Below are 72,089 nucleotides of genomic sequence, written 5' to 3'. Positions count from 1 at the left end.
TAAGGTTGGTGTAAGATTTTGAGAGTGATTTGCAAGAAGGAGGTTTTCCCTTTTTATGGATGAGGATTTAGGGTTTTTGGGAAGAGGAGAGGCCAAGAGACAATAGGCACAAGGTAGATGCAACTCACAATGTAGTGGGTTGAATGCACACTTAATGAGAATTTGAAATGTAAATGCATGGGAAGTTTGAACGTTTTCTGCAGAGAAAAACTGATTTTTCGTGCGATGCGTCGACCATACCCTCTGCATGCGTCGACACATACTGTTTGAATTTTAAAAAAAAGAATTTTTTTGAAGTGTGCGTCGACCATTGCCCTGTTATGGTCGACTCATACATGCAAATTTTGCAATTTTCACTGTTATGCACATATGCTCACATGTTTGATGCATAAATAGAATGCCACACAACATTTAAACATCCAAACAGATATGGTATAAGAGACAAGTCATATATATACAATATTATCATGTAATACACCTATTTAGCCATGAAGGTTGAGAGAGAGAGAAGGGTAAAGGAACAATATCACCTCGATGCCAGAATAACTTGATGAACAATATACTTGTGCTTGCAACAACATTAACTTGTTAGAAGTATAAGATTATAGTTTAAAATGAAATAAGATAAAGCAAGCAATTTATAACGCTTGTTCCGAAATGTCGAGAATACTAAGTTCTCGGCGAATATGAAAGAAAGGCTCAGTAGCTAGTGGCTTTGTGAAAATGTCCGCTAGTTGATTTTTAGTGTTAACATGTTCAAATACAATATTACCTTTCTCTACATGATCTCGAAGAAAGTGGTGTCGAATTTCGATATGTTTGGTGCGAGAATGCAACACAGGATTTTTGGTAAGATTAATGGAACTTGTATTGTCACAGAAAATGGGAATACGTTCGAGTTTGAGATTAAAATCCAATAATTGTTGCTTAACCCATAGGATTTGAGCACAACAACTACCAGCGGCAACGTATTCCGCTTCGGCGGTTGACAAAGCAATTGAGACTTGTTTCTTGCTATGCCAACTGACCAAGGAATTTGAAAATAAGTGACAAGTGCCACTAGTGCTTTTCCTATCCGATTTGCAACCGGCAAAATCGGAATCAGAGAAACCTACCAATGAGCAATCATTACCTTTGGAATACCATAGTCCATACTTCGGAGTACCGGATAGGTATCGAAGTATTCGTTTGACAGCTTTTAGATGGGATTCCTTGGGACATGATTGGTATCTTGCGCACATACACACGCTAAACATAATGTCGGGACGAGAAGCAGTAAGATAGAGAAGTGATCCAATCATACCTCTATACCTTTTTACCTCTACGCCCTTACCGTTTTCATCTTTATTCAAGTTTGTACATGTTGGCATGGGGGTGTCAATGGCCTTGGCTTTTGCCATGTCAAATCTCTTGATAAGGTCCAAACAACACTTTGTTTGACTCACGAATGTTCCTTCATTGTGTTGTTTAATTTGCAAGCCGAGAAAGTATGTGAGCTCCCCCATCATACTCATCTCGAATTCACCCTGCATAAGATCCGAAAACTCTCTCACGAGATTCATGTTAGTAGACCCAAATATAATATCGTCAGCATAAATTTGTACTAATATCAAGTGCTTTCCTTGACGTTTAATAAAGAGAGTTGTGTCAACCTTTCCTCTTGAGTAACCTTGATCAAGTAAAAATTTACTTAGTCGCTCATACCAAGCTCTAGGAGCTTGTTTGAGACCATATAAAGCCCTTTCTAGTTTGCAAACATGATCGGGATACTCATGAGATTCAAAACCCGGAGGTTGTGCGACGTAGACCTCTTCATTTATGTAACCGTTAAGGAACGCACTCTTAACATCCATTTGGAATAGTTTAAAGTCTTTCGCACAAGCGAAGGCAAGGAGAAGGCGTATAGCCTCGAGTCGGGCAACCGGCGCATAAGTTTCCTCATAGTCGATGCCTTCCTCTTGGTTATACCCTTGCGCTACTAAACGCGCCTTGTTACGGGTTATTACCCCGTTTTATTCCAACTTATTCCTAAACACCCATCGGGTGCCGATTACTCGATGACCTCGCGGAGGAGGGACAAGGTCCCAAACTTCATTTCTAGTGAACTGATTTAGTTCCTCCTGCATTGACAAAAACTAGTGTTCATCGAGTAGGGCTTCTTTAGGGTTTTTAGGTTCCATTTGTGAAACGAAAGCGAAGTGATAACAGAAATTACTTAGCTTCGATCAAGTTGTAACACCCTTTGAGATATCTCTGAGAATGTTGTCAATTGGATGGTCTTTGGGAGACTTCCAAGCTTGAGGGAGATCATCGTTTGAAGGCGGATGAGCTACCTCGGTTTCCTCATGGTGTACATCTTTATCCTCATCAACTTTGACTTTGTCGGGTTGATCAATCCCCGGCTCGCCACCCTTGAGTATGTCTTCCGTAGATGTACCTGCACCATGAACAACACTACCCTTTCCGACGTTTCTCGGATAGGATTCGTCAAAAGTGACATGTACAGAATCTTCCACAACAAGTAATCGTTTATTATATATTCTATATGCTTTACTCGATTGAGAGTATCCGAGGAAGATACCTTCGTCGGCCTTGGAATTGAATTTGCCCAAGTTTTCCTTTCCATTATTTAATACAAAACATTTGCAACCGAAAACATGTAAGTGAGAAACATTTGGCTTTCGCCCTTTTAAAAGCTCATATGGTGTTTTATTTAGAATGGGGCGAATGAGCACCCTATTCAAAACATAACACGCCGTACTAATAGCGTCAGCCCAAAAATATTTCGGTAAACCACTTTCGTTAATCATTGTTCTTCCCAATTCTTCCAAAATTCGATTTTTACGCTCCACAACCCCATTTTGTTGAGGAGTACGTGGAGCGGAGAAGTTATGATCGATACCATGGTTACCGCAATATTCTTCAAATAAATGGTTTTCGAACTCACCCTTATGGTCGCTTCTAATTGAAACAATGTTTGTATTTAATTTATTTTGGGAAAGCTTAGCAAACCTTTCAAAGGCGGCGAACGTATCGCTCTTGCTTACTAAAAAGATAGTCCAACAAAATCTAGAAAAATCGTCCACTATTACGAAACCGTAATAATTTCCTCCTAGACTTTTAATCCTAGACGGTCCAAATAAGTCCATATGAAGAAGTTCGAGAGGTCTCGTTGTTGAAACGATATTTTTGGATTTAAATGAGATCCTCGTTTGCTTCCCTTTTTGACAAGCATCACAAAGGTGATCCTTGGTGAACTTTATTTTGGGGAGACCTAGGACTAGATCTTTTGAGACTACTTTATTTAGTAAGTCAAAGTTAACATGTGCTAAACGCCTATGCCATAACCATGAATCTTCACTCATTGTTACAAGGCATTTGTCACTTGTTAACGATACTTCGTTCAAGTCTAACATATAGACATTATTCACTCGCAGGCCATTAAACATACTCTTCTTATCATCATTATGTACAATTTTGCAACAATCTTTTGAAAAAGATACAATGTATCCTTTGTCACATAATTGACTGATGCTAAGTAGATTGTGTTTAAGACCTTCGACAAGCAATACATCAGAAATAATAGTGGAAGAAGGGTTACCTACACTACCTTTACCTAGTATTGCTCCACGGTTGTTGTCACCATAGGTTACATATCCTTTCTTCTTAGCCACGAAGTCAATGAAGAGTGATATGTCTCCTGACATGTGCCTTGAGCATCCACTGTCGAGAACCCATCTTCTCTCGGTGGTCTCGAGGCATTGTACCTATGGAAATGTAATTAACACGAGAAGGTACCCAATGGCTTATTGGGTCCTGAATGGTGAGTAACGAAATGGTTGCATTTGGGCAGCCTTTGATAAATGCCTTTAGGAACTAAGAATCTACTAAACCTGCATTTAGCAATGGAGTGGCCTTTCTTGCAACAATAAAGACAAGAGAAATTAACATTTTGATTGCCTTTGCTATCTTCATACTTTATAACATATTTATATTTTTGATATGGATTGACCATACTTTTTCGAAAGTTTGATTTATCGATTGCAAAGGTAATCTTGGGCTCAAGAGCCTTGTCAAGTTTGGCCTTTAGGTTTCTTACTTCACCTTGCCAAATATAACAAGTATCACACCCAAAGTTTATTATCCTATTTCTAAGGTCCTCACAACCTGCTTTTGTGCTTTCTACTATAGAAGCTTTGAGTTCCTCAAGTTTCCTTTCGGATTCTCGATTTTTTTATTCCAAATGGGTAAAAATTTGGTTATTTGAGGCAAGCCTTTTAAAGGCCTCTTTAGCTTCACAGTGTAAAGTATCAAATGCAGCTTGTAATTCATGATGAGACATACTAGAGGATTTTTCATATTTAGCATGTCGTACCTGTTTCTTTTTGTTCTTTTGATGAGCAGAGAGGCATAGGTTTGCAGCTTCATCTTCATCACTAGAACTTTCATCATCGGAGGAGTCGCTATCGCTTTCCCAAGCTATGTATGCTCTCCTTGGCTTTGATGATTTCTTGTGTGATTTGTATGATTCCTTTTCCTTTGTCCTCTTGTTCATCGGACAGTCCGGTTTGTAATGACCAGGCTTCCCACAAGGGTAGCACGACCCTCTAGTCTTTTTGCCTTTTGAGTCATCATCTTTAGAGTACCTCGATTGTTTCCGGAAGTTTACCAAGTTCTTCTCGGAATGTTGGATGCCGTTCTTTCTCACGTAATGATTGTAACGTTTAACAAACAACCTCATATCTTCGCTCTTGTCCTCTTCTTCTTCGTCGCTCGAGGAATAATCACTTTGCTCTTTTGCTTGAGACTTCGAGGAGGAAGTCTTAAGAGCTATTGATTTCTTTTCACTCACCTTTGTTTTGTCCTTCTTTTCTTTCTTTTCGTGTTGTTCTAGGCTCAAGAGTACTTGTTCGTGCTCTTGTAGTTTGCCAAATAATGTTGTCAAGTCTAATACGGTGAGATCATTTGCTTCTTTGATGGCGGTCACTTTCGGCTGCCATTCCCTGTTAAGACATCTCAAGATCTTATTAGTAGCAATATCATTGGAAACCGGCCTACCTAATGAATGTAATCGATTGATGAGATGAGTAAATCTCTTTTGCATGTCAGTAATGGTTTCCCCTTGCTCCATGAAAAAGAGATCAAACTCTTGTGTTAGTGTGTTGATTCTTGCCAACTTAACATCGTTCGTCCCCTCATGGGCGATTTGTAGTGAATCCCACATGGCCTTAGCAGTAGGACAATGGGATACACGATAGTATTCATCTACACCTAATGAGGAGATTAGGATATTTTTGGCTTTCCAATCATAATTGTATTTCTTTTCATCATCATCGGTCCATTGTGCTTCGGGCTTTGGCACTAATTCATCATTCTCATTGGTCATGGTTATTTCAATTGGACCATTGAGAATAAGGTTCCATATTTTTCTATCTATGGAATTTTTGTCCACCCGCATACAGTCTTTCCAATAACTATAATTTTCACCATTGAAAACGGAAGCTCTATTATAAGCCCCTTTAGGTTCGTTAGCCATTTTCTATCAAAGTTATATTTTGAAGCACGGAGTGAACCGGAGCTCCTGATACCACTTGTTAGACTATGGCACGGATCTAGAAGGGGGGGGGGGGTTGAATAGATCCCAATTAAAAATTGAGTCGGCGCTACCAATTAAAAATTGGTTTTGAAAATTTGTTTTAAGTGCGGAAGCGGCCGAGGAAAATATAGTCTAAAACGAACTGTTATTGGAAAACCGGATATGCGTCAAGCCTATGGATTAGTGATAATGTAGAATACGAATCACTACACTCGTCACACTATCAATGATTTGTTTCACTTGCTAGGATTCCTAGTTCCAATGATTCAAAGAGCAAACCAAACTAGATACACAACTAATATAATTTTGGTTTAGGCAAATTATCAAACACTTGGTGTGCAAAAACACTCCAAGTGATATTTGTGTTGAGTAAGTGATTCCAATTAGTCTAGTACAATATCTTATTGTACTTTGGATTCAAAAACAGAGTTTTAACTTCTTACTCAATTAATATCAAGGTTTGATAAAAGTGCTTATACAAAAATCACTTAATTTTTAAGCTAAAAACAAATATGCTAAAAAATAGAGAAGGCAAAGATTTGATGAGGCAGTTCCCCCGCCGTCCTCGCTTCGGGGTACGTCTGCCCTCAATTCTAAAACTAGAATTGAGATTGCTTTAATAGATATCACCTGTTGAGTATAACAATTTATACAAGGATTGCAAAGCAAATATACAACAGAATTCTCAAGACGTTGAATGTTGCTTCCACTCCTTGTTCCTTGATTCAAGGTGAATCAAGTCCTTCGATTGTTGTTGATAGACCTCCGATTCCAGCCCCTTTGTTGAATAACCCTCAGTTCTTCAAACCCTCGGCCCGGCTGATCTCAACTACAACAAATCAAACCCGAAATCTTCCCTTCAATATCACTGACTCCGCTACTAGATTGATGAATACTTCCTCTTCTCAATCACCTTCGCTCAGTTGAAAATTGATGAAGAAATTCGTCCAAAAACCCCCAAAAATCAAACCAGTCTTGGAGGACAAAACCCTAAAGGTTTTATTCAAGAAAAAACCTGTCGCAAACTTCAACCCGAACCGGATTCCCCAATCTCGGCTTCGAACGTTATCACCTTTAACCAATCACAAAGCACTTCAAAAATGGTTGTGTCTAGTTGATGTGTTGTGAGATGTTGAAGATGAAGATGAAGAATCTTGGACACCTATTTCACTTTTTCTTGTTCTTTGAACACTTGAATCAAATTATCAAAATGTTAGTTCATACAAGTAACTAAGCTTCTATTTATAGTAACAAACCAACCAACCCATTTAACAGCTTTTCAAACAGAGTGGGAAATACTTAAAAACTGAATTTGCGCACGAACGGTCGACCATAGCAGGTCTATGCGTCGACGCATAGCCTACAGTTTTGGATAGACAGAAAAGCACAACAGTATGTGTCGACCATAGGTCGGCGTGCGCTGACCCGTGGTTCATGCGCTGACCCTGGCGGTGACTCAAGCCTTTTATGCGCTGACCCGTGGGAAATGCACTAAGTTATGCGCCGACCCGTGGTTCATGCACTGACCCCTGCGGTCGACTCAAACCCTGCAAATCTGCAAAAATTCATATTTTTGTGGTTTTCATGCATTTTGTCATGACCATATTTTATCCACATATGTTGTATGAAATATAACAGTTTAGATGAGCATAGAAAAGGATATGATAGGTGATATGTTGCATTTGTTTTGTAGAGGTGGAATCGACAATGCCGATTCATCCATGGTGGTAATTTGTCATCATCGAAACCTATGATCGTATGTTGTATGATAGTTTGCCCTTACACCTGTCACCAGTTAGAGTGAACATATCAAGGATAGACTCAAAGGAAAGAAAATCCGTCATTGGTTAAGATGAACATATCAAGGATAGACTTGCCTGGGATGTCGAGGAGGATATCCGTCATCGGTTAAGATGAACATATCAAGGATAAACCAACTGAACAAAAAGTAGGAATTACATCTATCGAATGCTGGATAGAATACCATCAAAGAGAAAATCCGTCACCGATTAAGATGAACATATCAAGGATAGACTCTATGAGGCGGGAATTAGGAATTACATCTATCAGTTACTGGATAAACTACCAAGAGAGAGAGTATACGTCACTGGTTAAAGTGAACATATCAAGGATAAACTCTGCAGGGGGAAAGTAGGATTTACAACTACCGGTTACTGGGTAGAAGACCACAAAGAGAAGAAAAACCGTCATCGGTTAGGATGAACATATCAGGGATTAACTCTCTGGGGAACAAAATAAGGATTACAACTACCTTTTTACTAGGTAGAATACCAAAAGATGAGAGTACCCATCATCTGTTAGGATGAACATATCAAGGATAGACTCAAAGTAGGGGAAGAAAAATATCTGTCACCGGTTAGGATGAACATATCAAGAATATACTTCTCGGAGAAACATGAAAATGAATCAACTGGGGACTCCACTGAGGAGAAAGACAAGGATACTTTTTCCGGGTATTGGGTAAGAAGTAACAAACTGCAAACTAAGAAGAATATTACAAGCTACCGAGTAATAAACTCTTAGGAGACCCAAAACATCTATCTAGGTTAAAGATAGAAAGAAACGGACAAACAAGACTTAACTCATTAAGGATATAACTCAAGGGGAGCGATTCCATCCAGATAATCAACTGGGAGGAAACTGAAGTAATACTCATCCACGAGGAAATAACTCAGTGGGGAGAGGAGAAAGGTTAAAGTTTTTCTGCTTAAGGGTATGACACTCTATAGTTGAGGGAGGACAGACACCAAACTTGTATGGGGATAAAGTACCACCATAGTAAAGGATTAAAATCATAAAATGTAATAATGCAATAATGCGAGTTATATGAGTGTATATGTGTATGCATATGTATATGTATATGCATCTGTATATATGATGATCATGCTGACAAAACGATCGCAAAGGATACAATGGTGTCATAAAATTGAATCATCAATACAATCCTCGGTCAATCCACAAAAGAGGGAGACAACTGCTGGAGAAAAGAGAGATCAACATCCCAAAGGCTCAACCCTAGTTGGGGAAAGAGGAGATCTATTGAGGAAAAATATCGTTATCGAGTTTGCAAGGAATTTTAGGTCAATACCATATCAAATGGGAGACAACCATGCAGAGGATAAACACAAATAGCTGCTAAAAAACCAGGAGGAATCTCTGATTGGGAGCGGATCAGATGGCGACTGGTGGGAAAACCCAGGTTCTACTGCAACTAAGCAGACTACTGAGGATGCCATCCTCACTCTGCTATGCGGGGAATAAACAGGGTAACAATCACTAATTCTCCTGGGGAATATACACAAACTTTGCTGGGAAATAAATCAACCACCCGGTTGGGGACAACGGAAGGTTAACTGCTTGGGAAGAACCATTAATGCTTCACACTTAGGGTTTGCTGTTTTCGAATGGCTATTGACATTCCTTTTAATTGCTTTAAAATTCATGTTTTTATATGTTTAAGGAAATGATTTTGATTTTAAAGTTTTTAATTTTGAAAATGATCATAATAAAATTTAAAACTATTTGGCTGAAGCAAATAAGAGTAGAAACAATTGGATAAAAGCTCAACTTTATTTAATAGAATGGTAGTCTGTAAATGACAAAACTCCATAGATTTTTACAAAGTTAAAAATGGTAATTTACATGGAAAAGGGATACATTGAATACAAATGACCACTAATCCTTCCACAAACTTTTGCCTGGATCGCCCTTTCGGGTTTTCAATCCATTGAGACGCTCATTTTTTCCTAAGCTGCCCTTTCAGGTTTTCAACTTAGCGAGCTGTTCTTTTCCTTTTTTTTAGGTGAAGTATTTCTTGATTGCATCTGCGTTCACAGGACGAGTGAACTCTTCACCATCCATAGTTGTAAGAATCAAAGCACCGCCTGAAAAGGCACTTCTAACAACATATGGGCCTTCATAATTAGGAGTACATTTTCCCCTGGCATCCGGTTTTAAAGATAAAATCTTCTTGAGCAAGAGGTCACCTTCTCTAAACACACGAGGTCTGACCTTCTTGTCAAAAGCTTTCTTCATTCTCTGCTGATATAACTGACCATGACACATGGCAATCAATCTATTCTCTTCAATGAAATTCAGCTGATCATACCTGGTCTAACACCATTCAGCCTCAGCCAACTTGGCTTTCATGAGCACACACAATGATGGAATCTCAACTTCTACTGGGAGCACAACTTCCAAGAGAGAAAGGGGCTGCCTCTGTTGAAGTGCGAATGGATGTACGATACCCGTGCAAAGCAAATGGGAGCATCTCATGCCAATCCTTATATGTCACAACCATCTTCTGAATAATCTTCTTGATGTTCTTATTCGCATCTTCAACAACCTCATTCATCCTGGGTCTGTAGGAAGAAGAATTATGATGTGCAATCTTGAAGTCTTTACAAAGAGCTTCCACCATATTGTTATTCAAGTTTGATCCATTATCAGTAATGATATTAACTGGCACACCATAACGACATATGATCTGATTCTTGATAAACCTTACAACAACTTGCTTGGTTACATTTGCATACAATGCTGCTTCAACCCATTTTGTGAAGTAGTCAATTGCCATCAAAATGAAACGATGTTCGTTCGAAGCTTTGGGATCAATCATGCCAATCATATCGATTCCCCACATGGAGAAGGGCCATGGAGAGGAAATGACGTTTAACAGTGTCGGAGGAACATGAATCTTATCTGCATATATTTGAAACTTGTGGCATTTCTTCACAAACTTTCAACAGTCAGATTCCATTGTCAGCCAATAGTAACATGCTCGCAACATCTTCATCTCCATTGCATGTCCATTGGAATTTGTACCAAAGGAACCTTCATGGACTTCAATCATCAATAGGTCCGCTTCGTGTCTATCCACGCATCTGAGCAGAATCATATCGAAGTTTATCTTGTACAATACATCACCATTTAGGTAGAAATTGCCAGCTAATCTTTGCAAAGTCTTCTTATCTTTCAAAGATGCCCCAGCCGGGTAAATCTGACTTTGGAGAAAACACTTGATGTCGTAATACCACGACTTTTCATTTTTGATCTCTTCCACAAAAAACACATGAGCTTGCATATCAAGACGTATCACAGTCAAATTGGGAACCTCATTCCAATACTTCACTACAATCATTGATGCCGACATTGCAAGAGCATCTGCCATCCGGTTTTCATCTCGAGGGATATGATGAAACTCAAGCTTTGTAAATAAAGTTGAATTTCTCCTCGTAAAATCTCTATATGGTATTAAACCGGGTTGATTCGTCTCCCATTCCCCTTTGATCTGATTCACCACCAAAGCTGAATCTCCAAAGACATCCAAATGCTTGATTCTGAAATCAATGGCCTCTCCAAGCCTCATAATGCAAGCTTCATATTCTACCATATTGTTTGTACACTTGAAATTTAATATAGCTATAAATGGAAGATGCGTTCCTTGAGGAGTAATAATCACTGCCCCAATGCCATTACCATATTGATTAACTGCTCTAGCAAATACCATGCCCTAACAAGGACCAGGTTCTGGCCCTTCTTCAAGAAACGGTTTATCACAGTCTTTCATTTTCAAGTACAAGATCTCTTCATCAGGAAAATCATATTCTACTGAATGGTAATCTTCAATCGGTTGGTGAGCCAAATGGTCAGCCAAGACAGTACCTTTGATTGCTTTTTGAGATCGTTATTTGATATCATACTCTGATAACAAAATCTGCCAACGCGAAATCCTCCCAGTTAAAGTAGGCTTCTCAAAAAAATACTTGATTGGATCCATTTTGGATATCAACCAAGTGGTATGATTCAACATATACTGACGCAGATGTCTAGCAGCCCAAGCCAATATGTAACAAGTCTTCTCTAGCATAGAATACCGAGTGTCACAATCGATGAACTTCTTACTAAGGTAGTAAATCGCAAATTCTTTCTTTCCAGTTTCTTCTTGCTGACCAATAGCACAACCCATACTCTCATCAAGCATAATCAAATACATGATCAACGGTCTTCCTTCGACAGGTGGTGACAAAATCAGAAGTTTAAGCAGACATTCTTTGATGCTATCAAAAGCTTTCTGGAAGTCTTCGGTCCAATCACAAGACTGATCTTTCCCAAGAAGCTTGAATATAGGCGCAAATGTGGCAGTCATGTGTCAAATGAATCTTGAGATATAATTCAAGCGGTCGAGAAAACCTCTGACTTGCTTCTCAGTTTTGGGCGCCGACATCTTTTGTATTGCTTTGACCTTGGCAGGATCAACCTTAATACCCTTCTTGCTGACAATAAAGCCCAATAACTTACCAGAATGAACACCAAAAGTACATTTATTGGGATTCAAGCGGAGTTTATACTTCCTCAAACGCTGGAATAACTTCAACAAATGTTCAACATGTTCCTCTTCATTAGTTGATTTAGCAATCATGTCATCGACATAAACCTCAATCTCTTTATGCATCATATCATGAAAAAGAGTAGTCATTTCTCTTTGGTAAGTTGCACCAGCATTCTTCAAACCGAAAGGCATCACTCTATAACAGAATGTTCCCCAAGGTGTAATGAATGTCGTCTTCTCCATATCTTCGGGTGCCATCTTGATTTGATTATATCCGTAAAATCCATCCATAAATGAAAAGACTTTGAATTTAGCAGTATTATCTACCAACATATCAATGTGTGGCAGAGGGAAGTCATCTTTCGGACTGGCTTTATTCAAATCTCTATAGTCGACACACATGCGGACTTTTCCATTTTTCTTCGGCACAGGCACAATATTGGCCACCCATTACGGATACTTAGCGGTCACAAGGAAACTGGCATCAATCTGCTTTTTCACTTCTTCTTTGATTTTCACAGCCATATGAGGATGCGTTCTTCTCAACTTATGCTTCACTAGCGGGCATTTTGGCTTCAACGGAAATCTATGCTCCTGTAGCGGTAAATTCATGATCATCAAGCTATTGACAAGCTAGAGATCAAATAACAAGAGTCTCCACCGCACTTTTATTATTTCCAAGGGAAAAGGGAAAAAGTATAAACAAAACCCAAAGGTAAGAAGTTCTCAAATCAAAACTAATAAAATGTCAGAGATTACAGGTAAGGGGGTTGGTTACACAGAGGGAAGGTGTTAGCACCCAAAGTGTCATAGGTACTCTTTTTGTGTGCATATGTATCTTGTACAAAATGATGTTTACAAACAAATAGAATGGGGGGACCAGAAAAGAATTCATTAATTATATTTTTGTGTTTTGCAAGACCTTTGGTCTTGTGCCTACGTACCAACATAAAAATGAGGGATCAAAACCTCGTAGTTCGGGATACAAATTTCAAAGTGGATACAATGCTTTTAACAAAAATTAAGTTTGAAAGGCACAAAGGCCTAAAAATGGTTTGAATGAGTTAGTTCTTTTTGGATCTTTGAAAGTTTAAGTCAAGTATAGTTAAGTCTATTTACAAGTTTGATTTAAGAAAAGAAGTTTGAAAATCCAATGGCATAGGGACAAAGATTCTATCTTTTTTCAAAGTGGTCAAAGTTTAGAATAAGTAAGTTCAATCAAAGAAAGTTTTGAAAAAGGAGAGAGAGATTTTGAAATTAAATAAATGGGGGGAAGATGAAGAGACTAATCTTATGTACAAAATTAAAAGTTAAGAGTTGAAAAGATCTGACCAAATGGGTAGAAATCCAATAGACAAGAATGTCAATAGAATGATATGAACAATGGCAAATGAATAAGGGCAATAATTAAATGACATTAAAGTAAATGGCTTGAAATTAAAAGTTAATAGTTAATGAGTTAGAAGTTAGTATTCTTTTGCTTTTTATTTTCATTTTAAGACATTCTTTGGAGAACACTCAGCCCACTTGTCACAAGCATGGATCCTTGAACCAAGACATCTTCCAAAGGAAGGAAAAAAGGCCAAGTTTCCACACAACACCATGAAAGAGGGGACACTTACAATCTCACTAACTAGAATGTTTATTCCTTTTATGTCACAAATTTAGTGCTGCGTTAAGCAATCATAATTGGACTTATGTAGAAGTCACCACTATTTGAGGTCGGGCAATAGAATTTTGGTGTTAATGCATGTTAGAGACAAAGTATAATGAACTATGCTCATGAAACATACCACACACAAAAAGCAATATGCAAAAGGTGTGGCCTAATCTCATCCATACTCATGTTAATTTTTTAATCAACTAGCTTTAGGACTTTGAGATATCATAGGCCAAATGAGATGAATGCACAAAGAAGGGGAATGAGATGAAGAGGGAGAGGGATAGATGAAAACTCAAATTGGTCAAAGGAGGACTTTTACCAAATTAATATCATCCATTCATTTTGGGAGATGGAATGTACATTCCATCAATCCCCTAAATCCAATGATATTAACTTGACAAAGTCAAATCAACCTTGACCAAGGCCCAACAATCAATAGTCAAACACAAACAAGTCATCACAATTGATCAACAAAATTATTTGGCATTTATTCAAATTAAAAATACTAAAATAAGGCATTTAAATTAAATATGGTTTGTCAAATTCCTAAAACCTCATCAAAATACCAAATAAATTGCCATGAGATTTATCATAGGTTAAACAAGGTCAAAGGACCTTGGAGAAAATTTTTCAGAATTTTAAAAGACTTAAAAGTATTTTTAAACAATTAAAAACAAATGAAAAATCAATTAAATTATGAAAAATATTAATAATGATCTAAAAAATAATTTTAATTCAGAATATGAAAGCGGAAATTGTAAGACCCCAATTTTGACCCTAAGATCCCTCATGTAATTTCATCATAAGCATTAGCATTGGGATCACACATGGGCATCCTCCTTACCCCTCTTTCATTGGGTTTGTTTTGGGAGAGATCACCAAGCACTTTGTGATTGTATCATACTTGTATTTTATCATTTCACTAACCAAAATATCAAAAATATGTCTTTGCATTTGTCTAACTCTTTTGTAGGAAGGGCATGATTCCATTGATTCATCAAGTTCACATTGTAAGACCCAAATTTGATCCTAAGATCCCTCATGCACTTTCATCATAAGCATTAGCATTGGGATCATACTTTGGTATCCTCCTTACCCCTCCGTCATTGGGTTTTGTTTTGGGAGAGATCACCAATCACTTTGTGATTATATCATACTTATATTTTATCATTTCACTAACCAAAATACCAAAAATATGTCTTTGCATTTGTCTAACTCTTTTGTAGGAAGGGCATGATTCCATTGATTCATCAAGTTCACATCTAGGGTTTGAGACCCTCATCAATAAAGAGCACGACCAAGAATTGATCCAATAATGGTCACAAGCATCATATATGAGTCCTAATGTTCTCTACATGTTATATTGATCAAGTTTTCTTCAAGAGTTTGAGGATGATTTGCCTTGGAAACCCTAGTTTGACTGGGTATCTTGAGTAACTTCTCCAACAAGCTATCTCACCAATTAATCAAAATTCTCAAGGGGGACTTCAAAATTCATCATCTTATGCATATATGATCTACCATGAGCTAAGAAAGTCAAGAGAATTGGAAGTTAGCAAGTTGGTTGATGGTGGTTGGCCAGATGAATTCATCTGATCAAAACTGGGTCTCCCTAGACCCTATCTCCTACAATTTTCACCATATGAAATTTCTTCAAAGAGCAAACTTAATCTAAATGACATTCCAAACAAATTTCATGTTGAGACCTAGAGCTATTTTCGCTTTGAAAATCATTTTCTATGTTGAAACATTATAGGTCATTTTGTCTAAACCCTAATTTGAAAGTCAACTTCCCAAGGCCATAACTTGCTCAATTTTTATGAGATTGTTGGTTCTAAGTGTTGGCAGTAATTTTGGTAAAACCTAGAGTTTTCACAAGTTGTCACATGTGTTGTCTTGACATAAGATAACTTGTACCTGCTGGATGTTTAAAATGTGATTATGCAGGTGTTAGCTGGAGATTTCGACAATTAGGTGAAGTTCTTTGAAAATATTGTGTTTTAAACAATGAAAAATGGCTTTTTGTCGAACTATTTATTAAATCCTTTTCTTGGGAGAAAGGACCTTTTTGTCGAAGCTTGAGACTTAGAAGATTTTTGGGTCTCCACAAGTTCTTTTCGACATAGGCGTTTGACAGGTTCAAAGCATCGAGCGGGAAAGATTTGAAATTCAAATGAAGTGGTTTCATCAGGCAAACGCGTGGAAGCATCTGAGACACGTAACGTTTGAAAATGTCGAACGTGGCAATCATCTGTGTAGAGACCGTTAGGGTCGAATTGTAATAAATATGAGTCTTAGTTTTTAGATTTCACGTGTTCAAACTGATATACAAAATTCACTAAAAATACTCAAAGTACCGGAGCAAGAGAAACGAGTCTTTGCTGAAAATGTATGTATGAAGAACACCATGATTACATTTCATGTTATTTGTTTAATCCAAATTACTTAAGTTAAATCATTTACTGTCTTTATTTATATTTAAGCCTTCTGTCGAATTGCTTGTATCTTCAAAGCCTTTCATCATTGCTTTTACCTTTGCATTTACATTTCGTCAAACCTTTATTTCCAGCATCTTTTCAAACTTAAAACCTTTTACTTCAAGTTATTTATCTTTACTTTTTCCAATTACCTTTGTAATCTTAAAAAAAACCCTTTTTACAGAATTACCACCATTTATCCTTTGTCTTCAAAGTCATAAATTTCGTTTAGAATTTATTGTCGAAACACCTTTTACCATTCATAAACCAGAAACAAACTTAATCATGAGTCAAATCACCATAACACTAGTTCTTGAGACACATGTCCTAGGATCAATCTAGTCGGTCCTGTAAGTTACCAAGATTCATAATATTGGAGGACTAGCAGTTGTTTGTCAAAAATTACTGGTAAAAAAATTGGCACACCCGGTGGGACCGTGTCAAAAGAACTGTTAATTATAATAGTTTGCTTTACTTTTACAATACAAAATTATTGTTATTCGTTTGGATTAAAAAATCATAGTGTTATATTAACCCTAGAAGTGGTAAGATATCCAACAATTCGCAACCTATAACCAAAAGAAAAAACACAAAAAAGATGGTTAATACAACCAGTCAAGGGGAACAATTTCTTCCCCAGGGAACAGGCACAATCGGAGAAAGTTCGATTGATGCACCCACTAAGATCCCTAGTGCACAGGCCATACCAACATCTGGATCCATGACCTTAAATAATTCGACAACGATGCCTATTATGTCAAGCGTAGCAGACATTTATGGAAATTCAACCCCTAAGCCACTGGGATTTGAGAATTATAGGCCTTTGAGAGAATACCCATATGGAATGCCATCTACTGCCATGGCAGGACTTCAAAATAATACTTCCATATATACTCAACCCCATAATACGGTTATTTCGCCAATTCAAAATTCTAGTTCTGGCATGAACCATGTAGGTCGAAATACCCAATCACAAGGAGTATCCACCCTATTACCTACCCTTATAACGAATAACCAGGCAACCTTTAGACAACAAATGGATGCTAGTAACCATGATATGGTAGGAGTTCTTGCCAGAGAAATGAATACCATTTTTTCTCCCCTAATACAGAATGTAAATAAGACTAACAATGATAATGCCTAAACATACCAACAACTGTCAGCGCAGATGAGGCGCATAGCAGATTTCCTAGGCGCCCCTCAGTCCTCTGTTCGACGCAGACCAAACCAAGTTATAATCCAGGAAGAAGAACAACCTATAAATCAGGTTCGACCACCTAGACAAGCACCTATCAAAAGGGTCATGGGGGAAAGATTAGAACAACAACCAGTTCGACAGGAAGTCCCTGAAGAACAACCTAGGAGAGTAATAATGGTTAATAGAAACCAGGATGCAGACGAAGTAATTTATAGGGCTAGGCGAGAAAACATGATGGAAAATGACTTAACTACTATGATAGAGAGAATCATGGCTCAGAATGGTCTGAATACAGGACTTCGACGGCCAAATTATACCTCTCCTTTATCAGAATACGTCCTAAAAACTGAATTACCAAGGGGTTGTAAAATCCCTAAGTTCACCAAATTCTCAGGGGACACTAGTGAATCCAATATAGAACACATAGCCAGATACATGACTGAGGCAGGGGATTTGGCAAACAGTGAGAACCTAAGAATGAAATATTTCCCCAGTTCTTTAACGAAGAATGCCTTCACGTGGTTTACAATTTTGCCACCAAATTCTGTAGATACTTGGCCTCATCTGGAGAGATTGTTTCATGAACAATTCTACATGGGCCAAACTAAGATAAGTCTTAAGGAATTAGCCAGTATTAAAAGAAAATTCACTGAACCTATAGATGATTATCTGAATAGGTTCCATTTGTTGAAATCTAGATGCTTTACAATAGTGCCTGAACATGAATTGGTCGAAATGGCCGCTGAAGGTTTAGACTATTACATTAGGAAAAAGTTAGATACCCAGTGTAGCGGGGTATTCGTTACCATTAGAGATATTGACTAAATCCAAGGTAAATCATACAAGTCGAGTCGCAACCACACTTCTATTTATCCAAAGGAATGGTTAGAAAGCGAACAAAAACCTAAAAGTTTTAACAAAAACTAGTAAAAGAGAATCAAAGATCTGGGTAAGGGGGTTGGTTATGCAATGGGAAGGTGTTAGGCACCCAAAACATCCTAGGTACTCCTAGGGAGCCCTTTTCATACTTGTGGTAAGGTGGGTATTTTGTGAAAATTTGTTTGTGCAAACATGATTGAAGAGATGAGAAGAGAATGTACAAGTTTATTTACATTTTTTGTTTGGATGGATAAACCCATTGCCTACGTACCATCTTAAAAAAGATTAGGATCAAAACCTCGTAGTTCGGGGTAAAAATCTCAAAATGAGTTGGTGAATTGATTAGTCCAAAAGCCTTAAGGTCTTTTGTTATCAAAGGGAGAAAACTCAACCTAAAACCACAAATCCACCATGTAAGGATAACTTCAACATGCTAGTGAGGGGTTAACCCTATAATAAGCATGGAAGACTCATTGTCCATCACTAAGGATATAGGTGAGTATTACATCTACCACAAAGATAACTCAAACCTAATAACTAAAGGTTATGAAAAAGTTTGGATTAGAAGGTGGCCATTGAAACCACAAAAACACATTTGAATGAGTTATATTTACCAATTAGAAGTATATACAAAGTGGTCAAAGTTGACTTAAAGATTCAATTCAAAATAAGTATTATGAAAAGAAAGTTTGAAAATCAAAAGCATAAGGCTTAGGTTTCTAATGTTGAAAACAAATGTTAAATGTTTGCACAAAAGTTTTGGCTTGGGTTAGAGTGGAGAGAAGAAAAATAAGGACTAAAGTCCTAAGTAAAGCAAAAAGGTGAGGGATAAGAAGCAAAACCACAATGGAGTTCCTTTCTTGAGATCATATTGATGATCCAAGTAGCTCCCATCCTTGGAATAAGCAATCAAAAATCAATAAACTCAAGCAATCAACAACCAAATGAATTTGGAAAAACTCCTCAATGCATCTTGGATCTCTCTCTCTTGGAAGCTCATGGTAATGGTTCCTCAATTAAGCTCAAGTGGGATATCCTAGCACAAAGAAAACACACATCAAAAGGTTCTATAATACAATCAAAGAATGGACAAGAGGGAGTTTAGAATATAATCCTTTCAATGTTCATCTTCAAGCTTAAGCATTCTAAAGGCTCAATGACTAGTTTCTCTTTGACTCCAAATTTGCATAGGGAAAGTCCTAAGATCTAAGTCCATTTTGTCCATTTCTTTGCATTTGGTTCACAACAATCAAAACAAAACACAAACACAATAGTATATACACAATTATGTGCTCAAGTGAGCAAAAGGAAAATGGCATTAACATAAACATGTGCTCAAATGAGCAAAGGGAAAAGCAAATGGATAATATGTACAAGAATAGTAAATTGCATAAAATTAAAATGCAAAAAGTAAATGTTAATTGTTAATGGTTAGTGTTAGTAGTTAGTGTGCCATAAGGCAAATTTAGCGCTATGTTAAGCAATCGTAATTGGACTTATCTTGAAGTCACAACTATCTGAGGCCGGTCAATAATAATGTAGACAACAACACAAGTTAGAAGTCTTTATTAGTGAACCAAGTTCCAACAACTTGCCATGCCAAAAAGAAGAAGATAATTGATCTTGTATTGGTTTAAGCCTTTTGCATGATTTAGGAATCAACCTATCCTTAATGCAAATCCATTCATTTGATCAATTGATCAAGATGAATTAGATTTGAATCAAGGAAGATTAAGCATCCCAAATCAATGCTAACTTATCAACCTTCAACTCATTGATCAAAAAAGAAAAAGAAGAAGAGGAAGAAAGAGATGAATAATGGAAAAGGAAATGGAAAGAATAAAGTGCATAAGGTGAAATCAAATGTACCAATCCATATGTGTTGACCAAATGACATTGAAAGTCAAAGTCAAACAATGAGAAATCAGAAGTGAGATGAAGATTGGAGGTCAAACAATAAGCAAAATATTTTTGGCATTTTCTAATATTAAAATAAACTTGAATTAAAAAATAAAAGAGAGGTCAAACTTCAAAATCACTTCAAATCAACCTTGAAAGGTCCAAGTGATTTATCCTAAGTTCAATAAGTTCAAACAAGGTTTGACAAAAAATTTCAGCATTTTTAAAAGTCAGAAACTATTTTTAATCAATTAAAAATGAACAAAAATAATCTAATTGAACTAAAATCTCAAATAAATCTCAAATCAATTAAAAAATTGATGGGAATATTTTTCATAGATCCATCATCTTTCAAATAGGTTAGGAAAATATTTTTGTATTTTTTGAATATCAAATACTATTTAAAATGAATTAAAAATAACCAGAAAAGAGAAAATTCACAAAAAATATCAAATGATGAAATAAAAAATATTAAAAATCAAAATTAGAAACTAGAATTTAGTTGGAGAAGAATGCAATTGGTCCCATAATTTTTGGATTTAAAATGAAGAAGATATGAATTTTTGAAAATAATGGAAATAAAAGAAATAAAATGAGAAAATAAGAAATTCAAAAAAACAAGGAGCGTTTGATCCAGCCTCATTAATTGACGTGGCTGATCAAACGCTCCCGAAGCGCGCGCTCATGGATGGAAGCATGATGGTGTTCATCATGAACTTGACTAATTTAAAAAATTAAGTGCACAGTAATGATGCCTCTATTGAGAGGACTTCAGCCAACACAAAACCCAAGCAAATAGATCAATAATTGGTGAGTTTCGAAGAAAAAACCAGTTGAAGAACCACCTTGAATTCTGGAGACTTGAGCTTGCTTCCTTGCTTCCTTTGGCCAAACAGAAGATCAATGGAGTATGAGAGAGAGGTCTAGGAACTTTAGATCTAGAAATTCAACCTGATTTAGTTGAATTTAGAATCTGAGAAATTGAAGAAAATTGGAATAGTTCCTTTAGGTGTGGCTCGGTTTTGATTTCTGCAGCAATTCATATTGATTCCAGGATGAAATTTGAATGGAATAGAGCTCTTATTTATAGAGGGAATGGCAAGGTAAGTGTGATTCAATCCGTGTGCATGGAATTGGATATCCATTGCATGGGCTTGCATGATCATGCAAAAGGCCCAAATTCAATGCCAAATGCAATATGAAATGAATGTGAGATGATTTGGACGCGCAACTTGGAGTGAATTGGCTTGTGGATGGAGTTTTGATATGTTATGCATAATTGAACCAAAAACGTCCCCTCTTCGAAAATGCCATTTGCCAAATCCAAACATGAGCATGTGAGTAATGGTTTGAAAGTTTTTGATGTAAGGAACAATTGTTATGTTGGGCAAAAAATCCATTTGAAGTGTGGAAATTGGTGAAATTGGAGTTTAAAGTGCAAGGTGCAAAACATGTAAAGGCAAAGTTTCTAAATTTGGCCAATGTTCAAGTCCTTCTGTTTTGATGATGCGAGCCTCAAATTAAAAAACCTCAAACATCAAAGTTGTAGATCTCTTCAAGCCAATCAAAATGGACTTAAATTTTGCATCATTTGGATTTTTGATGAAAGAGTTATGGGCACTTGAAGTTGGACTTTTTTGCCTTTTAATGCATTTGGTCCAAAAGGACCTATAATGTCTTGCATTATCACATGTATTTCCTTTGAGATTTTGAAATTTTGTTCAACATAACATTTGACGTAGACATCTTAAGCTTTCCAATGCATTTGATCCCACATCCAAATCATAAAAAATGAATGAGTTATCTCCTTGGGGAGTCGACCCAAAATTAGGGTTTCAGTCAAAATGACCTATAATGTCTTGGAATGGGATATGACCTTCCAAGCTTCAAATCAATTTTTGATGAACATGAAAGTTGTTCATGTTGTCCTTAAGAGAATATTTGCTTTTGGGATCATCTCCATTTGACAAACACACAAAACGTTAGGTCTCCGTGTATTTCAAAATAATCAGATGAATTGACTGATCAACTTCTCAAGTCCATGACTCATATCTTGATGAATTGATGATTGAGGACACTCAAATAAGTTCAAATATGCATGAAATGATGAATTAAAGAACTTCCCTTGATTGTATTTGATCATGGGCTGAGGTTGCTTCAAGAGCAAGGCATTGTGGTGCATAGATGAATTAGGCTTTCTTTGGGGAACAGACCTCAAACCCTTTGACTTGCTTTGATCAAAATGATGAGTTGAGATGTTAGGGAGGCATATTTGATGGATGAGAGCTTTGGGAACCATTACCATGCTTGCTATCATCTTCCCTTGGCCATATCTCTGCACAAAGGATCTCCTTGAAGCTCTTGACCTTGTGATTGCTCAAGCTACAAACAAAAGATGTTAGTGACATATTTTTGTGCTTTTGGTTAATAAACAAAAATGAGAAAAAATGATATACAATTCAAGCATGCTTGGTGATCTCAAACCACTCACAAGGGATCCCACCAAAAGGTAAGGGGAACCAAGATGCTTATGATCCTTGAGGCAATGCAAATGCAATGTTATGATGTTATGAGGGATCTTAGGGACAAAATTGGGGTCTTACAGATGCCCCTATTTAAGGTCATTCTAGCCGGAGAAGTGAAGGTTAAAATCTTCGTCTCGACGGGGTAAAATGGGCTTAAATAATAACAAAGAGATGAATTTTGGTCCCTAAGAGACCTCATGATGCAGATGTATGTATGCAAATGGTAAAACTCTGTGGGGAGAGGTCCACAAAGGCAAAGATCAAGAGGAAACCGACGATTCCTATGGATAATTCATTCTATGGGGCAGAGACTCTACCGGGGAGTAAAGGGATGAAAACGCGTGAGCAGGTCACGACTTAAAACTTGCTGAGAGACCCGGAGAGAGACCATGAAATGAATCCATGGAAGGACTCGAGCTGACTCGGAGATCCATGTATTGGGGAATATGCCAATACAACAAAATTGTCCGTAACGGATACTTCGGATACAAATTCGGACTCAGGTGGAGATGTCCACTAAGGACTCAGCTGAGGAAAAAAAAAGAGGTATTACCGGTTACTGGGTAATAAGCTCAAAAAGAGATCATGTGATCCCACCGGTATAAGGGTGAAGGAAAAACATGCTCCGGGAGAATGAATATCTAAGACCGGTATAAGGGTGAGAGATATCAATCAACTAAATCATCTGAGGGAGACCTAAAAGGTATATTTCAACTCAGGAAACTCTGACTCCACAGGGGACAAAAAGTCATAATAGGGAGCAGAAGGAGGGAACACCAGGGATGCCGGATACTAGGCATATAATAGATGACCAACCAAAACGTGAATTTGGGAATATTCCCAAAACACTCATCATCCAAAAGAGGGCTAAAAGCAAACTCGATTATGGGATGGACATTCGATTCCAAAAAGGGATACGAATCTTACTCAACTGGGGTAGAACAAAAGGCTTCGACCAAAGAGTGCATGAGATATATTATCTATTACCGTCAGAACATAGATAATATACTCGTATGGAAGATTATCCACAACCGGTTACTGGGTTAATAAAGGATAAATCGACCGAGAGAGAAAGGCATCGGGATACCGAAACTAGGTATATAATGATGACCATTCAAGGGGAGCAACAAACATTACCGGCAACCGGTATATGAAAGATGAATTGCTGGGGATAAACTGCGTAATCAGAGCAATTATCCAAAAGAATGAGGGAATATCAACACCGAATATTGGATAATGATAACCGTCAATGAGGGGATTACATCTACCGGATACTGGGTAGAAAACCACGGAAGAGTAACCGTCATTGATTAGGATGAACAAAAGGTTAACTCTGCAAGGGGATGAAATAGGGTTTACAACTACCGGTATAAAGGTAGAACACCACAGACTCCGCCGGGGATAAGATGAATGATTACTAATTACTGAGCAATTATTCATTTATACCATAGTAAAGCGCAGGAAAAAGTCACAAAAGGCCAATCTAGGATCAAACTAAGGAGGCAAGCTGAATTAAAACTCGTCCTAGTGAGGATATAACTCAATAGGGAAACCCTATCCCAATATATGTTGGAAAGGAACAGAAACAACCATCATCCATGAGGATATAACTCGATGGGGAATATGGAAGGAAAGATAAACACTTTCTGCTTAAGGGGCTGACTCTATATGGGGAGATCAGACACCGACATCTGCTTGAGAAATGTATTACCCACTAGCAGGGGATAACAAACAAAGATATATGGCAAATAATGCAATCATGAATATCTGAATGTTTGAAAACTATATGCACGCATGCATGGTTTATGTATGATGAATGCTGACAAACAGACATTTCTAACACAAACAGCTCCAAAGGATAAGTACACAAACATCCAGTACTACATCTCAAGAGAGAAAGCCAGGTTCACCGGAGAGTATCCAATCTGATGAGGGCAAGAGATACCAGGAAGCAAAGATCTCTGCAGGGGAACAAACATCAGTCATTCCAGCTGGGGACAGGAGTTATTGCACATATATAATCCGCCGCATGAGCAAATCTACTGGGGAATCTATCTGAGAAGGTGGGGGATCTGTGGAGAACAACCGCCAAACAGGAGGCTTCCAAGGTCACCGCCAAATACCGTACTACCAAAGATCACACCTGCTGAGAAGGAAAGGTCGCTACTCTGCTGAAGGGAAGAGTGGTGAATATCTTATCAAACACTCCGCTTAGTAGAAAAAACTATAAAAGGCTCCGGCAGGAAGAGGATACAAACATGCCAGGAATATGAACAAATGTCTTACCCTGTTGGGGATCATACCATCCTTGGGAGAGCACTGAAGATCTCTTAAGTATCCTTATGTCATTGTGAATGTTCATTTTGTTAAAAAACAAATTTATGAAAAGTTCGATTATTTAAAACAATGATACTTTTTCAATGGAAACATGCAAAACATTTGTTGAATAGACACAAACAAGAGTGCAAATAATTGGATAAAAGGCTCAAATTTATTTGATGGAATGGTAGTCCGCAAATGGCAAGACTCCATAGATCTTTACAAATTTGAAATTGGTGATATATATTGGAAAAGGGCTACATTGAACATAATGACCATTTCTCCACCAATTCTGAATCCGATGTATTTGTAGCTTTGGTTGATGACAAATAAGCAAGAATCCCTGACAGATTGACAGTTGTAGAACGAAGCTTTGTCAGGATGCAGTTACTTACCAAATCCCTAATTTTTGCCTAGATTTCCCTAGGATGAGGTACTCAATCTAGCGGGATATGTATATTCATTTTTTTTATGTCTCTAACTTTTGCCTGGATCGCCCTTTTGGGTTTTCAATCCACCGAGACGCTCATTTTTGCTTAAGCCGCCCTTTCAGGTTTTCAACTTAGCGAGCTGTTCTGTTTTTAATTTTAGGCGAAGTATTTCTTGACTGCATCTGAATTCACAGGACGAGTAAAATCCTCCCCATCCATAGTTGTAAGTATCAAAGCACCGCCTGAAAAGGCTCTCTTAACAACATATGGGCCTTCGTAGTTTGGAGTGCACTTGCCCCTGGAATCGAGCGCGAAAGACAAGACTTTCTTGAGCACAAGGTTACCTTCTCGGAACACACGAGGCTTGACCTTCTTATCAAAAGCTTTCTTCATCCTTTACTGATATAATTGACCGTGGCACATGGTAGTCAGTCTCTTCTCTTCAATCAAATTCAGCTGGTCATAACGACTCTGAACCCATTCAGCATCAGTCAACTTGGCTTCCATCAAGACTCTCATTGATGGGATCTCCACCTTTACTGGGAGTACAACCTCCATGCCATAAACAAGAGAGAAAGGGGTTGCCCCTGTTGAAGTGCGGACAGATGTACGATATCCATGCAAAGCAAATGGCAACATCTCATGCCAATCTTTGTACGTGACAACCATCTTTTGGATAATTTTCTTGATATTCTTATTAGCAGCTTCAACAGCCCCATTCATCTTGGGTCTATAGGGAGAAGAGTTATGATGCACAATCTTGAACTCACTACACAGCTCTTTCATCATCTTGTTGTTCAGGTTAGATCCATTATTAGTAATGATCTTATCTGGAACACCATAACGGCATATGAGTTGATTCTTGATAAACTTCACGACCACTTGCCTGGTCACATTTGCATATGATGCAACTTCAACCCACTTGGTGAAGTAATCAATTGCTACGAGAATAAATCTGTGTCCGTTAGACGCTTTTGGCTCTATCATGCCAATCATGTCAATTCCCCACATGGAGAAAGGCCATGGTGATGAAATCACATTCAGAAGTGTCGGGGGAATATGTATCTTATCCGTATAAATTTGACACTTATGGCATTTCTTCACGTATTTGCAGCAGTCAGACTCCATTGTCAGCCAATAGTAGCCTGCTCTCAGTATCTTTCTAGCCATGGCATGTCCATTGGAATGAGTACCAAATGAACCTTCATGGACCTCAGTCATCAACAGGTCTGCTTCGTGTCTATCCACGCATCTGAGCAGAACCATGTCAAAATTTCTCTTATAAAGCACATCACCATTGAGGTAGAATCTTCCTAATAATCTCCTCAGAGTCTTCCTGTCTTTCACAGATGCCCCAGGCGGGTAAGACTGGTTCTGAAGGAAACACTTGATATCATAATACCACGACTTATCATCTTTCACCTCTTCTATTGCAAATACATGAGCTGGTCTGTCCAAGCGCATCATAGTGATATTGGGGACTTCATTCCAAAGTTCTACCACAATCATTGAAGAAAGTGTAGCAAGAGCATCCGCCATCCGATTCTCATCTCGAGGAATATGATGGAAGTCAACCTCAGTAAAGAATGTTGAAATCCTCCTCGCATAATCCCTATATGGAATGAGGCCAGGCTGATTCGCTTCCCATTCTCCCTTAATCTAATTAACAATGAGAGCCGAATCACCATATACATCAAGATGCTTGATCCTAAGATCAATGCACTCCTCCAATCCCATAATACAGGCCTCATACTCAGCCATATTATTCGTGCATTTGAAAGTTAGCCTTGCTGTAAAAGGAATATGTGTGCCCTGAGGAGTAATAATCACTGCCCCAATACCATTTCCATACTGATTTAAAGCACCATCAAATACCATACTCCATCTGGAACCAGGCTCTGACCCTTCATCGAGTGTAGGCTCATCGCAATCTTTCATTTTCAAATACAAAATCTCCTCATCTGGGAAGTCATATTGAACTGACTGATGATCCTCAATCGGTTGATGTGCCAAGTGGTCAGCCAAGATACTACCTTTAATAGCCTTTTGAGCTCGATACTCAATATCATACTCGGATAACAACATCTGCCAACGGGTAATCCTCCCTATTAAAGCAGACTTCTCGAAGATATAATTGATTGGATCCATTCTGGATATCAACCACGTCGTATGATTTAACATATACTAGCGTAGGCGCTTAGCATCCCAAGCCAAAGCACAACATGTTTTCTCAAGCATTGAATATCGAGACTCACAATCGGTGAACTTCTTGCTCAAGTAGTAAATAGCATATTCTTTCTTTCCTGATTCGTCTTGCTGACCAAGGACACAACCCATTGAGTCTTCAAGAACAGTCAGATACATAATCAATGGTCTTCCTTCCACGGGCGGAGACAGGATCGGAGGCTCAGACAGATACTCTTTAATACTGTCGAAAGCTTTCTGGAAATCCTCGGTCCAATCATGGGACTGATCTTTCCAGAGGAGCTTGAATATCGGCGCACATGTGGCAGTCATGTGGGATATGAATCTGGAAATATAATTCAAGCGGCCAAGAAAACCTCGGACTTGCTTCTCAGTTTTGGGCGCAGGAATCTCTTGTTTTGCTTTGACCTTTGCAGGATCAACCTCAATACCTCTTTCACTAACAATAAAGCCCAATAACTTGCCGGAACGGACTCCAAATGTACACTTGTTGGGATTCAGACGGAGCTTATACTTCCTCAAACGTTGAAAAAGCTTCAACAAGTGCTCTACATGTTCAACTTCCGTTCTTGACTTTGCAATCATATCGTCAACATATACCTCGATCTCCTTGTGCATCATATCATGAAACAAGGTGGTCATAGCTCATTGATACGTGGCTCCGACGTTCTTCAAACCGAAGGGCATCACTCGATAACAGAATGTTCCCTAAGGTGTGATGAATGTTGTCTTCTCCATATCCTCGGGTGCCATCTTAATCTGATTATATCCAGAAAATCCATCCATAAATGAGAAGACATTGAATTTAGCTGTATTATCTACCAATATATCAATATGTGGTAGAGGAAAATCATCTTTCGGGCTAGCTTTATTCAAGTCTCTATAGTCCACACACATCCGGACTTTTCCATCTTTCTTAGGCACGGGCACAATATTGGCCACCCATTGAGGATATGTAGAAGTCACCAGAAACCCCGCATCAATTTGCTTCTGAACTTCCTCTTTGATCTTCACTGCCATATCAGGATGAGTTCTTTTGAGCTTCTGCTTCACAGGCACGCACTCAGGTTTCAAAGGTAGGAAATGTTGCACATATTTGTATCTAGACCAGGCATGTCTTCATATGACCAGGCAAAGACATCGACGTATTCTCGTAGCAATTCAATCAACCCCTTCTTAACAGACTCTTCCAGGAGTGCCCCAATCTTCACTTCTCGCACACAATCTTCAGACCCCAAGTTGATTGTTTCTAGATTCTCGAGATGTGGCTGAATGATCTTCTCTTCATGCTCAAGTAGACGGGTAATCTCGTCAGGAATCTCTTCAACATCATCTTCTTCCGCCTCAAATACAGGGAATTCAAAGTTGGAAGATGGTGTTGGGTCATTATGTTCAATGGGTTTGATCAACCTGCATATTGATTTTGGATATGAAAAGCTTTAGAATTTAAACAAGGCAAATAATTATGCAGATGAAAAGATTGATTTTAATCTATTTTTAGGTTTTATGTGATCACCAATTTCATGCAAAAATCGAAAAAGGAAAATAATTGGAAAAACACACATTTAACATGAATCTATTGAATGAAAATATCATTGTATTTATGCGCCAACAATGTCATCACTCCTCCTTTTGGCATGGGAGGAGGGTTTTTAAACACAATGAACATTACTTTGACTTATGGATAACTGTTGGAATATCCACAGCGACCTAATTATTGCAGATCCCCCAAGGGATGACGAAGTTGCCAGAATCCTCTTCGTCCTCTTCCAAAACGGCAGCAGCCTCTTCGTCTTGACCAGTGTGGATGAACCCTCCGCTCTTGAACAACCCTTGCGTATTAAAAATCCCAGATGAATAACCTATGCCAGCCCGGGACTTGTTGTCTTCTAGCTCAATCATTTTCCCTAATCCAGCAGTTGCACCACGCTCAATGGCCAACTTTGCATCTTTGTAGGAAACAAATGAAGGAGTTCTCTTCTCGATAGGTTTAGCAATAGATAAAGCTTGGAAAGGAGTTCCAACTTCATCCTCAGCATCTATATAAGAGAAGGAAGACAAATGGCTAACCAGGAGAGCCTTTTCTCCCCCTACCACCACCAGCTTCTTATTCTTCACAAATTTCAGTTTCTGGTGTAGGGTGGATGTCACGGCGCCTGCCTCCTGAATCCATGGTCTGCCTAGGAGACAACTATATGATGGGTGAATGTCCATAAATTGGAAGGTAATATGGAAATCACTTGGTCTGATCTTGATTGGGAGATCAACTTCCCCAATCACAGTTTTGCGAGACCCATCGAAAGCCTTCACAACTACTCCACTCTGCCTCATGGGAGGCCCTTGATATGACAACTTCGAGAGAGTGGATTTTAGCAATACATTCAATGATGACCCAATGTCCACCAGCACATTGGACATGGCGTCATCTTTGCAACCCATAGATATATGTAATGCCAAGTTGTGGTCTCTTCCCTCCTCGGGGAGATCAGAGTCACAAAAGCTCAAGTTGTTACAAGCAGCGATAACACATATATTTTGGATGGCGTTTGTAGAAGCTGGTCTACAACATTGTACTCGCTCCTTTTGATGAGCTTCAGCATCTCATCGCAGTCTTCTTTCATATTGCCGCTTGGGCCAACAGAAGCAGGAGTTCTCAATGTCGAGGAGGACTTAGCAACAAGTGCCGGATTCTGAGTGCTCACAGCATTCCCAATTGGGCGCTCATCAGAATCAGTATTAGCTTGAGGCTTTAAAGGTGCTGAAAATACACGACCGCTGCGGGTCAACCCACTAACATCGGCAATGTTAACAACAGATGAGGATGGCAAGGAAACCTCTTTCCCATTTTCTACCGCGACAGTATTGTAGCGATAGGGGACCGCCTTTTCAGAAGAGTACGGTACCGGTCCGACAGGCTTGATGGTTAATGCGGGAGAAACCTTCTGCTTGCTACCGTCATACTTGATAATAACAGGCTCGGGGATCCGGAATACTGGAGAAATTACGTTGACCTCATCAGCGTCTTCGTCAACATTTCTGTTTTGAAGGATCTCAATAACTCCTTCATCCAGCATTTCTTGAACATCTTTGCGCACCTGGCGACAACCTCTTTGATTAACAGAACAGACTCGGCATCTATCGTGGTCATGCTCATAATGACTATAATCACATAGCAAACGATGCATCTCGACCAGAGATTGTCGAATATGAGTGACGTATTTGACTTTGTACTTGCCAGGGCAGCCCTGGACCATGTTGACAGATTTCCCATGCTCGGGCAATGGGTTCTTCTTCACATTAGGACTTACATCCTTGAAACACAGAATGCCACACCTCACAAGGTCTTGAACTTTGGTCTTCAAAGGGTAGCAATTCTCCATGTCGTGGCCGGGAGCACCAGAATGGTAAACACAGTGTAATTCAGGCTTATACCACCACTGGGGGTTAGTAGGTATAGCCGGTGGGTCTCACGGAGTAATCAACTTCCTCTCTATCAAAGAGGGGTATAACTTTGCATACGTCCTCGGAATAGGATCGAAGGTGACCCTTTTCCTCTCGTAACTTGTGCTGGTTTGATTACTGTTTCGAGGTAGGTAGGCCTGCTGTTGCGGACGGTGCTGTTGATGTTGATATTGCGGATGTGGTTGCTGATTGTTGTTATGTTGCTGGTACTTCTGATTATCTCTGAAGACAGATGCTATATGAGCCACCTGGTGCTGGTTACCGGCGGGACGCACGGTCTTCCTCCTCACAGAGGGTCTTCTCGGTTTCATATGGGGGTCACAACATGTGCCTCTCCATCCTTCTTTTTTGCAAACGCTCCATAACGTTTGGCAGAAAGGACTTCCTCTCTTGTCAGACGCCCTTCCCTAACCCCTTTTTCTAGACGCATCCCCATATTCACCATCTCGGTGAAGTCAGAAGGAGCGCTAGCAATCATCCGCTCATAATAAAAAGAACTCAAGGTCTTCAAAAAGATCTTAGTCATCTCTTTCTCTTCAGGCGGGGGCACGATCTGTGCTGCTACCTCTCGCCACCTCTGAGCGTATTCTTTGAATGTTTCCTTGTCCTTCTGGGACATGACCCTCAATTGATCCCTATCGGGAGCCATATCCACATTGTACTTGTCTTTCTTGACGAAGGCCTCGCCAAGATCGTTGAAGGATCGGATGTTCGCACTGTCTAAACCCATGTACCAACACAGAGCAGCACCGGACAAACTGTCCTAAAAGTAGTGGATGAGCAGTTGGTCATTGTCGGTATGAGTCAACATTTTCCTGGCATACATGACCAGGTGGCTGAGAGGGCAAGTATTTCCCTTGTATTTTTCAAAGTCAGGGACCTTGAATTTCACAGGGATCTTCACATTAGGAACTAAGCAGAGTTCGGCAGCAGACTTGCCGAAAAGATCCTTTCCTCTGAGAGTTTTCAATTCCTTGCGAAGCTCAAGAAATTGATCGTTCATAGCGTCCATCTTCTCATAGACATCTGGGCCCTCAGACGGCTCAGAATGATAGATGGTGTCGTCTACTCTGGGCAAAGTATGCACGACAGGAGGAGGAACAACAAGGACCGGGCTAGATGCCGGCATAGAAGCAAAGGTGGGAGCAGGACCCTTAGGCATGAAATTGGGAGGCATCCCCCACGGGAATCCGGCTGGCATGGCCGTTGGAGCAAAGTGTGCACTGGCTGCAGGCACAGTCGAGGAGACAATCTCGAAGATGACGGTCCTCTGGGGAGGAGTTGAAGGTGTCGGAGAAGACTGGCTCTGGGCAGCCGTGAATGACTCCATCAAGGCACTTAATCTGGCCACTTCCTCTTTCAGCTCGCGGTTCTCTTGTTCCAAATGATCCATCAGTCTTGAAATGTTGGCTCTGGTGTTGTACCAGTGAGTCAGCTTGTCTTCAAAATAAATGAAGAACACAGAGTTAGACCACAGGACAAGAAGCCGGGAACAAAACCTGCTTATGCACATGATGCATGCAATTCTTGTGCACATGATTTGTTGTTTTTTTTTATTTCAAAGGAATTTTAGGGTTCTATTTGCAAATTTTGGAAATATTAAACACTTTTATATGGAAACGTAATATCTGGGAAATATTTTATACCAAAGAAGTACAACATTGGTAACCATATACAAGAGAAAAGGAAAATAATCATCCTATGGATCCCTAGAAACAATCATCTAAAGCTCATGACACAGGAAGATAGGATGCACGAAGTCTCTTCACCTCCCTCTCGTAGGCTGCCTCCATATCTGCCTTTTCCTGGGTGAGTCGGTCGTACTTCCTCTTCCAAAACCTGGAAGACTGAGGAAGTAGAGAAGTCCATGCATCATCAGGATCATCAATAACCTGATGCTCGAGAAACTCAATCAAAGTATCCTTCTCCTTGATCTGCTGAAGCAACTCCTCTCTTTCACGGATCTAAGCACGTGATCGGTCTTTGTCTCTCAACTCCTCTACTCCTTGGTCAGGGAGGGTTGAAGGCCCAGCCCTAACCAAAGGCGTAGGTCTTGGATACCCGTAAGGCATGAGATACTCAGACGCTCTCCTCCTAACCCAAGCAGTGTAAGGCTCCATAGCAACACAATTCTTAGGACCCAACTCTTTCCTTCCTTTCCTATGAATCTTACGCCAAACGCGGACCATTCTGCCCTTCAAGCCTTGGGGATCTTTACCCTCCTGAAAGAACACACCCTCTAACAGAATGTTATTAGGTTTATCCTTTAGGGGGAACCCAAGCTGACGACGTGCCAAAACAGGGTTGTAGTTAATCCCACCACATGTACCAAGAAGAGGTACATTGGAGAATTCACCACACGAGTCGATAATCTGCACACCATCATACACACAGTTGTACCAAAAGATATCATCATTAGTGAGAGACATGAGTCTCGTGGACCACCGTAGACATCTTTTGTTCTCCTTGAAGGCGACCGTCTGTGGTAAGTGAGAAATAAACCACTTATACAACAGAGGCAAACAGCACACAACGACACCACCCCCTTTGCATTCCTCATATGCAAAGAAAAATAAGTGTCACCCGACAGAGTCGGAACGGGATTAAGAGTAGAGAAGATCCTAATAACGTTCACATCCACAAACTTGTCGATGTTGGGGAACAACACTAACCCATAGATGAGAATTACAAATATGGCCTCAAAGGGGTCCTCACTCATGGCCTTCCCATACGCAGTAGCTTGAGAAATGAGGAACTCAGAAGGGAGACCTTGAATTCCATCTTTGGTAGTCATACGAGCATCAACCAGAGATTCATCTATATGCAACATGTCTGTTATCTCTTGAGAAGTAGGAATACTCTCCAAGCCACTGAACGACATCTGGTCTAGAATCGGTATACCTACAAGGTAGGCATACTCCTCAAGCGTAGGCAAAAGCTGGAAGTCCGGAAACGTGAAGCAACGGTACAAGGGATCATAAAACTGTACCAATACACTCATCAATCCTTCATCCACCTGAGTAGTCAGAAGAGGAAGAAGCTTCCCAAAACGAGCCTTGAAACCCAAAGGATCTAATACATAGGATGTCAAATTCCTTAACTCTTTCAAATCTGGTTGTCTGAAACTGTACTTCTTTGTATTCCTTCTTTGTCTTTCCATGTCTGAAAATTTGCAAATAAACCCCTTAAGTTCCTTGAAAATTTTCTTCATTATTGATGATATGGATGCAAATGGGTGCATGAATGCATGAATGCAACAATCACACTCAAGGATCAAGCAAAGCACACCAAACAAAGGTCATGGGATGGATCATATCATCCTTAATATCAATCATCCATTTTGGTGGATTATGGTTTTCACCTTATCAACACCCAAATTCCATTGATATTAAGGATGCATGAACGAATCAACCACGAATCAAGGGTTTGTTGCGAGTCACGAGCATGGAGTCTCGGTTAAGAACCACCCAAAGGGAGTGTACTAGGGTTTAAACCTGCCAAACATGTTCTACAAGAGGTTCCCATAGTCATCATCCCATCTTTCGAATATTATCGGAGAAACGACTACTCGTATTCCAAAAATATTCTCAAGAGAGACTCTTATGAGTGTAGTATCGCGTAACAGTCGTATCAAATCTTACATTTGAACGACTTTCGCACTACATCCTAAGAATAGGCCAAGATGGGCTTGGTAAACTAAGGTCCTTGGCTTCTAAGGTCTATACTGGAAAGAGTAATGTCTAACCACAACTACTTGTGTGACATTATTGATCCCAACATGACCTCCACCAAGTGAATGGACTTGCAAGTCAACTTGCTAAGGAATAACTCCACACAAGTCAACAAGACTATACCATTCTCCTATCCTAAGTGCACTCGAGTCCGAGTATAGAACTCATCTCACAAAGATCACCAAGCATACAAGGAAGTAATATCAAGCAAATCAATCATTACATATAATACAGTAATCCCAAATTGCACAAAAATATGCCACAAAGCAATATACCATACAATACAACAAATATGAAAAGTAGGCAAAACCCACTAGGCAAATGATCCCCAGCAGAGTCTCCATTTTTCTGTAGCGGGGTATTCGTTACCATTAGAGATATTGACTAAATCCAAGGTAAATCATACAAGTCGAGTCGCCACCGCACTTCTATTTATCCAAAGGAATGGTTAGAAAGCGAACAAAAACCTAAAAGTTTTAACAAAAACTAGTAAAAGAGAATCAGAGATCTGGGTAAGGGGGTTGGTTATGCAATGGGAAGGTGTTAGGCACCCAAAACATCCTAGGTACTCCTAGGGAGCCCTTTTCATACTTGTGGTAAGGTCGGTATTTTGTGAAAATTTGTTTGTGCAAACATGATTGAAGAGATGAGAAGAGAATGTACAAGTTTATTTACATTTTTTGTTTGGATGGATAAACCCATTGCCTACGTACCATCTTAAAAAAGATTAGGATCAAAACCTCGTAGTTCGGGGTAAAAATCTCAAAATGAGTTGGTGAATTGATTAGTCCAAAAGCCTTAAGGTCTTTTGTTATCAAAGGGAGAAAACTCAACCTAAAACCACAAATCCACCATGTAAGGATAACTTCAACATGCTAGTGAGGGGTTAACCCTGTAATAAGCATGGAAGACTCATTGTCCATCACTAAGGATATAGGTGAGTATTACATCTACCACAAAGATAACTCAAACCTAATAACTAAAGGTTATGAAAAAGTTTGGATTAGAAGGTGGCCATTGAAACCACAAAAACACATTTGAATGAGTTATATTTACCAATTAGAAGTATATACAAAGTGGTCAAAGTTGACTTAAAGATTCAATTCAAAATAAGTATTATGAAAAGAAAGTTTGAAAATCAAAAGCATAAGGCTTAGGTTTCTAATGTTGAAAACAAATGTTAAATGTTTGCACAAAAGTTTTGGCTTGGGTTAGAGTGGAGAGAAGAAGAAGAAGGACTAAAGTCCTAAGTAAAGCAAAAAGGTGAGGGATAAGAAGCAAAACCACAATGGAGTTCCTTTCTTGAGATCATATTGATGATCCAAGTAGCTCCCATCCTTGGAATAAGCAATCACAAAGCAATAAACTCAAGTAATCAACAACCAAATGAACTTGGAAAAACTCCTCAATGCATCTTGGATCTCTCTCTCTTGGAAGCTCATGGTAATGGTTCCTCAATTAAGCTCAAGTGGGATATCCTAGCACAAAGAAAACACACATCAAAAGGTTCTATAATACAATCAAAGAATGGACAAGAGGGAGTTTAGAATATAATCCTTTCAATGTTCATCTTCAAGCTTAAGCATTCTAAAGGCTCAATGACTAGTTTCTCTTTGACTCCAAATTTGCATAGGGAAAGTCCTAAGATCTAAGTCCATTTTGTCCATTTCTTTGCATTTGGTTCACAACAATCAAAACAAAACACAAACACAATAGTATATACACAATTATGTGCTCAAGTGAGCAAAAGGCAAATGACATTAACATAAACATGTGCTCAAATGAGCAAAGGGAAAAGCAAATGGATAATATGTACAAGAATAGTAAATTGCATAAAATTAAAATGCAAAAAGTAAATGTTAATTGTTAATGGTTAGTGTTAGTAGTTAGTGTGCCATAAGGCAAATTTAGCGCTATGTTAAGCAATCGTAATTGGACTTATCTTGAAGTCACAACTATCTGAGGCCGGTCAATAATAATGTAGGCAACAACACAAGTTAGAAGTCTTTATTAGTGAACCAAGTTCCAACAACTTGCCATGCCAAAAAGAAGAAGATAATTGATCTTGTATTGGTTTAAGCCTTTTGCATGATTTAGGAATCAACCTATCCTTAATGCAAATCCATTCATTTGATCAATTGATCAAGATGAATTAGATTTGAATCAAGGAAGATTAAGCATCCCAAATCAATGCTAACTTATCAACCTTCAACTCATTGATCAAAAAAGAAAAAGAAGAAGAGGAAGAAAGAGATGAATAATGGAAAAGGAAATGGAAAGAATAAAGTGCATAAGGTGAAATCAAATGTACCAATCCATATGTGTTGACCAAATGACATTGAAAGTCAAAGTCAAACAATGAGAAATCAGAAGTGAGATGAAGATTGGAGGTCAAACAATAAGCAAAATATTTTTGGCATTTTCTAATATTAAAATAAACTTGAATTAAAAAATAAAAGAGAGGTCAAACTTCAAAATCACTTCAAATCAACCTTGAAAGGTCCATGTGATTTATCCTAAGTTCAATAAGGTCAAACAAGGTTTGACAAAAAATTTCAGCATTTTTAAAAGTCAGAAACTATTTTTAAACAATTAAAAATGAACAAAAATAACCTAATTGAACTAAAATCTCAAATAAATCTCAAATCAATTAAAAAATTGATGGGAATATTTTTCATAGATCCATCATCTTTCAAATAGGTTAGGAAAATATTTTTGTATTTTTTGAATATCAAATACTATTTAAAATGAATTAAAAATAACCAGAAAAGAGAAAATTCACAAAAAATATCAAATGATGAAATAAAAAATATTAAAAATCAAAATTAGAAACTAGAATTTATTTGGAGAAGAATGCAATTGGTCCCATAACTTTTGGATTTAAAATGAAGAAGATATGAATTTTTGAAAATAATGGAAATAAAAGAAATAAAATGAGAAAATAAGAAATTCAAAAAAACAAGGAGCGTTTGATCCAGCCTCATTAATTGACGTGGCTGATCAAACGCTCCAGAAGCGCGCGCTCATGGTAGGCTTCAGTCCACGCGTAACACCAACAATTGATGAAAGTCATAAGAAGCAATGGTGGAGATTAAATCTGGAAATAAGAATGGACGGCCACGATTGGATCTGGAGACCAGACGGTGGCCAGCGCCACCGTCTTCTCCGGCTAGCTCCGGTGAGAGCTCAAATTTGCAGAAGAGCAAATGTGCGCCAAATGACGCGATCCAGGCATCAATCGAAAGAGGAAGTGATGTATATCACTCCTATATCACTCACTTCCACTCTAGATCCCTATAAATGGAGAAATCAGAGATGGAAGCATGATGGTGTTCATCATGAACTTGATTAATTTCAAAAATTAAGTGCACAGTAATGATGCCTCTATTGAGAGGACTTCAGCCAACATAAAACCCAAGCAAGTAGATCAATAGTTGGTGAGTTTCGAAGAAAAAACCAGTTGAAGAACCACCTTGAATTCTGGAGACTTGAGCTTGCTTCCTTGCTTCCTTTGGCCAAATAGAAGATCAATGGAGTATGAGAGAGAGGTCTAGGAACTTTAGATCTAGAAATTCAACCTGATTTAGTTGAATTTCAGATCTGAGAAATTGAAGAAAATTGGAATAGTTCCTTTAGGTGTGGCTCGGTTTTGATTTCTGCAGCAATTCAGGTTGATTCCAGGATGAAATTTGAATGGAATAGAGCTCTTATTTATAGAGGGAATGACAAGGTAAGTGTGATTCAATCCGCGTGCATGGAATTGGATATCCATTGCATGGGCTTGCATGATCATGCAAAAGGCCCAAATTCAATGCCAAATGTAATCTGAAATGAATGTGAGATGATTTGGACGCGCAACTTGGAGTGAATTGGCTTGTGCATGGAGTTTTGATATGTTATGCATAATTGAACCAAAAACTTCCCCTCTTCGAAAATGCCATTTGCCAAATCCAAACATGAGCATGTGAGTAATGGTTTGAAAGGTTTTGATGTAAGGAACAATTGTTATGTTGGGAAAAAAATCCATTTGAAGTGTGGAAATTGGTGAAATTGGAGTTTAAAGTGCAAGGTGCAAAACATGTAAAGGCAAAGTTTCTAAATTTGGCCAATGTTCAAGTCCTTCTGTTTTGATGATGCAAGCCTCAAATTAAAAAACCTCAAACATCAAAGTTGTAGATATCTTCAAGACAATCAAAATGGACTTAAATTTTGCATCATTTGGATTTTTGATGAAAGCGTTATGGGCACTTGAAGTTGGACTTTTTTGCCTTTAATGCATTTGGTCCAAAAGGACCTATAATGTCTTGCATTATCACATGTATTTCCTTTGAGATTTTGAAATTTTGTTCAACATAACATTTGAATTAGACATCTTAAGCTTTCCAATGCATTTGATCCCACATCAAAATCATAAAAAATGAATGAGTTATGTCCTTGGGAAGTCGACCCAAAATTAGGGTTTCAATCAAAATGACCTATAATGTCTTGGAATGGGATATGACCTTCCAAGCTTCAAATCAATTTTTCATGAACATGAAAGTTGTTCATGTTGTCTTTAAGAGCATTTTTGCTTTTGGGATCATCTCCATTTGACAATGACACAAAAAGTTAGGTCTCAGTGTATTTCAAAATAATCAAATGAATTGACTGATCAACTTCTCAAGTCCATGACTCATATCTTGATGAATTGATGATTGAGGACACTCAAATAAGTTCAAATATGCATGAAATGATGAATTAAAGAACTTCCCTTTATTGTATTTGATCATGGGCTGAGGTTGCTTCAAGAGCAAGGCATTATGGTGCACAGATGAATTAGGGTTTCTTTGGGGAACAAACCTCAAACCCTTTGACTTGCTTTGATCAAAATGATGAGTTGAGATGCTAGGGAGGCATATTTGATGGATGAGATCTTTGGGAACCATTACCATGCTTGCTATAATCTTCCCTTGGCCATATCTCTGCACAAAGGATCTCCTTGAAGCTCTTGACCCTGTGATTGCTCAAGCTAAAAACAAAAGATGTTAGTGACATATTTTTGTGCTTTTGGTTAATAAACAAAAATGAGAAAAACAATGATATACAATTCAAGCATGCTTGGTGATCTCAAACCACTCACAAGGGATCCCACCCAAAGGTAAGGGGAACCAAGATGCTTATGATCCTTGAGGCAATGCAAATGCAATGTTATGATGCTACGAGGGATCTTAGGGACAAAATTGGGGTCTTACACCCAGTATCTAAGAGATATGGCCCAATTAGCAGACAGGGTTCGACAGGTCGAACGTTTAAGAGCTGAAAAGGCCAGAGTGAATAAGAATTATAAGAAAGAAAGGGTTACTTATGTTGAATTCGAAGATGGGGAGTCTGAAATCTCTAATGACCCTTATGGTCTCGAGGAATTCGATGTAGGTTTGGCTGAATTAAAAGAAGCACCACCTTATGCTTGAAAATTACTTACACCTTCGAATGACAGGAACCCTGTCGAAACTGAAAAGAATGATAGATTTCCTAAAAAGACTTACACATTTGATGTTACCAAATGTGATGAAATCTTCGATTTATTAGTAAAAGATGGCCAAATGATAGTGCCTCCTAATACCAAAATTCCTCCGTTAGAACAACGGAAGAAAAGAGGCTTCTGTAAATATTATAATTTTTTAGGCCATAAAACCTCACAATGCTTTCTTTTCAGGGATCTTATTCAAAATGCAATTAAGGATGGCCGCCTCAAGTTCGCTGACAAGGGGAAAAACCAGATGAAGGTTGACGCTGACCCCCTCAACATTGCTGACACAAATTATGCTGAACCTGTCGAAATCAACATGATTGACATGGTGGAAGTGGAGGCTGTGAAGGAAACAAGAACTGAAGGCTATGTGCTAGTTGGAAAGCAGGCTACTGATGGCCTAAATAATGATGTTCCCTTTGGAATTTCTGTCGAAGGTGAACAGGTTGCTAATGTCGAACCAAAGGCCACTGAAGGTCTTCATGGGAAGGAAACTAAGGCTACTGAGGTCCTAAGGAAGAAATTTGAAGAAATTTCAATCGCTGATGGCGCCAATCTAGGTGTCAACATGGTGGATCTGAACCACCCCCCCCCCCCCCCCCCAAAAAAAATGGAGGAAGTGGAGAGGTGTTTGAAGATAGAGTGAGAGGGAATGCAGTTTGGCTACCCCAAAGCTAATGAGAGCCTACGTGAATACCTTTGGAGGTGTCACAAACAAAATTCTGACATGCTGTTGTGCGCATGGTGTAGCATCATGATATGTCGAAGGGTGGCTGAGGACTATGAAAGATGGCAACGAACTAAGACTGAGAGAAATGGGAGAAAGGAAAGCCAACTACTGAAGGTGTATCCCAAGCCTGGAGAAAGCCTTCTTCGTTTTATTGTGCATTGCTACAAGTACGGAACAGAATGCTTGATGTGTCCCAGATGTGGGGCAGTTTACAACAGGGAATTGGCTGAAGCGTTCGAGAGAATTCTATCTAACCAAGGTTGGAATGGACACGGAGGTAACCTGAATATGTACATATTTAACAAAAGAGGAGTTCATAAGAGGCAATACAGCCCTCACCCAAGGGCGAAAAGAGTTATGTTTAAACTTCCGGCAGAAGTCCCTGGGGACAAATGGACTCAAGCGGGGTCGAAGAAGGGAAAGTGGAAAAATTTCGAGGATGGAGGAAGAACCTGTTGGGCTTATAGAAAACAGTTCCAAGCATCTAAGAGAGAGGCTATCAGACTGGAGAACTACAAAGGAAAGAATCCCATGTCAAGGTCCCAGTGGAGAAGACATTAGAGGTTGAGGAAGGCTGAAAGAGAGATGACTTCGAGGGATACTGGAGAATCCAACAACATCATGGTTCCCACAAATGCTACAAATTCGACCAAACCCCTTGTGGGAAGGAAGTTGTTTCGAGATGAAAACAAAAATCAGAAAGCTCAAGAGCAACAAATAAAAAAGGAATAAATTCTCACTGACGACTTTGAGTCCGATGGAGTGTCATCTGTTAATATGAATTGCAATGTGGTCTCAGTTCTGCCATACGAATATAATCAGGAGATGGAGATTAAAGATAATGAGGAAGCGGATGTTGTGGAGATGGCGAAGCGTAAACCTGTGTGTTACTATTTTCTCAACAACGGCGTTGTCGAAGAGCAGAACACTCTTTTTGAAAGGCCTCACCAAGGGATGCAGAACCATCTCAAGCCCCTATACATTAGAACTAAAGTTAAACATGTGGAGGTGAACAATGTTCTGGTGGACGGAGGAGCAGCAGTCAATCTGATGCCTCTGTTCATGTTAAAAAAGATATGTATGTTTGATACTAATGTTAAACCTCATAATATGGTATTGTCAAACTATGAAGGTAAGATAGGGCAGACTCCGGGTGTCATACAAGTAGATATGCTTGTTGGATCAATCACAAGACCAACAATGTTCATGGTGATACCTGCGAAGGCGAATTACAACTTGCTACTAGGAAGGGAATGGATCCATGGAATAGGGGCAGTTCCATCGACCATGCATCAGAGGGTATCCATCTGGAGAGAAGATGGTGTAGTAGAAAATGTTGAAGCTGACCAAAGTTACTTCATGGCAGAAGTGAACCATGTAGATAAGAAGAACTTTGACAGGAACTTGGCTCATATAGGACCATGCCACCCAGCTGAAGACAGCTACTCCCCAAATAAAAATGCTTTGTATTTCTTGACTCTACATCCCAATGGCTTTCAGTGGGATAGGGAAATTATGGGGGACCCAGAAGAAGGGGAATCATCTGAAGTACGGCCAACAGACTGGGATGAAGACCTGGATTATGCCTGAGTCTTCTTTTTTCGAAAAGATTTCGGCCTACATGGCTGAGAACAAAAGAAAAGCGGCTCTCGAAGCCGAGATAACTAACATGGCCGACGAAGCCACATATGGTGAAATTTATAATGCAGGACCTAGGGAGTACTTTAAACCAAAACCCCCTGATGAACAGGTGCCTATGGAATTAACAGACCAGAGGTTAGATGCCATATATGACGAAGAGCCTCTGGGATTCGAAAAAGATCCAGTAACGTCGAGTGCGAAGATGTTAGCGCAAGATCCTCTTGAAGAAATTGATCTTGGAGATGGGAGTTCAAAAAGAATCACCTACATCAGCACTAAACTATACCCCAAGTTGAAAGTAAGAGTAATTGAACTGCTAAGAGAAAACAAAGATTGTTTTGCTTGAGACTACGACGAGATGCCTGGTTTGAAGAGGGACCTGGTCGAATTGAAGCTGCCTATCAAGGATGGCAAGAAGCCCATCAAGCAGACTCCAAGGAGATTCTCCCCAGAGATCCTCTCAAAGATCAAAAAAGAGGTCGAAAGGCTTCTTCGATGCAATTTCATTAGGACCACAAGGTATGTCGAATGGATTGCAAACATAGTTCCTGTTATCAAGAAAAATGGCTCTTTAAGAGTATGTATAGATTTTCGTGATCTAAATGCAGCAACTCCTAAAGATGAGTATCCAATGCCTGTGGCAGAAATGCTGGTTGACTCAACTGCAGGCTATGAATATCTCAGCATGCTTGATGGATATTCTGGATATAACCATATTTTCATTGCTGAAGAGGATGTTTCCAAAATAGCATTTCGATGTCCAGGGGCAATAGGCACTTATGAGTGGATAGTTATGCCCTTTGGTTTAAAAAATGTTGGGGCGACATACCAGCGAGCAATGAATTCTATATTCCATGATTATATAGAGACATTTATGCAGGTTTATATAGATGATATTGTGATAAAATCTATATTAGACAAAAATCATCTAACCCATCTCAGCCAATCATTCGAAAGAATGAGAAAACATGGCTAAAAGATGAATCCTCTTAAATGCGCATTCTTTGTGCAGGCTGGAGATTTTCTGGGCTTTGTGGTCCATAAAAAGGGGATAGAAATCAATCAGAATAAGACGAAGGCTATTATCGAGACCAAAGCACCATCAACTAAGAAAGAATTGCAATCATTATTAGGAAAGATAAACTTCCTGAGAAGATTCATCTCAAACTTAAGTGGTCGAACTCAAGCCTTCTCTCCCCTCCTACGCCTGAAACAAGGGAAGTTCGAATGGAATGATGAACATCAAAAGGCATTTGACAAGATCAAGCACTATCTGACGAATCCTCCTATCTTGGTACCAACATGTGGAAAGAAGCCTATGAGACTGTATATATCAGCTTCCGACACTACTATAGGTAGCATGTTGGTGTAGCACCTCAAATTTGCACCTCCCATCTTGTACATACATTTTCATTCTTAAGTCATTAGCATTGCATTGTCCACTGCATAGCATTGCATTATCCATTGCCAAGTCATCAGTCATCAGTCATCAGTCAAGACTGGTCAGGAGATCCAGTTGTGCAAGCAAGCAAGTGTATTTGTCATGGAAGCAAAGCCCTAGGGTTGGTTCAATGAGTTCATATGATTCAAGGATCATTTTGAAGTGGTTTGGCCAAAGGTTGGATGCTCAAAGCTCAACAGTCAATGATCAGTTCATCTGAAACCCTAGAAAGTCAACCAAAGTGAACTATCAGTTCAATCATGGATTTGAAGGTGGGAGATGGTTAGAGAGGCCTCATTCATGTCCATACAAGTCTCATTTGACATTTCAAACATCAACAATGAAGAATTTGAGGTCAGATGAAAAGTTTCCAAAAATAGTAAGTGACCTGTAATTTGAAATTGCCAAAAATGGAAAGGTCTTCTCCTCAAGATTACATCATCAAGCAAGCTTCAAATGAAATTTTGTCAAACATGAAAGTTTAAGATCTTGCTCTCACCTTTCCAAAAAGTCTAAGAACATGAATTTCTCATGTATGGTTGAAGAGATATGGATCAATCATGGTCAAAGGAATTTGAACTTCAAGAGTGCATAACTTTCAAACCATAAGGCCAAATGGAGTGGTTCTTTTTGCAACATTTCTCTCTTGACATGCACTATCCAATTCATGCATCATAAGCCATGCATTTTGATCACAAAAATATTTGCATTTTCATTTGAATTTTGGAGGGAAATTCCAAATTTGAAAACTATGCATTGTTTTCATATTGTATCACTTGCATTTGGCTAAAAACAACATTTCAAGGGAAATTAAAACAGGATTCGTGCACTGTAGCATTATATTCTCATGCATAAGGTGCATTTGCAAAATTGGCATTATACCTTCAATTTTCACTAATCCATTTGCATTGCTTAATTGTGATTAACAAACATGATTAGCATACCATATATAAGTGAAATCATAACAGAAAATAGGATTAACAACACCAGAATTCAGATCTAGATCCAATTTGCACATTTTTCTCTCTCACTTTTTCTTCAATTTTCTTAATACACATTGCTATTTCCTCGAGTGATTCATCATCCACAAGCATAATGGAGCATTGTTGAAGCTAGATCCAGCAAGAATCGTGCAGATTTGAGGACTGTTGAAAGTTGCATCCATTAATGGCAGTTGAAGATTTAAGCAATATCAAGCACGATTGAGCACTAATTCTTCATCCATTCATTCATCTAAGCATTGGAGATCATCTGTTTCTGCTTTTCAGGACTTGAATCAACCAATTCCACTTCTGTTTCTCCAACAAGGTCAGAACTCGAGTACTTTAATTCATGAAATTGATGTATGCATGCTATAGATCTCTCATTGGTGATTAATCTGAGCTTTGTTCCATGAAATTCCATGAAGAAATGACTTAGTTCTGTTGATTTTAAGTTTAGCATATGAATGTTCTTGGCCTCGATTCTTTTGATATAGTTTGAATTAGCATTAACCAAGCCTTGATCCGTGATGTATGTTGAAAGATGAATGCAATGGTGTATTGGTTTTGCATTTCTGTGCACATGTGTTCTTGAGCTCAAGAACACGATGAATCTGTATGAAGAACTTAGGGTTTTTGTTCCAGAATGTTGTTTGATCCTTTGTAGCGCGCGTTTGCATGCGTTTCCCTGTTAATAAGCATGTACTGGTCCACATGTAGCTTACATGGCATTATGGTTGGTCACCGTTCATTTGCCTTGCCACGCAACTTAAATGAAACGGCGCGTTTCATTAGGAAACCCGCTCAGTTCAAATCTTGGCACGGTTCGATCCTTAGTGGAGACAGTTTCAATTATACGCCTTGCATTTTATTCCATTGTTCTAACACATTCATGCTATGCCTTGTTCATGTTTTTTTAATTTCTTCTCCACTTCCGAAATTCATAACTCCATGATTAATGATCCAAATGACCTGGGAATTTTTGCATGTTGTTCCTCATGATGTCTAATATTTTATGACTATTTTTCCTGAAATTGTGCACGGTTTAAAAATGTTTTGGCTTAGGGTTTGTGTATGCATGTGTTTTCTTGACCTTGCTTGCCATTTTCTTTGTGAAATGATGAGTTTTAATCCATTGCCTTTGAAACTTTTCATGCTTAAACTAGACATCTTTAGGGACCTTTTGGTGTTGAGTTTTCATTTTTAGCATTTCTGGTTGTTGAGATTTGCTCTGGTTAATGTAGGTGTGACAATGTGTGTCACACCTTTGCTTGCTCAATTTGATGATTTTCTTTGCCATGCCAAATTAATGCCAATTGATGTGATTTTTTGCATGTTGCTTCTTCTGGATGTTGGGATTGCTCATGAATGTTTGTAGAATTTTTGGATTGATTTATGATTTGTTTGGTATTTTTCTTGCTGGATGACCATTTGTGGACTTTTCGATAGTCATGAACTTCAATGATTTGTGAAATGCTGGTTGTATATCATATGAATGTGAAATTTTGCACATTGTTTCTAGACACTTTGAAGTTTATTGTGGCTTTGGTTTTGGGCATTTATCATTTGTCAATTCTGTTTTAGGCTTGTGTTAAGTTGATGTAGCAAATTGGTGTGCTATTGAGCTTGTTTGTGCTTACCTTGCCTTATGGAATTTGATTGATATGCTTAAACTTCTCCAAATTCCTTGATTTTTGGTGTGTTGATCATGTTATGTGTTCTATTTAGCCATGATTTTTCTTGGGATTTATTGAGCCATTTTTGAATTAATGTGGATGTGTTCATTCTGTTGCTTCAATGAGCTTCTAACTTGCACGCTTTGTCTTATTTGACTTGTGAAATGAATTTGGTGAATGCTATTGACATGGAACTTTTTGGATGATGTTCTTATTGGATTGAAGTTGATTCATGTCAATTTTCATGTTCTGTTTTGAATTATTTCCCCCTCTTTGACCCTAGGCCTTGTCCTAGTGGTTGGTGCTTATGTTTGAGCTTTGTTTTCAGGATAAGAAGCATATGGCCATGAGGATTGATTCACATTGCTTGAGTTGGATTATTTGAGCTTTGTTGACTAAGCTTGACTTGTTTTGTAGATTGCTTTAGCTCATTTGAGTTGAGCTAGTGCTTTGCACATTGTTGCCTTGCTTGTTTGACTGTGTACAGTTAACTGTTGATTATTGAACTGTCTGTTTGACTTTGTGAGTTGTGTACTGACTGAGTTGGATTGTTCTCAGGTACATTAGTTGCTTAAGTTCTTTTGAACTTGTTTTTGCTGTTGCTTGGTTGCTTAACCATTAGAGGTATAACTCACTGACTTCATGTAGTCTGGAAGACCTGTCCTGTTACTTGGGCAGACACCTGTCTGAAGTCCTCCTTAAGAGGCAATGCTTGTGTTTGTTTATCTTTGTGCCAAGCAGGAAAAGACCTCTATGAGACAATTGGCAGATAAAAGAGATGTGCAATCCATCTCCTGCTATTCAGTTGAGTCATCCCTTTGCTCACACACCTTGTGTTGATGCATTGTGGATATTAACCCAAGATCATGTTGTGTCAGTCATTTGTGGAGAAGAGTTCCAACTTTCTGAACTCCCACACTTTCATTTGTCTGAAGCTCTCCCAGGCCAGGGATAAGAGCTGTGAAGTCTTATCTTCACTTCCCATTTCATATGCTTCACCCTAACTCTCAATGTTAGGGTTAAGAGCTAACATCACCCTGTTACAGTGGCTTGTGTTTCACAGCCTAACCTTGTGTGAGCCCACTTTGTTTGTATATAGTGTGTGCTATTTGTGTGAATGTTTGCTTTGCCTGTGCTATTTAGGATAGCTTGCTCCCTGTGCAAGTTAGATAGAAACTTCAACCTAGGACCATGGTGAATTTACATGATAACTATTAGGCTCGAGTTAGTCTCCCTTCTAGTTTGTCATTCCCCAGTCTCTGGTTAGGTTAGAAGTTCTTTCCCTGCGTAGGGGAACTACGTCGCCCTGATCCTCATACCAGATGAGGTACGTAGGCAGGAGATGAGCTGATCTCTCCGGGCGCCCTTTTTGTTTTGTCTCTTGTGTGTGTTAGGAGATGGATGTAAGCCCAGCAATTGGCATTCCGTATCCTTTTGTTGTGTGCTTGGAGTCCGATGTAAGCCCAGCGATTGGCATTTGGTTTCCAGTGTGTGTTTGTTTGGTTCGGAGTCTGATGTAAGTCCAGCGATTGGCATTCGGTTTCCATGTTTGCCTGTTTGTGTGGAGTTTGACGTAAGTCCAGCGATTGGCAGTCGATTTCCTGTGTGGTTTTGTTTGGCGTGCGTTAGCCGAGCTACGAGTGCTCTGATTCTTCTTTAGTCCGAGAAGATACGTATGCATAGGATGCGACATCCTAGCGAGCACGTTTCCCCCTGTCCCGAACTACGTTGACTCTGATGTTTGTGCCTGACAGACTACATAGGCCCAGGATGCGATATCCTGCCGAGTCATGTTTCTCTTGTTTTCTGTGTCTCTTTCCAGCCTGTGTTTGATGTTTGTGAGCAGTTTTAGCAACCTTTATCCTTCCTTTTGTGCGTGGATCCTGTCGAGTACGACGGATGCGTAGGGGTGCTAATACCTTCCCTTCGCATAACCGACTCCCGATCCCATCTCTTTGGTCGCGAGACCATGTCTTTTCCAGGTTTACTTCGAGCGTTTCCTTTCCCTCTTTTGGGATAAATAACGCACGGTGGCGGCTCTGTTGTTTCGTTTCCCGCCGGTTTTTCGCATAATGCGACAGTTGGCACAAGAGAATGAAGATGGCGTCGAAAGAGCCATTTATTATCTTAGTAGGGTTTTAAATGATGCAGAAACTAGATACACTTCAATAGAAAAGTTGTGTCTTTGTTTGCATTTCTCTTGTACTAAACTCAAGTATTATATAAAACCTATTGATTTATACGTCTCTTCACACTTTGATGTCATTAAGTATATGTTATCGAAGCCAATAATGCACAGTCGAATTGGCAAATGGGCATTAGCCCTCACTGAATACTCTTTAGCCTTTATGCCTTTAAGGGCAAGGAAGGGACAAATAGTATCAGACTTTATTGTAGACCATGCAGTGGTCGAAAGTCCCAAACTTCAAGTTGAGTTAAAACCTTGGAGATTATTCTTCGACGGTTCCACTCATAAGGATGGAAGCGGAGTAGAGATCATGATAATTTCTCCTGATGGAATTCCAACAAAACTCAAATATAGAATCTAAGGTCCCCTTTGTTCTAACAATGAAGCAGAATATGAAGCCCTCATTGCATGACTTAAGGTTTTGTTGGAATTGGGGGCAACTAGGGTCAAAATTATAGGAGACTCAGAATTAGTAATTAAGCAACTAAGGAAGGAATACAAATGTATAAAAGAAAATTTGATTATGTACTTCGTCATTGCAAATAGGTTGCTAAAAAAATTGGAATATATAGACATAAAACATGTTCCTAGAATAAAAAACCAAGAAGCTAATGACTTAGCACAAATAGCCAGATTGTCTCCGACAGATTTGGAAAGCACTCAGTTAGGATATGCTAACAAATAAGAGTTTGAAGTACTGGCCATTGATACCTTAATGGAGACAGATTGGAAGAATCCAATTATTAATTATCTCAAGGACCCTTCGATAGATACAAAAAGAAAAACCAAATACAGGGCTTTATCTTATGTTTTGATGGGGAATGAATTATTCAAGAAAACCCCTGAAGGGATCCTGTTGAAATGTTTAGGAGAAAACGAGGCCAACTTAGCATTATCTAGTGTACATAGTGGAGCCTGTGGAGCACACCAGGCAGGCCATAAGATGAAATGGTTGCTTTTCAGATATGGAATGTATTGGCCCACCATGTTAAAAGATTGTATAGAGTTTGCTAAGGGTTGCCAAGAATACCAAATACATGCAGGAATTCAACATGCTCCTGCAAGTGAGCTTCATGCAATTATCAAGCCTTGGCCTTTCAGAGGTTGGGCATTAGATCTAATTGGGGAAATTCGACCTACTTCATCCAAAGGTCAAAAGTACATCCTTGTAGGAATTGACTATTTCACTAAATGGGTCGAAGCAGTACCTTTAGTAAATGTGGATCAAGAAACTGTCATTGAATTCATTCAAAGGAAAATATTATATAGATTTAGGATCCCATAAAGTATAACAACAGATCAAGGATAAGTTTTTACTGGTCGAAAAATTCAAGAATTTGCAAAGGAAATGGGTTTCAAATTATTAACATCCACACCCTATTATGCTCAAGCCAATGGGCAAGTCGAAGCAGCCAATAAAGTAATAATTGGTTTAATAAAAAAGCATGTAGGGAGGAAGCCAAAAAATTGGCACAAAACTTTAGATCAAGCACTTTGGGCTTGTCGAACCTCCCATAAAGAAGCTACTAATACTACACCTTTCCAACTTACATTTGGGCATGATGCAATATTACCTGTCGAAATCTACTTGCAATCAGCGAGAATCCAAAGACAAGGAGAAATTCCTTCTGACCTATATTGGGAAATGATGATGAATGAACTGGTTGATTTGGACGAAGAAAGGTTCCATGCATTAGAAGTATTAAGAAGACAGAAGGAGAGGGTAGCAAGAGCATACAACAAGAGGGTCAAAGGTAAAACTTTCATTATGAATGATTTAGTTTGGAAAGTTATATTACCTATGGATCGAAAGAATAAAACATTAGAAAAATGGTCTCCATATTGGGAAGGACCTTTTCGAATTATAAAAGCATTTTCAAATAATGCATACGAAATAGAAGAACTAGCAGAGGATCGAAGAATCCTAAAAGTAAATGGAAAATACTTAAAGAAGTATAAACCATTTGTGCATGAAGTTAAAATCATAACAACGTAGTAAGCAAAGAACAATCATAGCCAAGATGGTGAATATATTTAAAACTTCAAATTTTGCTAAGATGGCTTTGTCTTAATCAAATTACAAACAAACAAAAGTCGAATAGAACAAAGACAAGTGGAAATCAGAAAGGGATAGTGGCCTTCATCTGGTCATACTTTATCTCGCCAAGCCAATCTTGTACTGAACAACAGCTTTAACCCCTCTGAGGCGTGCAATATCTGCATTGATAGCAGTAGCCTTTTCGACGTGATCTACGCTCTGCTTCACCAGATTATCAGCTTCAGTACTATCCAAGCCTTGGATAGCAGCCTGCTTCGCTTTAGCATCAGAAATCTTCTTCTGCAATTCTGCAATATGAGATTCCTAGAGTCGTATCGAAGCAGTATAAGTGTCAAATTCTGTTTGGGCTGATTTTCTGGAAGCGGTTAAATCCTCAGAGGCTTTTGAAGTTCGAAGGGCGTTATCAAACTCAGTGGCTTGAGCTTGTTCAGTTGATTGAAGCTTTGCTTTGGCATCCACCTCCCTACGGTATTCAACAGAAACTTGGTCAATGAGGTTTTGGATGTCGATAAGGGCTTCACCTATATCAGTGGGGCAAGCAGTGATGTTGATCTTGCTTATCAGCTTCTTTATGCCAAAGCTTGCTCCCACATCCTTCTTCAACTCTTCAAAGAGATCTACATCAAAAACAACCTTCTTCACCTACTTAAGGAGTTCGTCATGTGATGCTTCGTTTGCACTAGCACCAGAGTGGGTCGAAGCTCCAGAAATCCTGTTTTCTGAAGAAGATTCTCTTTGAGCCATCATCAATCTTACATACTTGAGGGGATCATTTTGTTTCAAAGCATTTTTCTCCTCCTCAGTAAGTGATATAGGCGAAGTCTGGATTGCGGATGATCGAACATTAGTTGGATTTGGGACCGTTTCGACAATAGCATCACCAGTTCCAGTCGGATTTCCTTCAAGATCAGCTTCTCCCTCACTCATGTCTTCATCTTGCTGAAAGTACCCCTCAATCTCATCAGAATCCTGATCATCCTCGTCAGCGTAATCTGAAGGGAACATAACTCTTGGAGGAGAGTTACTGGGAGTATCCTCAGAATCTTCTTTCTCTTCTGAATCCTTCCCTTCAGCTTGCTTCGAATCTTTTTTACCATCGTCACCAGGAGAAGAGGTTTCTTATTTGTTCTGGACATTATCTGCTTCGAGATTTTGGACATTATCTGCTTCGAGATTCTGGACATACCGCTCGAAGGATCACTCTGATTGGCAGTAGAAATGAGGGGAGTGGTGGGTTTTTCCTGAAAACAAAGTCTTAGAATAAAAAAGAAGTTTATTTAAAGATAAAAGACTCAGGATAAAATTTCACCTGTTGAGCCTCAGGGTCGGAAGCATTGCTCCCAATGTGCTCCATCACTGCGCCACCAGAGGGATGGGATTGAGTTTCCTTTGAAGGAGGAGGGAGAATCTTGATTTCGTCACCTTGTTGTTTGGTTTTTTGGTAAGGGGCAACTGTTGCCTTATTCTTTTTCTGTTTCTTCATAAGTGGAGTTGGAGGAGTTTCTTTTTCATCATCTTCGACAAGAATTACACTTTCAATTGGGACTTTTCTTTTCTTTGGCGTCAAAGGAGGCTTGCCACTACCCTGAAAGAAGGAAAATTATAAACAGTTAGAAAAATACAAAAGAGACAAAGAAGTTATTTGATGTAATACCTTTGAACTCATTTTATTTTTCTAGAGCAGCATCCTTGGCAGAAGGAGCTCCCTGGCTCAAAGAGGTAGTTGGCTTAGAAGCAGTATTCGAACTAGCTTTTGCCACAGGCATCTCTTTCCTCACCACCTTCCTTTCGATAGCTAAAGAAGAATATGAGTTAGTCGAAACATGCAAATGTTTAAAAGATTAGAAAAAGATGAAAAGGAGTTGTAAAACCAAGAAATCCAAACATTTCACACCTTCACATGTCGCAGAGGTAATTCTCACTGCATCCAAATCAAAGTGAAGAAAGCCTTTGAAACTGTCTAAGGTATGTTTGGTTGCAACTACTCTTTTGGCAGGTTTTTGTTGGTCATTTTTCAGTTTATTAAAAATGTTCCCACATGTGAACCAATTTGGGTAAGGGGGAAAATGACAAAGCAAAGTCTGCACTGGGTAAATTTGGAAATTTGGGTGGTTCGCACTCAAAAGCCAAATCATATTTAAATTCAGGTATTACAGCTTTGGGAAATTTCTTTTTGGCAATTTGTTTTTCAAATTTCTCTTTTAAAATTGGCGTTGCGTAACAGACGGTTTGAACAAGTTCCATTGGGTTATAGACAGTTTCAAAGTACTTTTGGAATGCTTGGATTTCTTTAAAATGAGTAAGCTTACCCTTGTAGACATTTTCCTGCAAAGATGAAAAGGCCTTCGTTAGACGTTCCTTGATTTCAGCAGTAGTAAACATGTTTTTGTAATAGAAATCTGTCCACCAAGTGGCGAACCCATTGGTAGAGTGGAATGATGGTTGGTATGCTATTAAGTGAAATTCAACAAAGTTTGCATGGAATTCCTGATGTGTTGCAATGTCTCGAGCGCTCCAATCAGTCCCTGCACAACATATCTCGCACTTTCGATTGAATAGAGAGACATGAATAAGTTGACACAACCCAAATTATCGAGAGACAAACTTAGGTTGGTAAGCCAAAAAGCAAACATGGCTCTTTACTGGCAAGATCCTTGAAACAAGCAGCCTTGGGAAGAGAAAGGCACGCCATATATCTTCGATCTCTGTGCTGGCGTCCTTAACAGCATCCTCAAGAGAAGCAGTGAACCAGGAAGGACCATGGGTTTCACTGGAAAATGGAGCCATCGAATGAGAGAAATGGTGACGCTTCGAGAACATCAGGGTGTATTTGGCGAAGGAAGTTTGCAGATTGTCAACATCATCAACTGGAGTCAGCTGAAGGATCTGGTGCCTTTAATGCTTCGATTTACTATCTCTGGGGCATTTTTGTAACACCCCAATTAAAATAAGCTAATTATTTAATTTAAATTAATATTTTATTTATTAATTTAATTGAATAATTGGAAGTTTGGATTAATATTATTATTTTTGGAATAATAATTATTGGGATTATTATTATTGGATTATTATTTTATAATTGGAATAAAAGTGGAAATCAGTAAAAAGGTCCCATTTGGTAAAAAGGTTTATTGTTTTCACGTGAAAAGGAAAAAGAGGCAGAACGTGGAAAAGGGCAAAGAGAGAGCCAGAGAACAAGGGTTGAAGGGAGGAAAAGCTTGAAGCTGCAGAATTTGCCGGATTAACTCAGGTAAGGGGGGTTTATCGTTGATTAAAGGGTATTATATGAGAATATGTCATGGGTAGTGATAGACCTTCGATTTACCTTTGAATTGGATGATTATGATGAACTTGTGAAAATAATTGATGAACGAAAATGAGTTATAATTGAGGAAATTCGTAGGATTTAGATGTGGAAATGTTAGACTTCGTGAAATCGAATAGGATCTGTTTTGTGTTAGGCAATAGGAAGGAATTATTGAGAAAAATTGGACTGTGGAAGGTTGAATTGGCAGATCTCGTAGCAGAGAAAGCCATTGCAGATCTGGGAGTTCTGAGTTCTGGTCATACGCGTATGGCACTAGGCAATACGCGTATGGGATGACTGAGAAAAGGGAGTTTTGGCGCTGGTACGCGCCATACGCGTGTGATACGCGTATCCCTGGATGTGGTACGCGTATGGTGTATGTCATACGCGTATGAGTGAAAGAGATGAGGTTTTGAACGTGAAAGTGTCTCTGTTGGTACGCGTATGAGGATGTGGTACGCGTAGCATACGCGTATGAGAGTGGGCATTACGCGTATGGAGTTGGTCAAGTTTGGGCAATACGCGTATGGGCATGGGCAATACGCGTATGGGCAGACTTGTGGTTTTCCTGAGCTGTTGTCGTGCAGTTTTTGGTTGTTTAGGCTGAGTGATGTACTTAGCTGAGGTATGATGTTGTAGGGATCATTTCCCGTTGTGTTGAGTAATATAGGTATTAGTAGAGAATGCTAATACTGTATTTGATTATATAGCATGATGTGATATGCTTTTGTGATAAAATGTATTAATGATGTGTGAATGATATGCATGATGCTGTGAATGTATCGGTCATGTATGTATTTGTGAATAGACTGTTTTATGGCTTAGAGTGTGAGCATAGGTCTATTCTTGAGTTGTTGTTGATGCTGCATTGCTAGATGATTAGCGTGCATGGCATAGCCTGTGGGGCTGTAGCTAATTCCCATTGTGAGGAATTAGTGAGTGAATTGTTGTGATAATTGTTGTTGATGTTTGCATGCTAGATGATTAGCTTGCATAGTCTAGCCTTCGGGGCTGTAGCTAATTCCCATGGTGAGGAATTAGTGAGTGAGTCATTAGATCTCAATGAGTGGGACTAGTGAGCTTAGTAGCCGTATCCGGAGGGATCGGTGAGCTTGAACTGTATGTTCAAGAAGAGTCGGTACCGCATTTCATGGAGTCTCATTGCATAGTGAATGCATGGCATAGCCTGTGGGGCTGTAGCTAATTCCCATTGTGAGGGATTAGTGAGTAAATCGTTGTGTTGTGTTGTTGGTGTTGAATATGGTTTGAAAATTATACATATGATATATATTATTGTTGAGTATGATGTTGGAGTTAATACTGCCGTTATTGGGTGTGTAGTCTGGTTAGGGTGAATTGTTGCGTTATTTACTTAACATTACATAATGTTGTATAATGCCTATTATATTGATTGAGGAACTCACCCTTACAACTATTTTTCAGGTAACAAGCAGTGAGTTGAGTAGAAGCTATTCTTTGGAGTCTAGTGTCGTCTTTAGCGGGTCATGCTCTGATAGATGTAACATCGGGAGGGGATGTTTTAATTAATTTGATATTGGTTGTTGAATGATTTACATGTATCGTGTTACATGCTTTACATTGATGTTGGATTTTATTCCGCTGCGAATTATGCAAAAGAACCTTATTTTGATTAAATAAATGAGCATGACAGGACATTTTGATAATTGTGGTGAAATGATTGTGTGACACCCTTCGGGGCATAATTACTCTGATGAATATATTGTTATTTTAATTATAATATTTTGGGGTATTTAGAAGGGTGTTACATTAGTGGTATCAGAGCATAGTCGGTCGTGTCGAGTCGTAATTATTCTGTTTCCCCTGTACGGGATAGGTGTTGTGTAACCCTATCAGTACTTATTGTTTAGCTTGTTTGGGTTTTCAGAATAGAGATGGCTGGAAGAGGTAGAGATGATGCTGCGATTGCTGAGGCTCTGGGTATGCTAGCTGGAGTACTTGGAGGAAATCCGAATGTTGTGGGAATGGGAGCTGCTCGTCAGTTGAGTGAGTTTCAGAAGAACAATCCTCCAATGTTCAAGGGAGCATACGATCCAGATGGTGCTCAGAAGTGGTTGAAGGAGATTGAGAGAATCTTCAGAGTAACTGAGTGTGCTGATAACCAGAAGGTCAGGTTCGGTACACATATGCTGTCAGAGGAAGCTGATGATTGGTGGGTTGCTACCCGCACCGAGTTGGAAACTGCTGGGAATGCTGAGATTTCTTGGGCTGTGTTCAGGGAAAGATTCCTGAGGAAGTACTTTCCAGAGGATGTCAGAGGAAAGAAAGAAATAGAGTTCTTGGAATTGAAGCAGGGTAACCGGACCGTTACTGAGTATGCTGCTAAGTTCACAGAGCTGTCGAAGTACTACACTCCCTATACTGAGGCTGCTGGGGAATTTTCAAAGTGTGTGAAGTTTGAGAACGGGTTGCGTCCCGAGATCAAACAGGCGATTGGATATCAGAGGATCCGAGTGTTTTCTGACTTGGTTGACTGTTGCAGGATTTTTGAACAGGATTCCAAGGCCAGAGCTGAGAGCTATCAGCAGAGGGTTGATAGGAAGGGTAAGAATCAGATGGATCGTGGGAAACCGTATGCAGCTGGCAAGGGTTTCCAGAGACAGAGTGGGATGAAGAGGCCTAGTGGGGGAGACTCTAGTGCTCCTGTTAAGTGTTACAGATGTGGTCGGGCTGGACATCGTGTTCATGAGTGTACCAGTGCTGAGATGAAGTGTTATAAGTGTGGAAAAGGTGGTCATTTGGCTGCAGAGTGTCGGTTGAAGACTGTGACTTGTTTCAACTGTGGAGAGTTGGGTCATATCAGCCCACAGTGTCCTAAGCCGAAGAAAGAGAATCAGTCGGGAGGCAAGGTTTTTGCCTTATCGGGTTCGGAGACTTCTGCAGATGATCGTTTGATCCGAGGTACGTGTTATATTAATGGCTTTCCTCTTGTAGCTATTATTGACACATGTGCGACTCATTCTTTTATATCTTTGGATTGTGCTGTGAAACTTAAGTTAGAGATATCTGAGATGTTTGGAAGTATGGTGATTGATACTCCTGCGAAGGGTTCAGTGACTACTACTTCTGTTTGTTTAAGTTGTCCCTTGAGTATTTTTGGTAGAGAATTTGGGATAGACCTTGTGTGTCTCCCGTTAGTGCAGATTGATGTTATCTTGGGTATGAATTGGTTGGTGTTTAACCGAGTTTCTATCAATTGTTTTGATAAGACTGTGGTATTTCCTGAAGTTGAGGAAGAAAAGAGTTTGTTCTTATCAGCAAGGCAAGTGAATGAGGAAGTAGCTGATGGGGCAGAGTTGTTTATGCTGTTAGCGACTTTGGAGGCTAAAGGTAAACTGGTGATTGGCGACTTAGCCGTGGTGTGTGATTTTCCTGATGTGTTTCCGGAAGAAGTGAATGAATTGCCGCCAGAGCGTGAAGTTGAGTTCTCGATTGATTTGGTACCTGGTACTAGACCGATATCGATGGCTCCATATCGTATGTCTGCTGTTGAGTTAACCGAATTGAAGTGTCAGTTGGAAGATTTGTTGGATAAGAAATTTATTCGTCCGAGTGTGTCACCGTGGGGTGCACCAGTGTTGTTGGTTAAGAAGAAGGAGGGTACTATGAGGTTGTGTGTGGACTACAGGCAACTAAATAAAGTGACGATCAAGAATCGGTATCCTTTGCCGAGGATTGATGATTTGATGGATCAGTTGGTTGGTGCGAGTGTGTTCAGCAAGATAGATTTGAGATCTGGGTATCATCAGATACGTGTGAAAACTGAAGATATTCAGAAGACTGCTTTCAGGATAAGGTATGGACATTATGAGTATTCTGTAATGCCTTTTGGTGTGACTAATGCGCCTGGAGTATTCATGGAGTATATGAATAGGATTTTCCATCCGTATCTAGATCAGTTCGTTGTGGTGTTTATTGATGACATTTTGGTGTATTCGAAATCTGAAGAAGAGCATGCTGAGCATTTGAGAGTGGTTTTGGGAGTTCTAAGAGAAAAGAAGTTATTTGCTAAACTATCCAAGTGTGAATTTTGGTTAGAAGAGGTTAGTTTTCTTGGTCATGTGATTTCAAGAGGTGGTGTTGCTGTTGATCCTTCTAAGATAGAAGCGGTGTCTAAGTGGGAAGCTCCGAAGTCAGTTTCTGAAATAAGAAGTTTTCTTGGTTTGGCTGGTTATTACAGGAAGTTCATTGAGGGATTTTCTAAGTTGGCGTTACCGTTGACAATGTTGACTAGAAAGGGGCAAGCGTTTGTTTGGGACTTAAAATGTGAAGAAGGTTTCCAAGAGTTAAAGAGAAGGTTAACTACTGCTCCTATTCTGATATTACCGAGTTCGTCGGAACTATTTGAGGTTTATTGTGACGCTTCATTGTTGGGTTTAGGTGGTGTGTTGATGTAGAATAAGCAGGTTATAGCTTATGCTTCGAGACAACTGAAGGTTCATGAGAGGAACTATCCGACGCATGATTTAGAGTTGGCAGCTGTGGTATTTGTTCTGAAGTTATGGAGGCATTATTTGTATGGGTCGAGATTTGAAGTTTTCAGTGACCATAAGAGTTTAAAGTATTTGTTTGATCAGAAAGAGCTGAATATGAGACAGAGAAGATGGTTAGAATTTCTGAAGGATTATGACTTTGGTTTGAATTACCATCCGGGTAAAGCAAACGTTGTGGCTGATGCATTAAGTCGGAAATCATTGCATATGTCTATGTTAATGGTTAAGGAATTGGATTTAATTGAGCAGTTTAGAGACTTGAGTTTGGTGTGTGAGAGTACTCACAACAGTGTTAAATTGGGAATGTTGAAGTTAACGAGTGGTATTCTGGATGAGATCAGAGAGGGTCAGAAATCCGATGTGCTTTTGGTTGATAAGTTGACTTTAGTGAATCAAGGTCAAGGTGGTGGGTTCAAAGTTGACGAGAATGGTATTTTGAGATTTGGTGAACGGGTGTGTGTTCCGGATGTTGCCGAGCTTAAGAAGAGTATTCTAGAGGAAGGACATCGTAGTGGTTTGAGTATTCATCCTGGAGCTACGAAGATGTATCATGATTTGAAAAGGTTATTTTGGTGGCCGGGAATGAAAAGAGACATTGCAAGTTTTGTGTATTCCTGTTTGACTTGTCAGAAGTCAAAGATTGAGCACCAGAAGCCGTCTGGGCTAATGCAACCGTTGGCTATTCCAGAGTGGAAGTGGGATAGTATCAGTATGGATTTTGTTTCTGGTTTACCGAGAACAGTAAAGAATTTTGAGGCTATTTGGGTGATTGTTGATAGATTGACGAAATCGGCTCATTTCATTCCGATAAGAATGGATTACCCGTTAGGGAGATTGGCTGAGTTGTATATTGAGAAGATTGTAAGCTTGCATGGTATTCCGTCGAGTATTGTTTCAGACAGAGATCCTAGATTTACATCGAAATTTTGGGAAGGTTTGCAGAAGGCTTTGGGAACTAAGCTGAGATTGAGTTCTGCATATCATCCGCAGACTGATGGTCAGACTGAGAGGACGATTCAGTCATTAGAGGATCTTTTGAGAGCTTGTGTTTTGGAAAAGGGAGGTGCTTGGGATTGTTATTTACCTTTGGTTGAGTTTACCTACAACAATAGTTTTCATTCGAGCATTGGTATGGCACCGTTTGAAGCTTTGTATGGTAGGAGATGTCGGACACCTTTGTGTTGGTATGAATCCGGTGAGGGTGCTGTGGTTGGACCGGAGATTGTTCAACAGACTACAGAAAAGATTAAGATGATTCAGGAGAAGATGAGAATTGCTCAGAGTCGTCAGAAGAGTTATCATGATAGGAGGAGGAAGTCACTTGAGTTCCAAGAGGGAGATCATGTGTTTCTTCGTGTTACTCCGATAACTGGTGTTGGTCGAGCTTTGAAGTCGAAGAAGTTGACACCTCGATTTATTGGTCCTTATCAGATTTTGGAAAGGATAGGAGAGGTAGCCTATCGTATCGCTTTACCGCCGTCGCTTGCGAATTTGCATGATGTTTTCCATGTGTCTCAGTTGAGGAGATACATTCATGATCCGTCGCATGTTGTCCAAGTAGATGACGTACAGGTGAGAGATAACCTGACTGTTGAAACATCACCTATGAGGATTGAGGATCGAGAGTGGAAGCAGTTGCGGGGTAAAGAGATTGCCTTGGTGAAGGTAGCTTGGGGAGGACCAGCAGGTGGCAATGTGACTTGGGAACTTGAGAGTCAGATGAAGGAGTCTTATCCGGAGTTGTTCGCTTGAGGTATGTTTTCGAGGACGAAAACTCTTTTAGTGGGGGAGAGTTGTAACACCCCAATTAAAATAAGCTAATTATTTAATTTAAATTAATATTTTATTTATTAATTTAATTGAATAATTGGAAGTTTGGATTAATATTATTATTTTTGGAATAATAATTATTGGGATTATTATTATTGGATTATTATTTTATAATTGGAATAAAAGTGGAAATCAGTAAAAAGGTCCCATTTGGTAAAAAGGTTTATTGTTTTCACGTGAAAAGGAAAAAGAGGCAGAACGTGGAAAAGGGCAAAGAGAGAGCCAGAGAACAAGGGTTGAAGGGAGGAAAAGCTTGAAGCTGCAGAATTTGCCGGATTAACTCAGGTAAGGGGGGTTTATCGTTGATTAAAGGGTATTATATGAGAATATGTCATGGGTAGTGATAGACCTTCGATTTACCTTTGAATTGGATGATTATGATGAACTTGTGAAAATAATTGATGAACGAAAATGAGTTATAATTGAGGAAATTCGTAGGATTTAGATGTGGAAATGTTAGACTTCGTGAAATCGAATAGGATCTGTTTTGTGTTAGGCAATAGGAAGGAATTATTGAGAAAAATTGGACTGTGGAAGGTTGAATTGGCAGATCTCGTAGCAGAGAAAGCCATTGCAGATCTGGGAGTTCTGAGTTCTGGTCATACGCGTATGGCACTAGGCAATACGCGTATGGGATGACTGAGAAAAGGGAGTTTTGGCGCTGGTACGCGCCATACGCGTGTGATACGCGTATCCCTGGATGTGGTACGCGTATGGTGTATGTCATACGCGTATGAGTGAAAGAGATGAGGTTTTGAACGTGAAAGTGTCTCTGTTGGTACGCGTATGAGGATGTGGTACGCGTAGCATACGCGTATGAGAGTGGGCATTACGCGTATGGAGTTGGTCAAGTTTGGGCAATACGCGTATGGGCATGGGCAATACGCGTATGGGCAGACTTGTGGTTTTCCTGAGCTGTTGTCGTGCAGTTTTTGGTTGTTTAGGCTGAGTGATGTACTTAGCTGAGGTATGATGTTGTAGGGATCATTTCCCGTTGTGTTGAGTAATATAGGTATTAGTAGAGAATGCTAATACTGTATTTGATTATATAGCATGATGTGATATGCTTTTGTGATAAAATGTATTAATGATGTGTGAATGATATGCATGATGCTGTGAATGTATCGGTCATGTATGTATTTGTGAATAGACTGTTTTATGGCTTAGAGTGTGAGCATAGGTCTATTCTTGAGTTGTTGTTGATGCTGCATTGCTAGATGATTAGCGTGCATGGCATAGCCTGTGGGGCTGTAGCTAATTCCCATTGTGAGGAATTAGTGAGTGAATTGTTGTGATAATTGTTGTTGATGTTTGCATGCTAGATGATTAGCTTGCATAGTCTAGCCTTCGGGGCTGTAGCTAATTCCCATGGTGAGGAATTAGTGAGTGAGTCATTAGATCTCAATGAGTGGGACTAGTGAGCTTAGTAGCCGTATCCGGAGGGATCGGTGAGCTTGAACTGTATGTTCAAGAAGAGTCGGTACCGCATTTCATGGAGTCTCATTGCATAGTGAATGCATGGCATAGCCTGTGGGGCTGTAGCTAATTCCCATTGTGAGGGATTAGTGAGTAAATCGTTGTGTTGTGTTGTTGGTGTTGAATATGGTTTGAAAATTATACATATGATATATATTATTGTTGAGTATGATGTTGGAGTTAATACTGCCGTTATTGGGTGTGTAGTCTGGTTAGGGTGAATTGTTGCGTTATTTACTTAACATTACATAATGTTGTATAATGCCTATTATATTGATTGAGGAACTCACCCTTACAACTATTTTTCAGGTAACAAGCAGTGAGTTGAGTAGAAGCTATTCTTTGGAGTCTAGTGTCGTCTTTAGCGGGTCATGCTCTGATAGATGTAACATCGGGAGGGGATGTTTTAATTAATTTGATATTGGTTGTTGAATGATTTACATGTATCGTGTTACATGCTTTACATTGATGTTGGATTTTATTCCGCTGCGAATTATGCAAAAGAACCTTATTTTGATTAAATAAATGAGCATGACAGGACATTTTGATAATTGTGGTGAAATGATTGTGTGACACCCTTCGGGGCATAATTACTCTGATGAATATATTGTTATTTTAATTATAATATTTTGGGGTATTTAGAAGGGTGTTACAATTTTCATCAACATTTCCATGTGTTGGCAAAAAGGATTCGAAGGTGGCATTGAGCCACAATTGAAGAAGCCAATAAGGCCCAGACAGTAATAAGTTTGTACCAGCTTTATACTCCTTTAAATTGGCACTAGCAGACCCTAGACTTTCATATAAACTAGCCAATAGCAGTTCGATTAAACACACTTTCCGAATAGCGTGCAATTGATTAGAAAGTGTTAGAAATCTCTTTTCAACTTGCAGAGATTTACAGCAGAAGAAGAACTTGGATAACCACAGACCCAAGAATGCTATATGTTCTACGTCAGAAACTTCTTCCCCATCAGTATGATACAAATTAATATAAGTGTTGGACGAAGCGCTCTTGACGTTAAAGTGAATTAGGTTTTCGCAGTCTTGATATGGGTCGAAGGTCTCTCCTGTTGGAGGAAGTCCAGAAATAGCACCTACGTCGAAGAGCGTAGGGGTTATCATTCCACATGGGAGATGGAAAGTATTATACATACTATCCCAGAAATATAGACTGGATAGTAACAAAGGTTGGCAGTAGCTAAACCCCAGTTTCGACATCTGTATCAGGTCGAAAATGCCCAACTCTTTCCAAAATGGAGCTTTCTTTTTCTCAACTTTCGTCAACCAAGCTAAATAGGATTTGTCTAAAGTTGGACAAGAACGAAAGGGTCTGAAACTATCAGTAATGTAATCTAGTTGAAAAGCCTCTCTTTAGACTGACTCTTCAGCAGTTCGGGAGGAAACAATTTTATTTTCTATGGGTCTTGTAGTGTGATAACAAGGAAAAAACATTGCGCATTTCTCTAAATGTCCTTCAGGAACTAATGGGCCTAAAAATCCTAAAGTATTTCCAGAGAGTAAAGAGGGAATCATTACCCGGGAAGCATATATTGCTTTCTGTTCTTTGATGAGTTTTGGAGGAGTAATGTACTCCTGATTCCCAACGGTTATGATTTTTCTTGTTGGAATGTTTTGAGAAGTAGAACTCTTTGAGGAGCTAGCACCTTTAATGTTCTTTGATTTCTCTTGCTGTTTATCAGAAGACATTTTTATGGGTTTTTGATGTTTTGAAAAAGTAAGTCTTGATTAACTGACAGTTATGGACTTTTGGGTTTGTGAAAGGTCTCTGGTCGAAATCTGGTGATTACAAAAAATGCCCATTTCTGCATTGATTCGAAATAGAAATTTATTGGGGGAAATTTCTTAGCTGGAGATTTCGACAATTAGGTGAATTTCTTTGAAGATATTTTGTTTTAGAGAATAATGAAAAATGGCTTTGTCGAACTATTTATTAAATCCTTTTCTTGGGAGAAAGGACCTTTTTGTCGAAGCTTGAGACTTAGAAGATTTTTGGGTCTCCACAAGTTCTTTTCGACATAGGCGTTTGGCAGGTTCAAAGCTTCGAGCGGGAAAGATTTGAAATTCAAACGAAGTGGTTTCATCAGGCAAACGCGTGGAAGCATCTGAGACACGCAGCGTTTAAAAATGTAGAACGTGGCAATCATCTGTGTAGAGACCGTTAGGGCCGAATTGTTATAAATAGGAGTCTTAGTTTTTAGATTTCATGTGTTCAAAATGATATACAAAATTCACTAACAATATTCAAAATACCGGAGCAAGAGAAACGAGTCTTTGCTGAAAATATATGTATGAAGAACACCATGATTACATTTCATGTTATTTGTTTAATGCAAATCACTTAAGTTAAACCATTTACTGTCTTTATTTATATTTAAGCCTTCTGTCGAATTGCTTGTATCTTCAAAGCCTTTCATCATTGCTTTTACCTTTGCATTTACATTTCGTCAAACTTTTATTTCCAGCATCTTTTCAAACTTAAAACCTTTTACTTCAAGTTATTTATCTTTACTTTTGAGAATTACCTTTGTAATCTTAAAAAAGCCCTTTTTATAGAATTACCACCATTTATCCTTTGTCTTCAAAGTCATAAATTTCGTTTAGAATTTATTGTCGAAACACCTTTTACCATTCATAAACCAGAACAAACTTAATCATGAGTCAAATCACCATAACACTAGTTCTTGAGACACATGTCCTAGGATCAATCTAGTCGATCCTGTAAGTTATCAAGATTCATAATATTGGAGGACTAACGGTTGTTTGTCAGAAATTACTGGTAAACAGCGGGATTTTACTGAGATGTCAGACCCGATGTCATGACATATGTATACAGAACATTCAGTCTGAATGTTATGTATTATGTGATTGCGTTTTTAATGCTAATATGTGTATGATTGATGAGATGATTGAACACACTATCAATCAGTAATTACAACGAGATTAACTTATTTTCCAAAGAGATCTAATCAACTGTCATGAGAAGATATGAATGGAAAATAGTTTTAGGGTTTTATGATGTCCAAGCCCAGCCAAATGCTTCTATAAAAAGGACATGGAAAACCTGATTTGATACACAAGAAATAACGAACGAAATATTGAGAGAGAATAAGGGTTTTAGTCTTGTGTGGTCATGTGAATTGTAAGCTATTCAATTCATCCATAGATGATTGAATTGGTCTGATTTTTGAGTTATAATTTATCACTCTAAGATTTTAAGCATGAATGTGTGTCTACTTGATTGAAGCTGTTAAGTAAGATCAAGTGTGTGTCTTTGAAGAGTGTCTTCTTTTCATTGTAATTCTTGTTTTATATCACTGCTATGATTGAGGGGGAGTGAGTAGGGTCTCTTATCTAAGAGTTCTTAGGTAGAAGTCGCACAGGTAGAGATTAGGTGAAAAGACTGTAACTTGAAGTTGTTTACTGAGAGTCTTTGAACTGATTCTATTTAGTGGATTTCCTTCCTGGCTTGGTAGCCCCCAGACGTAGGTGAGTTTGCACCGAACTGGGTTAATAATTGCTTGTGTCTCTTGCATTACTGTTCTTTATCTTTTATCCTGTTTGTATTGTTCATATATTAGTGTCGTGACATTACCTTCGAAATCTCATATCTGATACCAGAATTTCAATTGGTATCAGAGCAGGCATCCTGCTCTGGTTCTGGGTGAGATATAGGGACGTTACTTTCTGGTACTATGGAGAGAGATGAAGGATCTGTTCACAGACCACCTATTCTGGATGGATCCAACTATGACTACTGGAAACCTCAAATGGTAGCCTTCCTAAAATCTCTGGATAATAAGGCTTGGAAAGTTGTTTTAATAGGCTGGGAACATCCAATTATTACTAAAGATGGAGAAGCTACTACTAATAAGAAGGCTGAAGAACAATGGACCAAGGAGGATGATGATTTAACCCTTGGGAACTCTAAAGCATTGAATGCTATATTCAATGGAGTAGATAAGAATATCTTTATATTGGTAAACAACTGTGAGGTGGCTAAAGATGCTTGGGACATTCTCAAAACCACTCATGAAGGCACCTCTAGAGTGAAGATGTCTAGATTGCAGCTGCTCACTACCAAGTTTGAAAATTTAAGGATGAAAGAAGATGAAAATATTCATGAATTTCATATGAATATCCGTGAAATTGCTAATGCCCCAGGAGCCCTGGGTAAGAAGATGTCATATGAAAAATTAGTAAGGAAAATACTCAGGTCACTCCCTAAGAGATTTGCCATGAAAGTGACAGCCATAGAAGAGTCTCAAGACATTTCCAATATGAGAGTTAATGAGCTAATTGGATCCCTCCAAACATTTAAGATGGGAATGTGTGATGGATCTGAAAAGAAAGTCAAAAGCATAGCCTTCATGTCAAACACTGAGGAGACAGAGGAGGAAAGTGGTTAAGATATTGATGAAGATCTGGCAAATGATGTAGCAATGCTAGGAAGACAATTCAAAAGACTTCTGAAAAAGATGGATGTAATATCTAAGGCTAATGTCAAGAACATCTCATCTGACATGAGTAAATCCAACAATGCTGGAAGAAGAACAAGGTCAGATGAAAAGCCCAAATAAGGAAAAGGAGTTCAGTGCCATGAATGTGATGGGTATGGACACATTAGAACTGAATGTGGAACCTACCTCAAGAAACAGAAGAGGAGTCTTGCTGCCACTTGGTCTGATGAAAGTGAAACAGAAGAGTCTGCAAATATTATGATTGCCTTGACTGGAAGATGGGGTTCTGATGAAGACTCAAGTGATGATGAAGTAACCTTTGAAGAGTTGGCCATTACCTACAGAAAGTTATGTCACAAAAGTGCAGAATTATATCAACAAGTTGAAAGCCAGAAGAAAGTGATAGCACAACTGGAGAATGAGAAGGAAGAACATTTGGAAACCATCTCCAAGTTGAAGACTGAAGGAGATGAGATGACCAAGTATGTAAGAATGCTAAATCATTGATCTGACACCTTAGACAAAATTCTCCAGACTGGATAAATAACAGGAGACAAGTCTGGCATTGGGTTCAATGAATCTAAACCTGAGTGCAGCCATACTGGTAGCAAACCAAAGTCTAAACCCAAGTGAAGTCACACTGGGAGCAAACCAGAGATGTCACATCATATGTCACAACATCATAAAGGAAGACAACAGAAAGGGAAACATCAAAGATGGAGATGTCATTACTGTGGAAAATTTGGCCACATAAAACCATTATGCTATAAGTTGTATGGCTATCCTAGTCCCTCACATCATCAACCTAACCCCAAACATTACAGACCTGTCAACAAAAAACAATGGGTTCCTAGGACTGATGTTACAAGTTTGATAGCTCACACTTCCTTCAGAGTTTCAGCCAAAGAAAATTGGTATTTTGACAGTGGGTGCTCCAGACACATGACTGGAAACAAAAACCTGCTAACTGGCCTTCATCCTCATGCCACCAGTTATGTAACCTTTTGTGATGGAGAAAAGGGTGGAATCAAGGGAATTGGTAAGCTTAACTACCCTGGAGTTCCTAATCTTGACAATGTCCTACTTGTTAAGGGACTGACTGCAAACCTAATAAGCATTAGTCAACTATGTGACCAAGGTTTAACTATAAACTTCACAAAAGATGAATGTCTGATTACTAATAAAGAAAATGAAGTGATCATGAAAGGAGTGAGGTATAAGGACAACTGCTATATATGGAGTTCTCAAGAAACTAGTTATTCTTCAAAATGTTCTCCAACCAAAGAAGAAGAAGTGAAGATATGGCATCAAATATTGGGCCATCTGCATCTTAAAGGAATGAAGAGGATTATATTTGTTGAAGTTGTTAGAGGAATTCCCAACTTGAAGATTGATGAAGGAAGAATTTGTGGGGAATGTCATATTGGAAAGCAGACAAAGATGTCACACCAGAAGCTTAGACATGACACCACTTCCAGAGTTTTGGAACTCCACCATATGGATTTGATGGGACCTATGCAGGTGGAAAGCCCTGGAGGGAAGAAGTATGCTTATGTAGTGGTATATGACTTCTCCAGATACACCTTGATCAATTTTATAAGAGAAAAATCTGATGTATTTGAAGTCTTCAAAGATCTTTGTCTAAAGCTTCAAAGAGAAAAGGAAAGTCAAGTTGTCAAAATCAGAAGTGATCACGGGAAGGAATTTGAGAACAACAAATTTGCTGAATTTTGTTCATCAGAAGGAATTCATCATGAGTTCTCATCTCCCATTACTCCCCAGCAAAATGGTGTGGTGGAAAGGAAAAATAGAACCCTTCAAGAATCAGCCAGAGCTATGATTCATGCTAAGAAATTGCCCTACCACTTTTGGGCTGAAGCTATGAACACAACCTGCTATGTTCATAACAGGGTAACCTTGAAGAAAGGGACTCCTACTACCTTATATGAAGTCTGGAAAGGGAGAAGACCTACAGTCAAATACTTCCATGTGTTTGGTAGTAAATGCTATATCTTGACTGATCGTGAACAAAGAAGGAAGATGGATCCCAAAAGTGATGAAGGAATATTTCTGGGCTACTCAACAAACAGCAGAGCTTATAGAGTCTTTAATTCCAGAACAAAAGTAATGATGGAATCTATCAATGTAGTGGTTGATGATCCATAGACTGATGTCACAGACGATGTTGAGACATCCCTAACTGGTCCCCCAGCTGATGTCTCAGACAAAAATAAGGAGAGTGAACCTCCTCAATCTGAATCTGAAGATGACAAAATCAACAAGGGACCCTCCATCAGAATTCAGAAGGATCATCCCAAAGATCTCATTATAGGAGACCCAAATAAAGGGGTCACAATTAGATCAAGGGAAGTGATCTCACATGGTTGCTTTGTGTCCAAGATTGAGCCTAGGAATTTCAAGGAAGCCTTGACTGATGAGTTCTAGATCAATGCCATGCAGGAGGAGTTAGGTCAATTCAAGAGGAATGAAGTATGGGAACTAGTTCAAAGACCTGAAGGAATAAATGTCATAGGTACAAAGTGGGTGTATAAGAATAAATCTGATGAACAAGGGGTGGTTACTAAAAACAAAGAAAGATTAGTAACACAAGGATATACTCAAGTTGAAGGAGTGGATTTTGATGAAACATTTGCCCCTGTAGCTCGCCTTGAGTCCATTAGACTATTGCTTGGAGTGGCATGTATTCTGAAGTTCAAACTGTTCCAAATGGATGTAAAAAATGCCTTCTTGAATGGCTACTTAAATGAGGAAGTATATGTTGAACAGCCTAAAGGATTCACAGATCCAAATCTTCCAAAGCATGTGTACAAATTGAAGAAAGCCCTCTATGGTTTGAAACAAGCTCCTAGGGCTTGGTATGAGAGACTCACAGTGTTCCTCACTAACAATGGATATAGGAAGGGAGGTATTGACAAGACCCTATTTGTGAAGAATGAAGGAGGAAAGCTCATGGTGGCTCAAATATATGTGGATGATATTGTGTTTGGTGGGATGTCAGATCAGATGGTAGAACATTTTGTTAGACAAATGCAGTCTGAGTGTGAGATGAGTCTTGTTGGAGACCTGACCTATTTTCTTGGGCTACAAGTCAAGCAGATGGAAGATTCTATCTTTCTATCTCAAAGCAAATATGCCAAGAACATTGTTAAGAAGTTTGGCATGGAGAATGCAAGTCATAAAAGGACACCTGCTCCTACACATCTGAAAGTCTCCAAAGATGAAAATGGTGTTAGTGTAGATCAAAGTCTATACAGAAGCATTATAGGAAGTCTGCTATATCTCACAGCAAGTAGACCTAACATTGCCTTTGTTGTAGGTGTTTGTGCTAGATATCAAGCTGAACCAAAAGTCAGTCACATAAACCAAGTGAAGAGAATACTGAAATATGTCAACGGCACCAGTGACTATGGGATGTTATATACTCATGGATCTGGATCTATGCTGACTGGTTACTGTGATGCTGACTGGGCTGGAAGTGCCGATGATAGGAAAAACACATCAGGAGGATGTTTCTTCTTAGGGAACAACCTGATATCATGGTTTAGTAAGAAACAAAATTATGTGTCCCTATCCACTCCTGAAGGTGAATACATAGCAGCTGAGACTAGTTGTTCTCAACTGGTTTGGATGAAACAAATGTTGACTGAATACAATATCACACAAGATGTCATGACATTGTACTGTGACAACCTGAGTGCTATAAATATTTCCAAGAATCCTATTCAGCACAGTAGGACAAAGCACATTGATATTCACCATCACTTTATTAGAGAACTAGTGGAAGAGAAAATCATAGCCTTGGAGCATGTTACTACTGAAATGCAATTAGCTGACATATTTACAAAGGCTTTGGATGCTAATTAATTTGAATGTTTAAGAGGGAAATTAGGGATTTGTATCCATGAGAATTTATAGCAATTAATTTGGAGTGGAAAAGGTAATAAAAATATTGTTTGCCCACTTAAAAGAAAGTGCCTCATTTATGGTAAATCATTACCTAATATTGGAACTACCATTTATACCATTCTCACACGCAACCTCAGCACAGCCACTTCCATCTTCATCAAACTGTATTGACCTTCTCTGCTAGGGCAACAAAAATATTTTCACAAGCTCAACAAGATGTCACAACATCCGTCATCTTTTGGTTCAGAACATACTCACAAAGCAAGAACACCCTGTAGCGGGGTATTCGTTTCCTTATGATTTATTGACTAAATCAAAAGTAAGCATACAATTCGAGTCACCACCGCACTTTTATTTATCCAAAGGAAAGGTTAAAAAGTGAACAAAAGCCAAGTAAGAAGTTTTATCAAATTAAAAACTAATAAAAATGTTAGAGATCTGGGTAAGGGGGTTGGTTATGAAATGGGAAGGTTTTAAGCACCCAAAACATCCTTAGTACTCTAAGGGAGCCCTTTTTGCAAATATGTATTGTTGGTTGGTATTTGTGAAAATATGTGCAAACAGACTGAGGGGATGAGAAAAGAATATACATTATATTTACAATTTTGTTGTTTGAATGGATGAACCCATTTCCTATGTACCATCACAAAGGTAGGATCAAAACCTCGTAGTTCGGGGTAAAAATCTCAAAAGATTGGTGAATTGATTTGATCAAAAGCCTTAAGGTCTTTTGTCATCAAAGGGAGAAAACTCAACCTAAACCAACAATCCACCATGTGAGGAGAGATTCAACAGACTAGTGAGGGATCCACCCTATAATAAGTATGGAAGACTTATAGTCCAATCACTAAGGATAAGGTGAGGTTTACATCAACCACTATGATAACTCAAACCTATGGCTAATGTTTATGAAAAAGGTTTTAACAAAGGTGGTCATTGGAACAACAAAAACAATTTGAAGTGAGTTGTATTTACAAGTTAGAATTATTCACAAAATGAGGTCAAAGTTGACTTAAGGTTTATTCACAATGAGTATTAATGAAAAGATTTGGAAAAATCAAAGGCATCAGGCCTAGGTTTCTAATTTGAAACAAAGTCAAAGTTTGCACATAAATGAGTTTGGCTTGGGTTAGAATGGAGAGAAGAAGAGAAGGTCTAGTCCTAAAGCATACAAAGATAAGAGAAGAGATAAAACCATTGGAGTTCCTTTTCTTGAGATCATAAAGATGATTCAAGATGCTCCTTTCCTTTGGACTTAGCAATCACTCAAGCAATCAAACAAATATTATATTCAAGCTCCTAGGATTTCTATTTGGCTTGTCTCTCTTAACTTGGGTACTCCTGACAATGGTCCATCTTACTATCTCAAGATGGAATCCCTATCACACAAGAACAAACATCAAAAAGTTCATAACACAATAAGAGGAATGGTCAAAGAATGAGTTTATATTAGGGGTCCTTTGAAGTCAACTTTCAAATTTAGCATTCTAAAGGCATGAGGCCTAGTTGCTCTTCAACAAATTTAGCATTCTAAAGGCATGAGGCCTAGTTGCTCTTGAACTCCTTTAAGCATAG

The 72,089-nt window shown here is 38.9% G+C and overlaps 1 protein-coding gene and 1 pseudogene across 1 annotated transcript; one reads left to right on the top strand and one right to left on the bottom strand.

Annotated features, from left to right (window-relative positions):
• The first annotated feature begins 17,256 nt into the window (after nucleotides 1-17,256).
• Nucleotides 17,257-40,892, top strand: LOC127095104 (uncharacterized; annotated as a pseudogene).
• A 10,165-nt stretch (nucleotides 40,893-51,057) lies between these two features.
• LOC127095103 (uncharacterized) lies at nucleotides 51,058-53,343 on the bottom strand. Its single transcript, XM_051033838.1, has 5 exons — nucleotides 53,116-53,343; nucleotides 52,271-52,546; nucleotides 52,148-52,202; nucleotides 51,648-52,046; nucleotides 51,058-51,248 (listed from the first exon to the last, which is right to left on the bottom strand). Exons 1-5 carry the CDS (start codon nucleotides 53,341-53,343, stop codon nucleotides 51,058-51,060), a joined length of 1,149 nt encoding a protein of 382 aa, XP_050889795.1.
• Between the last annotated feature and the right edge of the window lie 18,746 nt (nucleotides 53,344-72,089).

Source organism: Lathyrus oleraceus, chromosome 6 (assembly GCF_024323335.1).
Source record: "Lathyrus oleraceus cultivar Zhongwan6 chromosome 6, CAAS_Psat_ZW6_1.0, whole genome shotgun sequence".
Lineage (NCBI taxonomy): Eukaryota > Viridiplantae > Streptophyta > Magnoliopsida > Fabales > Fabaceae > Lathyrus > Lathyrus oleraceus.
Note: the sequence above shows the minus strand (reverse complement) of the source record. Positions and strands in the feature narration are given on the sequence as shown.

Coding starts and splice junctions, on each gene's coding strand:
- LOC127095103 (XM_051033838.1), bottom strand. CDS start 53,343: ATGTTTACTACTGCTGAAATCAAGGAACGTCTAACGAAGGCCTTTTCA. Junction 52,547..53,115: donor AAAAGAAATTTCCCAAAGCT/GTAATACCTGAA, acceptor TCCTTCTTTCAG/GGTAGTGGCAAGCCTCCTTT. Junction 51,249..51,647: donor TGGAGCTTCGACCCACTCTG/GTGCTAGTGCAA, acceptor CTCATATTGCAG/AATTGCAGAAGAAGATTTCT.